This window comes from Triticum urartu, chromosome 4A, assembly GCF_056163025.1.
Source record: "Triticum urartu cultivar PI428250 chromosome 4A, HENAU_Tu73, whole genome shotgun sequence".
In the NCBI taxonomy this organism is placed as follows: Eukaryota; Viridiplantae; Streptophyta; class Magnoliopsida; order Poales; family Poaceae; genus Triticum; species Triticum urartu.
The window spans coordinates 24519016-24591104 of NC_141876.1; the positions used below are offsets into that span (position 1 = coordinate 24519016).

At 46.5% G+C, this 72089-nt stretch overlaps 2 protein-coding genes and 1 non-coding gene across 4 annotated transcripts; 1 reads left to right on the top strand and 2 right to left on the bottom strand.

Moving 5' to 3' along the window:
- Positions 1–39590: 39590 nt before the first annotated feature.
- On the bottom strand, positions 39591–49234 carry LOC125550371 (uncharacterized). Its single transcript, XM_048713352.2, has 14 exons — positions 48854–49234; positions 48181–48271; positions 47986–48070; positions 47778–47862; positions 46121–46190; positions 43733–43802; positions 43000–43045; positions 42673–42922; positions 42129–42334; positions 40735–40809; positions 40537–40606; positions 40326–40406; positions 40130–40209; positions 39591–40032 (listed from the first exon to the last, which is right to left on the bottom strand). The coding sequence occupies exons 1-14, from the start codon at positions 48985–48987 to the stop codon at positions 39954–39956; spliced, it is 1422 nt and encodes a 473-aa protein (XP_048569309.1). The 5' UTR covers positions 48988–49234; the 3' UTR covers positions 39591–39953.
- A 13616-nt stretch (positions 49235–62850) lies between these two features.
- Positions 62851–66211, top strand: LOC125550369 (uncharacterized). 2 transcript variants are annotated; one of them, XM_048713350.2, is made up of 8 exons: positions 62854–63468; positions 63846–64087; positions 64185–64307; positions 64618–64734; positions 64838–65020; positions 65114–65255; positions 65408–65573; positions 65693–66211. In XM_048713350.2, the coding sequence occupies exons 1-8, from the start codon at positions 63138–63140 to the stop codon at positions 65709–65711; spliced, it is 1323 nt and encodes a 440-aa protein (XP_048569307.2). In that variant the 5' UTR covers positions 62854–63137; the 3' UTR covers positions 65712–66211. The 2 variants fall into 2 exon arrangements, with proteins under 2 accessions (XP_048569308.2, XP_048569307.2); XM_048713351.2 differs by lacking the exon at positions 64618–64734 and having other exon boundaries at positions 62851–63468.
- A 1163-nt stretch (positions 66212–67374) lies between these two features.
- On the bottom strand, positions 67375–67446 carry TRNAT-UGU (transfer RNA threonine (anticodon UGU)). Its single transcript has one exon. It is a non-coding gene; the product is annotated as a tRNA-Thr (tRNA).
- Between the last annotated feature and the right edge of the window lie 4643 nt (positions 67447–72089).

Below are 72089 nucleotides of genomic sequence, written 5' to 3' on the forward strand. Positions count from 1 at the left end.
TCATGTGTGGTTATCGATGTTTTCTTTCGTCTCTTTATGATTTTAGTGGTTGTTTATTTGCAATTCAGATCGTCGCGGTATGAAAGAAAAACAGACGTGCCCTATAGGTTACAAGTTTGCTTTTAAAATAATATTTTAAAATATTTAATAGGTAAAAATAACATCATATTCAAATTCTACATATTTTTCTATTCAAATTTCATATATAACATGTTAAAATCGGAGTTACGGTTTAATAGATATGGATAATTAAGAAAAATATTTGTTTGAATTAAATATCTTTGAAAATAATATTTAAAAAATATTTAACAAACAAAATAATATCATATTCAGATTCTACACATTTTTCTAATCAATTTTCATATATAACATGTTAAAATCGGAGTTACGGTTTAAAAGATATGGATAATTTAGAAAAACATTTGTTTGACTTATATATGATCGGCGGGTGAATTATCTAATACGTCAGGGGGGTTTCCATAAAAATGTAAAATAACGGTTCGGTTATGACTTAAGTGTGTACTGCGGGTTAATTCATAGAAAATGCAGGGTTTTTTTTGCAAAAGTGCGTGACGGACGACCGAAACCCAATTTGCTTTATTATTAGGTAGAGATTAGGGAAAGATATAAGTGAAAAAAATGAAAGCGTAAATTCGTGGGAAGAAGCGCATTGTGACGGTGAACCCACGGAGTCAATCCGTGTTTTATTATTAGGGAGATATATATATAGGAAGAGATAGCAAAAGAGCCCGTGCGTTGCAACGGGAGAAAAAAATTACACACACCCCTAACCCAATAACGTGACTCAAGACCCCAATAGGTCCATGTTATTTATTTGAACACGACATCCCATCTCTATTGTCGCTTATTCATATCCCACCCTAGTTGACGATCGTCTCAGTGCTCACATAATCACAAGGCGTTTGAGTGTGGTCAATCCTAAGGCGTCTCTCTCCGCATAAGATGAGAAATCTGCTTTCCTTTTTCCCGTGCGAGGTTTTGCCGACGCGTCTATGCGTTGTTATAGATAATTTCTTTCGTGTCAATCTAATTTTACCGAGGTATTCATTTTCAATCTGAGTCTACACCGATACGAAAGAGAGGCAGATCATGCACTATTGATTAATGTTGCAGCATTAATAACATTTTTAAAATGGTTAACAACTAAAAACATAATATTCAGATTCTACATATTTTTAATCGTTCCATATATAATACGGTAAAATTGAAGTTACAGTTTAAAGATATGACTATTTTGAAAAATATATGATATGAATGCGGGTTACCTGAACCAAATGCCAATGTGTTTTCCGCAAAGAACAAATAGTTTTTCTGGAGTCAGTAAAACATGCACACTGGTTGATTCGAGAAAACAACAGGTTTTTTTGCAAATAGTGAAACATTTTCTCTAGAATCACTTAAACGGGGATTGTGGGTTGATTTCAAGAAAAAATAAGGGGGTTTTCTGCAAAATGACACGACGGACGGGCAGAAGCGTTCCCTACTTTATTAGTAGGTATAGATTTAGTGAGACTTGTATACATCAACACTTTGGTTGTAAGTTTCAGACATGTCATCACACTTGTCGTTCCTCATATATCCTCACGTGCCTCGTCGTTGTAGCTGGCTCACCGATACCAACAACCACTATTGTAACCTATTGTCGAAGCAGCCGACATTGTTGCATCCAGCTCGCTGCGAACCATCACTAGCATGATAATTTGCTAGGATCTGAAGTCTCGATTTTGATTATTGTAGGATGGTAATTTGTTTATGTTGGTTTTATCTTTTAAGAAGCAAGCAAATTATAGTTTGTACTAAATGTTTGACATTCTGCACGTATGCACTACAATATCGGAAGGGCAATAATACCCAATACATTGCCTTGCATGAGCTATCTTGGTATATTCTCTTGGATGATCGGCTACCAACCTCATTTTAATTCGATGCCTAGGTACTACTTCCTTTGTTTCTAAATATGTCTTTTTAGATATTTCAATATGGACTATATGTGGAGCAAACTTGGTGAATCTACACTCTAAACTACTTCTACATACATCCACATGTAGTCCATATTAAAATCTCTAAGAAGACTTATATTTAGAAAATGGAGGGAGTATTTTAATTCGGTGCCTAGGTAATACTCTCTCTGTTTCTACATTTATTTTTTAGCTATTTCAATATGGACCACATGCGGAGCAAAATGAGTGAATGTACACTCTAAATTACGTCTACATCCGTGTAGTCCATATTAAAATCTATAAAAGACTTATATTTAAAAATGGAGGAAGTATTTCATTCGGCATCGGTTGTTAAAACACTCAGTACCGGTGCAGCTTAATATGCAAAATTTGAGCTTTGTATTTTGAAGGAAAAGAAGACTCGTGTATGTTGCATGTTGGAACTAATCTTGTTATTAGTGCCAAGAGTAGATGATTAGATCATGTTTATTTTGGATTGCATGATGTTTTTTTAGTAGCTGACTAAGTTCTAGCTAGTTGCATGCACGTGATAATGGCAGAGGGGCATACCGGCAAGAGAGACAGCACTAAGCAATACAGAGAGTGCAGTCAGCGGCCAGATTGCAAGTCATTAGTGGAGTAGTGCATGCACGAGTTGTTAGGATTAGTCAAGTTGAATAGTGGCAAGCTACATGCATGGATCAAGTTTGGCCTGGTCGTGTGTCCATTGAGGAGAAGCCGTACAAGAGCTGAACGTGGGTGCATGCAGGTAGTGGAGAGTGAGAAACGGATCAAGCCGTTGTGGCTTGGCCATGCGAGCATTGCATATTTCTCTTTAAATAGGCTTGTAACCAGTTTTGCTATTTGAGATAAGGAATACAGAAAAGGCACAAGTGTTTGTGCCAGAAAAGCTCTGTGTGTTTGTGTTCTTCCTCTCCATTGTGTATTACATGAGAAGTGTAGGTGTGTCCACAGCGTACTCGCATGTGTGTATCCATCGATCTCCTGGGCCATGCCAACACTTGGTATCAGAGCCATGATGAGAGAACTTTGTGCACTTCACCACACTCGTCGGGTCACCGGAGGGGCTCAACCTCGCCCATATGGCGTGGTCGGGGTTCGACATGGCGTGGCTGCCATGAGTTGGTGGTGCACGAGAGCATGGTGTGTCGAGGTCCGAGTCTCCTTCATCTCCGAGCTGCGTCACGAGCGATGGTGAAAGGTATGCTGCCCGGTAAGTTGCGCCACCGGTGGCAAGGAGGTGATGGCCATGGAGCGGAGGCCGTTGCCACGAGGAGTTCCATGTCCGAGTCGTCGACAAGGTGCATTATCGGCGACAACATGGAGGTGAGCCACCGGCGAATTGCGGCACCGGTGGAGAACATGTGGCAGCGAGTGTGCAATGGCGGCACGCTCGTGGTGAAGGCGTAGGAGGTGCATCTCTCGTGGAGGCCAGTGGCAACGGCAGGAATCGGCGGGACAAGATGGCATTGGCGGCCATCTCCGTGTTGCACCAACAACATCGACGACCATGGGCTTTTAGAGAGAAATAAATAATAACAAGATTAGGGAGGTGATTATTGTAACTAATCTTGGTATTAGTGCCAAGAGTAGATGATTAGATCATGTTTATTTTGGATTGCATGATGTTGTTTTAGTAGCTAACTAAGTTCTAGCTAGTTGCATGCACGTGATAATGGCAGAGGGGCATACCGGCAAGAGAGACAGCACTAAGTGATACAGAGAGTGCAGTCAGCGGCCAGATTGCAAGTCATTAGTGGAGTAGTGCATGCACGAGTTGTTAGGATTAGTCAAGTTGAATGGTGGCAAGCTACATGCATGGATCAAGTTTGGCCTGGTCGTGTGGCCGTTGAGGAGAAGCCGTACAAGAGCTGAACGTGGGTGCATGCAGGTAGTGGAGAGTGAGAAACGGATCAAGCCGTTGTGGCTTGGCCATGCGAGCATTGCATATTTCCTTTTAAATAGGCTTGTAACCAGTTTTGCTATTTGAGATAAGGAATACAGAAAAGGCACAAGTGCGTGTGCCAGAAAAGCTCTGCGTGTTTGTGTTCTTCCTCTCCATTGTGTATTACGTGAGAAGTGTAGGTGTGTCCACTGCGTACTCGCGTGTGTGTATCCATCGATCTCCTGGTCCATGCCAAATGTAAACTTGTTTTGTCTACGCGTGCTATGGAGATGATGTAGATAAGAAACGAATGGACCAGAAGACATAAGGTTTGAAGGAAGATAATATAGGCGATGCGTAGGACCGAGCAGTGGACGTGTGTGTGCCCATGCAAGGCGGCTGATGCCCAGCTGTTTACAGTAATCCGGATGGATTAAGTCAATTCACAATCTCTTCAAGAAATCCCACACGCGCCCGAGCACAGCCTCCCTCTCAGGCGCCCCTCTCGTGCAGCCTATGGGAGCCTGAGCCCCGTGCTTCTCTTAGCTTCTATCCATGGTCTCATCTCTCCCCTCACCCTCTCTTTTCTATCTTGAACAGGAAGCAATAGATTCCCCCACCGCAGCAACGGCGCCTCCTCATGGAGCTCCGAACTACCGCCGTCACACGCCCGACCGACTCTGTAGCAGCAGGACCCAGCCGATGAGTCAGCTACTCTCCATGCAGTACTATGCGTCGGCCACCGAACTGCCGCCGTCACACGCCCAACTGACCCTGCATGTCGTCACAATAGTGGCCTCGGCTGCCTCTCATCGCCTCCCTCTCTTGGTTCCTCGTCCGGTGGAGATTGGCAGATTTTTAGCAGATTTTTGGGCCGCTGCGCAGCGGATGGCCGGACGGGCTGAGGCCCAAGTAGCAATGCTTCAGCCACGTGAGACGGTCTCAGGGCAAGGCCCAGGTAGTAGTGGGAACATATCGCGTACTACGAAAATTTTGCGACGTGGTTCCCCGAATCGAATTAGTACCACCTCGCGTATATGTGTAAATTCAAACTGAAAGCATAAATTCATGAGAAAAAGCGTATTGTGACGGTGAACCCGGAGACTCAATCCATGCTTTATTATTAGGGATATATATATATTCACTTGGATGTAGGTTTTAATAAATTATTATTGTTGGCATTACCCTTGAGGTAAAAGGTTGGGAGGCGAAACTATAAGCCCCTATCTTTCTCTATGTCTGATTAAAACTTTGAACCCATAAATATCAGATGAGTGTTAGCAATTATGAAATATTAAATGATAGTTGAGTATGTGGAGTTTGCTGAATCAAAGCTCTTACATAGACCCTTCCCGAAAATAAGATGAATTGCAATTGTTTGATGACTAAGAGCACGGTTTGTTAGTTTTCAAGAAAGTTTATGATCTATATTTTAACATGTGAATAGCTTGTTACTTGATCATGAGAAGTTTTATGAGTTGATATATTGTTATGATATATAATGATGCTATAAAAAGTGATTGAAACTATCATTGATCAAACTTAAGCACTTGCTAGCATTCACACTTCATAAATTATTTCTTTTATCATTTACCTACTCGAGGACGAGCAGGAATTAAGCTTGGGGATGCTGATACGTCTCCAACGTATCTATAATTGATGAAGTATTCATGCCATGTTTACAATAGTTTTATATGATTTTGGTATGATTTGATTAGAACTAACCCGGACTGAGGTTGTTTTCAGCAGAACTACTGTGGTGTTGTTTTTGTGCAGAAATAAAAGTTCTCGCAAGGCGATGAAAATCAATGGAGAATTTTTCTGGAAAATATAAAAAATACTGGAACAAAAATCTACCGGAGGGGAGTCCCGTGGGCCCCACGCGGGTGGGGGCGTGCCCATGTGCCTCATGGACTACCCGTGGGGCCCCCTGACTTGTTCTCGACGCCAACCTCTCCTATAAATACCCAAACCTCCATAATCTAACCTAGATCGGAAGTTCCGCCGCCGCAAGCCTCTGTAGCCACGAGAAATCAATCTAGGCCCTCTCTCGCACCCTGCCGGAGGGGGCCATCATCACCGGAGTCTATGAAGGAGGATCCCAGAGGGGCCATCATCACCATGAAGGCCAAGGACCAGAGGGAGAACCTCTCCCCATCCAGTGGGGAGGCCATGGAGGAGGAAGCACAAGGGGGAGAACCTCTCCTCCTCTCTCTCGGTGGCACTGGAGTGCCATCGGGAGGGAAATCATCGCCGCGGTGATCGTCTTCATCAACATCACCATCATCATCACCACCCTCATCTCTTTTACGTTGTCCACTCTCCCGCACCCCGTTGTAATCCCTACTTGAACATGGTGCTTTATGCCACATATTGTGGTCCAATGATGTGTTGTCATCCTATGATGTTTTGAGTAGATATCCTTTGTCTTTGGGTTGATTGATGATCTAGATTGGTACGAGTTGTATATTTTATTTTGGTGTTGTCCTATTGTGCCCTCCGTGTCGCGCAAGCATGAGGGATTCCCGTTGTAGGGTGTTGCAATACGTTAACGATTCACTTATAGTGGGTTGCTTGAGTGACAGAAGCATAAATCCGAGTAAGGGGGTTGTTGCGTATGGGATAAAGGGGACTTGATGCTTTAATGCTATGGTTGGTGTCGGTGTCAAAACCGGCGGATCTCGGGTAGGGGGTCCCGAACTGTGCGTCTAGGATCGATGGTAACAGGAGGCAGGGGACACGATGTTTACCCAGGTTCGGGCCCTCTTGAGGCAGGGTATTACCTCCATCAAGAGGGCCCGAACCTGGGTAAACATCGTGTCCCCTGCCTCCTGTTACCATCGATCCTAGACGCACAGTTCGGGACCCCCTACCCGAGATCCGCCGGTTTTGACACCAACAGTTGGGTTTTACCTTAATGATCTTTAGTAGTTGCGGATTCTTGCTAGAGTTTGAATCATAAGTGCATATGATCCAAGAAGCGAAAGTATGTTAGCCTATCCCTCTCGCTCATATGAAATTGCAATGACGACTATCGGTCTTGTTAACAATTTCCTAAGACAATTCCGCACACCGATCCATCATTATTCCACACTCGCTATTTATAATACTTAAGTAATATATTCTAACTTTATGATAACAACACCTACTTTTATATTTTAGCTCTTCGATACCATGCAAAGTTATCTTCTTCATACCCAGAACGTAGTTTTATTTCTCGTTTCTAGTTGGAAGCAAATGTTCGGTGTACGTAGATAGGACTTGAGAAAATATTGATCTTACCTTTAGCTCCTTGTGGGTTCGACACTCCATACTTATCACTTCCACCTTTGGGAATTGCTACGATGATTCCCTGCACTTGGGGGATTATCAGCCTTGTCCGGCAGCAAGGATCGTATGAGGCTCCATGTGTATGGGCTTCCGCCTGAGGCGCGACGAATGGTGCCCGAGGTCCTGACGGGAAACCATTCGCCAGCCGACATGTCGCAGGAGGGTTGTCTCTTGTACTGCTACTCGAACAGGGTGGAGTTCATGGGGCAGATGCCCCCTTTCAATGAGTGGGGGCTACGTCCAGTCGGCCTTAAAGGGCCTTACGAGAACCCTATCTGCGTGTTTCCCCTCCTTGCCGCCAGCGCCGAGCTTGCCCCGAGAGTGGGCGCGGGGGGGGGGGGGGGGGCGAGCGCTGCTGAGGGCTGGAGATGCGACTGTTGCGGTGCCGACCCTGCTCGGGGCTCCCGAGGCGCCATCTCCCAGGGCTCATGACCTTCGCCCTGAGGTGACGGTTGAGGGGGCGACACGATCCACTACTCCTAAGGCTGAAGCCCCCGAAGCCCCGACGGGTCACCCTGAGGCAGAGCCCGAGGGCTCCCCTCAGCCCAGCACTCCCGAGACCACCCCTCAGGAACCTCACCAGCCGCGCCCAGCGCGGGTGGCCACGTCCAGGGCTTCAGCCGGCTCCGGCTGGACTTTGATGCCATTCGCAAGAGGAAGGGGTCTCCCAGCTGCAGCGGCGATACCTTTCGGCCATTGAAGCAAAGGAAGTATATTGCCATGGACGAGTGAGTACCTTATCTTCGTAATTTCTTAAGTGCCATCTTCTGTTCTGACTGTGGTTTCTCATGCCCCCTTTCACCAGGGTGGCGAAATCTCCAGAAGTGCAACCTCCTCCTTCCTCGGACCCTCCGCTAACTCTGAGTGTCTCACGCCAGCCCACCGCGCCCGGCGCAAGGTCGGCGGGAGAGATGGGTGTGCCGGCCTGGCGCCTTGATCCCGCGCTCATGCCGCCCTTCCTTCATGACCCGGTCCCGGGTGCGGGGGGTGTGCCAAGAGCTCCACCCCTGGTCGTGGACGGCGGCTGGATAACCTCGATCCTGGCTTCTTCTTTGAGCAACGGGCCCTCACCCATCCGGGGCCCCGCCGAGGTCCAGACGGCGACTGGGGAAGCACCGGCCTCCAGCCCCCTGCTGGGAGGGAGCGAGCCGCTTTGGATCCCTTCGGCAACCCCTGCAGTGGGGGATGGACCTGGTCGCGCGCTCAAGTTTGCGCATGAGCGGGGTGTCGTCCGCCACGAGCTCTTTCAAGAGGCAATGGGCGCGCTGAGCCGACTCGGCAGAGAACTCGCGGATGTTGACGCTCGCCTTGAAGCCGAGGGTATCCGGCTGGTGGAGGAGTGGCATCAACTGAAGGTGGCTATCAACCTTGGGCGCCTCCAGCGTGAGCACGCCAATGCGAAGGCCGAGGCATCCCTGGCAACCTCGCGGGAGGCCAGCGCGCGGGCCTAGGAGGAGGCCAGGGAGGCGGACAATCTCCGCGCGGCTGTCGAGGAGCGCAGGTAGGAGCTCCAGGCCTTGAACGCCTTCCTGGAGCAGCAGGTGGAGGCGCGCAGAGTTGCCTTGGCGTCGATGAAGGGTGCACCGTCCGACGATGAGGAGATCTCGAGGCGCGAGGAAGCGCTATTGCTGGAGGCCACGGAGCGCAGCCTCGAGCTTGAGCGGTTGGAGACGAGGGAGCACCAAGTCGCCCAACAGAGGATGCTATTGGCGCGTGTGAGGCCAGGGCCCAGGAGGAGGTCGACCGCAAGGTGGTCGAGGGTCACGCGGATCTTGCTGGCAGGTATGACCTGAAGCTGAAGCTCGTGGAAGCCAAAGTTGTGGGTAGGACCGCTACCCTCAGGTCAGGGCTGGCTGAGGCGGAACAGCACGAGAAAGCCGCCGCAGCCGCCCTGATCTCAGTGCAGTCTGAGCTGGCCTCCGCCCGTGCCAAGTTGCTCTCTCTTCAGCAGCGGGTTGCCAGCGCCGAGTCCTTTGTGCAATAGAGCAGGGAGGAGGTGCTTCGCCAGTAGACGCTACTGCGCGAGCATATTCCCATGCTTCGGGACCTCAGGACGAAGGCCAATCAAGCGCTTGGTACCATCTGCGATGAGCACGCTTGACGGTGTCCTAGACTAGGGGGTACTCACCACGTCGTCTCTCGATCTGTTAGATTGGGCCGAGGACCCCCATGGCCGTATACTCATGGGCCAGTTCGAACAGTTGTCGCATACAAGGAAGATTCCACAAGACTTGGTGATCAAGACAAGGACTCCTCCCCACCGGCGTATTCGGCTAGGACTCTTGTTATCCTAGGCCTCTGGTGCATTATATAAACCGAGGCCAGGCTAGTCGATAGATCATATACATACAATCATACCATAGGCTAGCTTATAGGGTTTAGCCTCTCTGATCTCGTGGTAGATCTACTCTTGTACTACCCATATCATCAATATTAATCAAGCAGGACGTAGGGTTTTACCTCCATCAAGAGGGCCCGAACCTGGGTAAAACATTGTGTCCCCTGCCTCCTGTTACCATCCAGCCTAGACGCACAGTTCGAGACCCCCTACCCGAGATCCGCCGGTTTTGACACCGACAACGCTCCCCACCCACACACCGAGGACTACGCCGGCCATCTTCGCTTCTTCACCGACATCATGACGCGCCTGGAGAACCGAGCTGAGAGGGCTCGCGAGCTTGTGGATGAAAAGAGCCGGGGCCTCCTCGGGCGCGCATTCTCCCGCGTCTTCAGCCATCTCCTAAAAACCAATCTTGACTTTAATTTTGAAGTCGCCATTGCCCCGGTGCCTGAGGTCATCCGGGACAACCTAGCGCGCTGGGTGGACGACAATGTGGATGCCCTAGTTAGGGCCTTTGCTTTTGATGACAACGCGGTGGTGGTCGCAGCGGACGAGGGCGACGTGGTTGATGGCGGTGAAGACCGCGATGGCGACGGCGCCAGCAGCCTGTCCGGAAGCGATTCGAGGGATGAGGCGAGCGATACGTCCGACTGAGCACGCGCTCCTTATTTTGAACCTGCATGCAAAAGTTTGGTTCAGTCAAGCTTCAAACTAGTTTGGCAGCTACGGATGTGTGTTCCTTCTGATGAGAGCCCCTTACGAGCTTGCGAGGTTTTGGTTTCCTGAGGGGTCCGTCGGTCCACCCGAGAGGGCCTTGCGAGAAGCGAGCGCCAGTAATGATGAGGCGCGCACGTAGTGTGTGTATGCCGCTGCTAGCCCCGCTCTCGAGGTGCTCGGAAGGGGGGAGATAGCGGACGTGAATCTGAAACAAAACACGAATCCAGAAACTCACGAAATCAACACGAACGAGAAAGGATGCCCCCCACGATTGCCAACGGAAATGCAACTTCAAATTCAAGATCAAAAGCTGCAAGTCTAAGCTACAGAAAAGAGGTCAAAAGAAAATGGCCTAGTCCAGCACCTAGCTAGTCTTCTTGTCTTCCCACCAGCGCGGAGCTAAGTGCTTTCACTGGCCGTGAGCATAGTCATTGGGGGGCAGTGTCGACAGCCAGCGCGGAGCATGGTGCTTCCACTAGGATGTGGGCGGGAGGCCCCGAGGCCCGAGGGCGGCACTCCGAAGACTCCGGGGCATATATAGCCCCACTCATTATCACGTGAGTGTCACGAGCAGAGACCTTCACAGGCGTGAGCCTTGCTTCATATCGCCAGGCGAGGGCCCCGCCTTACCCCACCCTCGACCACCGTTGGGGCGTTTGGAAACCAGGACGATGCCAAGGGGCAAAGGGGACGCTAACGGTGCCCTCGGCGACCACGGGCCCTCTGCCGGGGGGAAGGCTCGCCAGTGCCTCCCCGGCAAAGGACCTACCTCCTGACGATGCCTTGCTCCATGCGATGCAGGGAGGGGCCTTGCTCCCGGCTCCTCCCATGCAGCCCTAGTGCGCTTCCCCTGGTGGAAGGGGGGCTGCCGTGCTGGGGCCGTCGTCCACCACTGTGACCTGATTCACTTGCGACCATGGTTAGCGTAAGCCTGCTCCTGAGAGATTAGTGGTACCCTGTAGCTGTTGTCGCCGGTGTGGTCGGCGAGGCTCTCGGGTGGCTCCTGGAAGGCCTCAACTTCTAGCGTCTCCTCTTCCCAACCCGGCTCGAGGAACGAGCCGGGGTCATCTTTCGGCGTGTACTCCTCGTCCATCATGCGGGGCACATAGGCCTCCGGAGCCGTTGCCCCGGGAACCTCGCTGAAGTGCCCCGCGCTCCACGTCACCTGGCCTAGCGCGCCGCTCTGAGGATGGTAGGGTGGCATCCCACCGGGACCATGGGTGGCGATGCTTCGAATATACCAAGGCGGAAAGTAGCACAGACGCGTGGGGAATCTCTAGATGTTCTTCTTGGCGATCATTCTACCTGTTTTCAGGACCCATACGCAGCTCCCCCTTGGTCTTGGCATGTTAAATGGCCCTGTTGCTTATCGCACTATTTGTACAAACACGCTTTGACGTATTAATCAAAATCATAATGAACATAGTTTGCGGCCCAACTCATATGGCACTGGCTTTTTACTTCATTTTATTTGACTATTCTTATCGATTGCATCCGTACACTTTGGTACGCCGTAATTCGCCAGGGGCTTTATTGCGCCCCATACTATGGCAACAAGTCTAAACACTTCTACAGTATAGTTCGTCCCCCGAATTTAGCATTATATGCATCGGCTCCGAATCATGTCTTTGATCAACAGTTAGGTTGCCCAGCTCCTGTGCTTACTACCTTACGTTCCGCTCTATCGGCTAGAGAAAGCCGAAAAGTGACTGTCATGATGCGGCGTGAGCTGGTTAGCTCTTCGAAGAACTACTGCGATTGTGTCCTGGTTTATCCGGATGAGCACCTCGGTAGAGAAAGCCGAAAACTGACTGTCATGATGCGGCGTGAGCTGGTTAGCTCTTCAGAGGTTAAAATCTCTTGCAATTTTTTCCGCATTATGCGACGGATCGGCCTTCACCCGATCAGGTGTCTATAGCACCCTAGTCCGGACTAACGAATACTAGGGGTTGCACCTACATTTCTATTGTCAAACTCCTATGGCTAAGTGAGGGTGATAAAGCCACATAGTTCGATTGCCTGGTTCGCTGCGCTAAACACCTCCTTTAAGGACCAAAATTATGGATCAAGAGTGTTTAGGTTTCAACCCGAACACCCCCGTACTACCTACGTGGGGGCTGAAGCCGACGACTGTCCAACTCTCAGATTTAATAAAACGGCCGCACAGGAGGTAAAATTCCAAAATAAACAGCAAGCATTATATTACATATCAGTCTTGTTTTCATCATACAGGGCGGGATAACATGAAGGTACTCATTCAAAGATAATGTATTTTTAACACTAGCCCTCTACAATGCGGGATCCCTTGAGGACATCATCAAAATACCGCTCCGGCGTGCGGTGCTCCTTGCTAGCGGGCGGTCCCTCGGTCGCGAGCTTGACGGCGTCCATCTTCTCCCATTGTATCTTGACACGGGCGAAGGCCATACGCGCACCTTCGATGCAGATCGGCCGCTTGATGACGTCAAGCCGGGGGCAGGCATTGACCAACCGCTTCACGAGCCCGAAGTAGCTATTGGGTATGACTTCGGCAGGCCACAGCCGGATTATTAAATCCTTCATGGCTAGTTCAGCCCCCTATGCAGTTCGACCAGCTGTTTTAGCTGATCGCTAAAGGGCGTCGGATGTTCTGGCGCAAGGTATTGCGACCAGAACAGCTTCTCCGTCGAGCTCCCCTCTTCGGCTCGGAAGAACTCCATAGCATCAGAAGCACTGCGCGGCAAATCCGCAAACGCCCTTGCAGAACTCCAAATCTGGGTCAGTAAGAGGAACCTTTTCTTCACATACTTGCTCTGCATAATAAAGGCCTTACCTGCCGCGATTTTTCTGGCCTCCTGGATTTCCTGGAGGGCGCCCTGGGCTTTAATCCGGGCATCGTGTGTGCTTTGGCGAGCCTTGGCGAGTTCGGCCTCTTGATCCGCAATATTGCGCTCCAAGGATTCGCACTTCTTCACGGCGTCCTGGAGCTCCTGCCAGACCTCATCAACTCTGGCCTCGTGTTTTTCACGGGCGGCTTGCTCCTCTGCCGCTTTCTTTTTGGCCTCGGCCAGCACCTTCTTGAGGGCCTCCACCTCGGTCACCGCTCCTAAAAATATGATGGCACTATGGTCAGCACAAATCATTCACCCTTTCTGGATCTACCAAAGGTCATTGCATATTGCTTGTCTTCTAGTTGCTTTTTTGCACGGTCGAGCTCTTCCTCGGCCCGCTCCAGACTCTGCTTTAGTCCGGAGACCTCAGCAACATGAGAGGTCGCAGCCAGCAACGACACCTGCTTATTGTTGGGGAACGTAGTAATTTCAAAAAAATTCCTACGCACACGCAAGATCATGGTGATGCATAGCAACGAGAGGGGAGAGTGTTGTCCACGTACCCTTGTAGACTGAAAGCGGAAGCATTATAACAATGCGGTTGATGTAGTCGTACGTCTTCACGGCCCGACCGATCAAGCACCGAAACTATGGCACCTCCGAGTTCTAGCACACGTTCAGCTCGATGACAATCCCCGGACTCCGATCCAGCAAAGTGTCAGGGAAGAGTTCCGTCGGCACGACGGCATGGTGACGATCTTGATGTTCTACCATCGCAGGGCTTCGCCTAAGCACCGCTACAATATTATCGAGGATTATGGTGGAGGGAGGCACCGCACACGGCTAAGAGATCTCAAGGATCAATTGTTGTGTCTAGAGGTGCCCCCCTGCCCCCGTATATAAAGGAGCAAGGGGGAGGGGCGGCCGGCTAGGAGGAGGCGCGCCAGGGAGGAGTCCTACTCCTACCGGGAGTAGGACTCCCTCCTTTTCCTTGTCCAAGTAGGAGAGGGGGAAGGAAGGGAGAGAGGAGAGGAAGGAAAGGGGGGCTGAGGGAGTCCTGGATTAGGGGGTGTTCGGATAGCCGAACTATACCTTCAAGCCGGACTCCTGGATTATGAAGATACAAGATTGAAGACTTTGTCCCGTGTCCGAAAGGGACTTTCCTTGGCGTGGAAGGCAAGCTTGGCGATACGGATGTTCAGATCTCCTACCATTGTAACCGACTCTATGTAACCCTAACCCTATCCGGTGTCTATATAAACCAGAGGGTTTTAGTTCGTAGGACGACATACACATCAACAATCATACCATAGGCTAGCTTCTAGGGTTTAGCCTCTCTGATCTCGTGGTAGATCAACTCTTGTAATACCCATACCATCAATATTAATCAAGAAGGACGTAGGGTTTTACCTCCATCGAGAGGGCCCGAACCTGGGTAAAACTTCGTGTCCCCTGCCTCCTGTTACCATCCGGCCTAGACGCATAGTTCGGGACCCCCTACCCGAGATCCGCCGGTTTTGACACCGACATTGGTGCTTTCATTGAGAGTTCCTCTGTGCCGTCGCCGTCAGGCCCGATGGCTCCTACGATCATCAATGGCGATGCGGTCCAGGGTGAGACCTTCCTCCCCGGACAGATCTTCATCTTTGGCGGCTTTGCACTGCGGGCCGATTCAGTTGGCCATCTAGAGCAGATCGAAAGCTACGCCCCTAGCCGTCAGGTCAGATTCGGAAGTTTAAACTACACGGCCGACATCCGCGGGGACTTGATTTTCGACGGATTAGAACCACTGCCGAGCGCGCCGCACTGTCAGGACGAGCATGATCTAGCTCTGCCGCCGAACAGTGCCCTGGAGGCCGCACCTGCATCGGCTCTGGCCCCTGGTTTGGAGCCAACCGCGCCAATCGAGGATGGGCGGTTGGACGCCGCCTCGGGGGCTGCGATCCCAACGGCGGTTGAGCCGAACACCAGCCCCGTACTCTGCAAGACTCGTGACTCCATGGAGCCGGATTCTTCTCCGGACTCCGAACCCTCCACACCCACCACGGACAATGAAGAAATTCAAAACCCACCCACCACCCACTTTGTAGCCACTGTCGACAACTTAACCGACATGCTCGACTTCGACTCCGAAGACATCGACGGTATGGACGCCGACGAAGGAGATGATGAAGAACCAGCGCCTACTAGGCCCTGGAAAGCCACCTCGTCATATGACATATACATGGTGGACACCCCAAAAGAGGGAGAGGGCGATGGAACAGCAGAGGATGACCCCTCCAAGAAACAGCAAAAGCGTCGGCGTCAGCGGCGCCGCTCAAAATCCCGCCAACACAAAAATGGCGATTCCAGCACGGGAGATAATAATACCCCGGAAAGCGCCGAAGAACATCCCCCCGAGCAAGATTTAGCACGGGAGGATGGAGAAACCAGCCCTCATGAGAGAGCGGCCGACAGAGAGGTCGAGAACGATAATTGTATGCCTCCCTCCGAAGACGAGGCAAGCCTCGACGACGACGAATTCGCTGTGCCGGAGGATCCCGTCGAACAAGAGCGTTTTCAACGCAGGCTTATGGCCATGGCAAGAAGTCTCAAGAAAAAACAGCAGCAGCTTAAAGCTGATCAAGATCGGCTAGTCGATAGATGGACTGAAGTCCTCGCGGCCGAAGAGCATAAACCCGAACGCCCCTCCAAGTGCTACCCGAAGCGCAGGTTGCTACCCCGATTAGAGGAGGAAGCACTCGACGCGGCCGACAAGCCACCTCGTGGCCGTGACAGAGAGGCCTCATGGCCCTCCACCCAAGCCGCACCCCGTACCAAGGCACGGGAATATGCGCGGGACTTACGAGACATGTTGGAGGACAAGGCAAGGCAAACAAGATCGATCTACGGATCGCGTAGGCGCCCCACGGCTCGAGACGATAATCGTCACGCCGGCCACAAATTCGGCAGGGCCGAACACAGTAGACAAAGCTCATTGGAGCTATGTCATGATATCGCCCAGTACAGAGGCGCCGCACACCCATTGTGCTTCACAGACGAAATAATGGATCATCAAATCCCCGAGGGTTTCAAACCCGTAAACATCAAATCATATGACGGCTCAACAGATCCCGCGGTATGGATCGAGGATTATCTCCTTCATATCCATATGGCCCGCGGCGATGATTTCCACGCCATCAAATACCTCCCACTCAAGCTTAAAGGACCAGACCGGCAGTGGCTTAACAGCTTGCCAACAGGGTCAATCAGCTGTTGGGAGGACTTGGAAGCCGCATTCCTCGACAATTTCCAGGGCACCTATGTGCGACCCCCAGACGCTGACGACCTAAGCCACGTAATTCAGCAGCCAGACGAATCGGCCAGGCAATTCTGGACACGGTTCCTAACAAAGAAAAATCAAATACTCGACTGTCCGGACGCAGAGGCCTTAGCAGCCTTCAAGCATAATATCCGTGACGAGTGGCTTGCCCGGCACCTAGGACAGGAGAAGCCGAAATCTATGGCAGCACTAACGGCACTCATGACCCGCTTTTGCGCGGGAGAGGACAGCTAGCTTTCTCGTAGCAACAATATGACCAAGAACCCTGGTAGTTCGGACATCAGGGACGTTAGTGGCAGGTCACGTCGCAACCAACAGAAGCACTGCATCAACGGCGACAATGCTAAGGATACGGCAGTTAATGCCGGATTCAGAGGCTCTAAATCCGGTCAGCGGAAAAAATCATTCAAAAGGAATCCTAGGGGGCCGTCCAGCTTGGACCGAATACTCGACCACTTGTGCCAAATACACGGCACCCCCGAAAAGCCAGCCAATCACACCAATAGGGATTGCTAGGTGTTCAAGCAGGCAGGCAGATTAAGCGTTGACAATGAAGACAAGGGGTTGCATAGCGAAGACGATGAGGAGCCCCGGCCGCCGAACAACAATGGACAGAAGGGTTTTCCCCCACAAGTGCGGACGGTGAACATGATATACGCCACCCACATCCCCAAAAGGGAGCGGAAGCGCGCGTTAAGGGACGTATATGCGGTAGAGCCAGTCGCCCCAAAGTTCAACCCATGGTCCTCCTGCCCGATCACCTTTGATCGAAGCGGTCATCCCACTAGCATCCGTCATGGCGGATTCGCCGCATTGGTTCTCGACCCAATTATTGACGGATTTCATCTCACTAGAGTCCTTATGGATGGCGGCAGTAGCCTGAACCTGCTTTACCAGGATACAGTGCGGAAAATGGGCATAGATCCCTCGAGGATTAAGCCCACCAAAACGACCTTTAAAGGCGTAATACCAGGTGTAGAGGCCAGCTGCACAGGCTCAGTCACACTTGAAGTGGTCTTCGGATCTCCGGATAATTTCCGAAGCGAGGAGTTAATCTTCGACATAGTCCCGTTCCGCAGTGGCTACCATGCACTGCTCGGGCGAACCGCATTTGCCAAGTTCAATGCGGTCCCGCACTACGCATACCTTAAGCTCAAGATGCTAGGCCCTCGAGGAGTAATTACGGTCAATGGAAACACCGAACGCTCCCTCCGAACGGAGGAGCACACGGCGGCCCTTGCAGCGGAAGTACAAAGCAGCCTCTCCAGGTAGTTCTCTAGTCCGGCCATTAAACGTCCGGACACAGTCAAGCGCGCCCGGAGTAACCTACAACAAGACCGCCTGGCACGTTCCGAGCAGGCGTAGAAATGCGGCCCCAACCCCAACCCACGCAAAAAGGCGACGCCAGTACTTCGCGTGCATAACTACGCCCTAGAAATACCATGGGCATAGGGGGAGGGGCACCATCACGGCACGCCCAAAACATGGCTTAAACCGCACCAGGGGCTGCCGACCTTTTTTATACTTTTCTCTTACTTCCAGGGCTCTACTCTTCGGAAGGCTCGTTCGACAGTTCAATTGCCGCACAAACGACGCAAGGACCAGGGAAGCAGACAAGCCATGCCGCATTACGGAAATCCCAGGTGGTCTCTATCACGAGCAGTATACCTGTTTCGCATACTATCCCGCAGCTTGCCCCTGAAGCAGACATGTTAAATAGTCCAACTTTTCGTTTATCGCATCACTTGTATCGTTCTGCTTTGATCGCAGCTATTTTAGTGAACAATGCGTAGCTTTTGTCCATTTTTTGCATTAACCTTTTTTTAATATATATATATGTTCCTTAATGACATGTGGCACCCGTACACTTTGGTACGGCCAAAACACGCCAGGGGCTTCAGTACCCCTCAACATGGTGTGAGAAGTCCGAACACTTTAACAAGTGCGGCACCCCGAACTTATAGCATGATATGCATCGGCTCCGAATCATGTCTTGGGTCAATAGTTGGGTTTGCCCGGCTCCTATGTTTTGGTGCCTTACGTTTCGCTATATCGGCTAAGGTAGCAATAGGAGAACCATTGCGATTGTGCCCCAGTTGAGCTGGGCCGAGCACCTCAGTGGAGAAAGCTAAAACTGACTGTCATGATGAAGCGAGAGCTGGTCGCTGTTCGAGAGGTTTTTTCGAGTCCCTAAAGACTTATGCCGCTTCGGGCGAGGAGCCGGCTCTGTCCGGCCAAGGCATGGATAGCGCCCCGAAATCGGTCTTCCGAATACTAGGGACTTCGCCGAAATTTAAAATTATAGAATTCTATGGCTAAGTGAGAGTGTTCACGCATTATAGTCCGATTGCCTCGTTCGTTGGGCTGAGCGCCTCCCTTGAAGGACCCAAATATGGGAAAAAGAGCGCCTAGGTCTATCCCCGAACACCCCAGCACTAGCGGCATGGGGGCAGAAGCCGACGACTCGCCATCTCTCAGTATTGATAAACGGCCGCACAGAAGGTAATATTTTAAATTCAAGCAGCATTGCTTAGCGCATATGAACAAGTTTTCAGCGCACAGGATAACACGAGCGGGTTTTACTCAAAAAATACATCCTTGGTACATTCATCCGCAACAAGACGGGCACCCTTCAGAACATCCTTATAATAATTCTCGGGCTTGCGATGCTCTTTCCCGGAGGTGGCCCGTCCTTCACAAGCTTCTCCGCATCCAGCTTGCCCCAGTGCACCTTAGCACGGGCAAGGGCCCTACGGGCACCTTCAATGCAGACGGAGCGCTTGATGTCTTCAAGCCTCGGACAGGCCTCCACCAGCCGCCACACCAGCCCGAAATAGCTCCCAGGCGGAGCCTCTCCAGGCCACAGCCGAACTAGGAGGCCTTTCATGGCCTGTTCGGCCGCCTTGTGGAGCTCGACCAGTTGCTTCAGCTGGTCGCTCAGGGGCACGGGGTGTCCAGCCTCAGCGTACTGAGACCAGAACACCTTCTCCGTCGAGCTGCCCTCCTCGGCTTGATAGAATGCGGCGGCATCAGATACACTCCGAGGAAGATCTGCGAACGCTCCTGGAGAGCTCCGGATTCGGGTAAGTAACAGGTAACTCACGTTTATGTGTTTGCTTTGCATAAAGAATGCCTTACCCGCCGCAATCTTCTTCACCTCATCCAACTCCTGGAGGGTCTTCTGGGACTCGGCCTTGGCAGACTTGGCATTTTCTATAGCTGCCGCGAGCTCGGACGCTCGCGTCTTCGAGTCAAGCTCCAAACTCTCATGTTTCTTCATGAGAACTTGGAGCTCTTCCCGCACCTTGCCAACCTCAGCCTCATACCTCTCCTGCTTGGTGCGCTCCACGGCCGCACTCTTCTCAGCCTCGAGCAGTGCTTGCTTAAGGGTCGCCACCTCAGACCTGGCCCCTGCAATAGCCATGTCAATCCTGTCATTTTTTGCAATTGCACCTTTTTTATATAAATATTCAAACAGGGTATTTCTTACCTTCCTTCTCCTCGAGCTGCTTCTTGGCACGCCCGAGCTCTTGCTCGGCCTTCTCAAGACTCTGCTTCAGCACGTCCACTTCTGCAGTCAGTGCGGCGGTCGCTAGCAGAGAAGCCTGCATACGCATATTGACTCCTTTTGTTAGACTACTACGAATTCTTTGATCCTCTATTCGGCTTTTCTTCCCGAATGCCCAACAGAGCATCAGGGGCTACTGTCTATGCGGTAACATTATTTGAACATTCTTTACTTACCTCAAAGCCTGTTAAAAGGCTTGTACAAGCTTTAGTCAGTCCGCTTTTGGCGGACTGAACCTTCTGGATCACCGCACTCATAATAGTGCGGTGCCCCTCGTCAATGGAGGCACCTTGGAGCGCCTCCAACATATTGTCCGGCACCTCCGGTTGGGTGGAGGTCACTGGCACGGTAGGCTTGTTCCTCTTGGAAGGAGGTCGCCCGCCGGACTCTGGAACCCTTGAAGATTCCGGAGCTGTGTCCGGCCTTAAGCCGGACTCGGAGCCCTGGGGGGTTTCATCCCCTTTACTCCTGGAGTCCGGGAGGTCGCCTTGCGGCGCCCCCAGGACCACCTCCTCCCGGCTTGGAACCTGTTGGGACAACACTTCGGTGTCGTCCGCAGGGCGGGGGGACGAAGCCGTCGGAAGCGAGTTCACCTCCGACGGGTCCAGCGAGCCGCTCGACGATGCATCAAGCCGGTCTTTGGGTGGGCTGCACAAACATATTCGACATAAGGAAAAGCTGTGCGAAAAATGAATACTATGAATTACCCCGGTATCCAGACACTTACGATTTCTCCAGGGGCTTGGCCCTGGGCTGCCACTCCTCTTCGTCATCGGCGGCGTCGGTGGAGCAGTCCAGGAAGGGTTTTCCCCTTCTTGGACCCTCCGGCCTCCTCGGGGAGGGCGGCCTTCCTTTTCTTCTCTCCTCCCGCTGGAAGGGGAGAGGTCTCTTCTTCTTCCTCCTCGTCTTCACGAGAGGAAGGCGCTTCGGGACTGTCGGATGACGAATCCGACACCTCCTGACGCCGGGCACTCTTTTGAGTCCCCGTGGCCCTTTTCATGGCCTTCTTCTCCCGCACCACATAGGGCGCCGGAACCAGCAGCTTCGCCAAGCAAGCGTCCGCTGGGCCTTCGGGCAGAGGAGCCGGACAGTTGATCTGTCCGGACGTCGCCACCCAATCCTATCAAAGATAAGGGAACTCAGATCCCGCATAGAGTCAAACCATGAAAAACTGATACCCTGTAAAAGGACAAAAACGGCTTACCGCATGAGCGTGATGCTGAGTGCTGAATCCGCGATCCTCGGCGGCGGATGCGGGAGCCTCGGCGCCCTTGAAAAGCACCCTCCAGGCATCTTCGTACATCGTGTCGAAGAGCCTACTCAGAGTTTGGTGCCGCACCGGGTCGAACTCCCACAGGTTGAAGGCCCGTCGTTGACACGGGAGGATTAGGCGGACGAGCATAACCTGGACTACGTTGACAAGCTTGAGCTTCTTGTCCACCAGGGTTTGGATGCATGTTTGGAGTCTGGTCAGCTCTCCTTTTTTACCCCACGACAGGCCAGTCTCCTTCCAGGAGGTGAGCCGCGTAGGGGGTCCGGACCGAAACTCGGGGGCTGCGACCCATTCGGGGTCACACGGCTCGGTGATGTAAAACCATCCCGATTGCCACCCCTTCAGGGTCTCCACAAAGGAGCCCTCGAGCCACAGGACATTGGCCATCTTGCCAACCATGGCACCGCCGCACTCCGCCTGGCTGCCACGCACCACCTTCGGCTTGACATTGAAGGTCTTTAGCCATAAGCCGAAATGAGGGCGGATGTGGAGGAAAGCCTCGCACACGACGATAAACGCCGAGATGTTGAGGACGAAGTTCGGGGCCAGAACGTGGAAATCCAGGCCGTAGTAGAACATGAGCCCCCGGACAAATGGATGCAGAGGGAAGCCCAGTCCGCGGAGGAAATGGGGGAGAAATACCACCCTCTCATGGGGCCTAGGAGTGGGGATGAGCTTCCCCTTCTCGGGGAGTCAGTGCGCGATGTCGCTGGCCAGATATCCGGCCTTTCTCAACTTTTTGATGTGTCCCTCCGTGACGGAGGAGACCATCCACTTGCCTCCCGCTCCGGACATGACTGGAGAGGGTTGAGATGGTAGTGCGGACTTGGGCGCTAGAGCTTGAGTGCGCAAGAATGGATAGGCAGAGGAGGAAGAAGGCGTGGGTAAAAAGGTGGATCCTTATCCCCTTATATGGGTGGACGCGATTATGTGTCCCCACCAGCCTGGTAAAACTTGCTTATCTCCAAGCATCGTAATCAAAGGCGCGGTTGGGTTACCCACACCCGTATTGATGAGAATCCCGAAATGAGGGGACACGATCTCTGCTTTGACAAGACGTGCCAAGGAAACCGCCTCGCATAACGCGCTAAGGTGGGATAATGAAACGATTGGGATAAAGGCTTAGTCGTGGCGTGTCACACCACGAAATACGTCAGCAGATTAGATTTGTGTTAATATTATTATTCTCTCTATGGCAATATGTGGAAACTTATTTTGCAGAGCCGGACACTATCTTTGTGTTCAAGATCTTCTATGAAGTATTTGGAGGAGGAACCCGCCTTGCAATGCCGAAGACAATTTGCGCGCCGGACTCGTCATCATTGAAGCCTGGTTCAGGGGCCACTGAGGGAGTCCTGGATTAGGGGGTGTTCGGATAGCCGAACTATACCTTCAAGCCGGACTCCTGGATTATGAAGATACAAGATTGAAGACTTTGTCCCGTGTCCGGAAGGGACTTTCCTTGGCGTGGAAGGCAAGCTTGGCGATACGGATGTTCAGATCTCCTACCATTGTAAACGACTCTATGTAACCCTAACCCTATCCGGTGTCTATATAAACCGGAGGGTTTTAGTCCGTAGGACGACATACACATCAACAACCATACCATAGGCTAGCTTCTAGGGTTTAGCCTCTCTGATCTCGTGGTAGATCAACTCTTGTAATACCCATACCATCAATATTAATCAAGCAGGACGTAGGGTTTTACCTCCATCGAGAGGGCCCGAACCTGGGTAAAACTTCGTGTCCCCTGCCTCCTGTTACCATCCGGCCTAGACGCATAGTTCGGGACCCCCTACCCGAGATCCGCCGGTTTTGACACCGACAGGGGCGCCGCCCCTCCCTCCTTATCCAATTCGGACTAGAGGGGGAGGGGGCGCGGCCTGCCCTGGCTGCCCCTCCTCTTCTCCACTTTAGGCACATGAGGCCCATTAACCCCCGGGGGGGTTCCGGTAACCCCCCGGTACTCCGGTTTTATCCGAAACTTCCCTGGAACACTTCCGGTGTCCGAATATAGTCGTCCAATATATCAATCTTTATGTCTCGACCATTTAGAGACTCCTCATCATGTCCGTGATCATATCCGGGACTCCGAACTAACTTCGGTACATCAAAACTAATAAACTCATAATATAACTGTCATCGAAACCGTAAGCGTGCGGACCCTACGGGTTCGAGAAGAATGTAGACATGATCGAGACACGCCTCCGGTCAATAACCAATAGCGGAACCTAGATGCTCATATTGGCTCCCACATATTCTACGAAGATCTTTTATCGGTCAGACCGCATAACAACATACGTTGTTCCCTTTGTCATCGGTATGTTACTTGCCCGAGATTCGATCGTCGGTATCTTAATACCTAGTTCAATCTCGTTGTCGGCAAGTCTCTTTACTCATTCCATAATACATCATCTCGCAACTAACTCATTAGTTGCATTGCTTGCAAGGCTTAGGTGATGTGCATTACCGAGAGGGCCTAGAGATACCTCTCCGACAATCGGAGTGACAAATCCTAATCTTGAAATACGCCAACCCAACATGTACCTTTGGAGACACCTGTAGAGCACCTTTATAATCACCCAGTTACGTTGTGACGTTTGGTAGCACACAAAGTGTTCCTCTGGCAAACGGGAGTTGCATAATCTCATAGTCATAGGAACATGTATAAGTCATGAAGAAAGCATTAGCAACATACTAAACGATCGGGTGCTAAGCTAATGGAATGGGTCATGTCAATCACATTATTCTCCTAATAATGTGATCTTGTTAATCAAATGACAACACATGTCTATGGTTAGGAAACATAACCATCTTTGATTAATGAGCTAGTCAAGTAGAGGCATACTAGTGACGTTTAGTTTGTCTATGTATTCACACAAGTATTATGTTTCCGGATAATACAATTCTAGCATGAATAATAAACATTTATCATGATATAAGGAAATAAAATAATAACATTATTATTGCCTCTAGGGCATATTTCCTTCACTTATTCCCATAAAACATATTTGGTTAGTCTCATGCGAAAATTACTTGATCCTCTGTCCGGCTTTTCTTTCCGAGCACCGGACAGAGTCTCAGGAGCTACTATCTATACTATGACATTCTTTCTATACAATTGCGTCGCTTACCTCAAAGCCTGTTAGAATCCTCTCAATCACCATACCCATAAGGATATGGTGTTCCTCAACAATGGAAGCACTTTGCAGCACTTCAAGTAGAGTATCCGGTGCCTCTGGATGGACAGAGGTCACCGGTGGAATTGGTGCACCTCTTCTTTCGAAGGAGGTTGCTTGTCGGATTTCGGAGCCGTATAGGTCTCCGGGATCGTATTCGGCTGGGGGCCAAATTGGATATGGCCTCCATCACCAGTCCCCATGGGGATCTGCTCCCCTGTGTGTCCGGCGGCCAAGGTATTGTCCTCTGGCGCCACCATGACGGCCTCCTATGCCTCCCCCTGAGCCGGGAGGGTCCTTCGGGATAGCACTCCAGCGTCCTCCGTAGTCTTGGGAAAGGAGGCCGTCGGAAGGGACCCGTTGTCCATCACCTTCGGATCCAGCGAATTTCCCGAAGATGAGGATCGCTGGAGGTCGGAACGAGCCAGACTGCAACGCATAATTCAACATGTTAAAATCATGAAGTAAAGGAGCTGCATATTTGTGTGCGTCTTCGAGTACTTACGATTCGGCCAGGGGCTTATCCCTGGGGCACCACTCGGAGCTGCTATCAATGTCCCACGCGGAGTTGTCCACGACGGAGGCCTTCCCCTTCTTGGACGCCTCTCCTCCAGATGCGTGGAGGCCGCCCTTTTCTTCCTTCCCCCTCAGGGGGAGAATTGCTTTCCTCCTCTTCCTCGTCGTCGGTGGCGGGAGGGGAGTGGGTTTCGGCGTCTTCGGACGTCATGTTCGAAGTGCCCTTATGGCGGAGGCCACCTCTGGTCCCCTTGGCCTTCTTCTTGGCCTTCTTCTCCGGTGCTTGATAGGGAGCCGGAACCAGCATCTTCATTAGAAGCGGGATAGCTGGTTCTTCGGGCAGCGGAGCCGGACACTGAATCCACTCTGCCTTCTTTGTCCAGCCTTGAAAAAACAAATAGGGAAGCTTAGACATCTTCCTTGAGAAAGCAAGTAAAGGATATACCTTGAAATGCGGAAAACTTACCACACTAGCGGGGTGGGCCAGGTCGTGCCCGCGGTCCTCGGTCGTCGCCGGCCATGTCTCATTGGCCTTGAAGAGCACCTTCCAGATGTCTTCGTACGTAGTGCCGAAGAACTATCGCAAGGTCTGGTGCTTGGTCGGATCGAACTCCCACAATGTCAAGTCTGGCTTTGGCACGGAAGGATCCGGTGAGTGAGCATCACCTAGATCACATTGACAAGCTTGACGTTCTTGTCCACCATGCTCCTGATGCACGTCTGAAGCGTTGTCAGCTCGTCCGACGAAGACCAGTCCAGGCCCTTCTCTAGCCAGGAGGTGAGCCGCATCGGGACGCCGGACTGGAATTCAGGAGCCGCAACCCAGGTGGCATCGCGAGGCTCTGTAACGTAGAACCACTGATGTTGCCACCCTTTGACGGTTTCCATGAAGGTACCCTTGGGCCATATGATGTTAGGCATCTTGCTCACCATGGCGCCTCCGCACTCTGCGTGTTGGCCATCCACCACCTTCGGCTTCACGTTGAAGATCTTTAACCACAGTCCAAAGTGGGGTGGGATACGGAGGAAGGCCTCGCACATGACAATAAATGTCGAGATATTGAGGAAGGAGTTCGGGCCAGATCATGAAAATCCAGCCCATAGTAGAACATGAGTCCGCGGACGAATGGGTGGAGAGGAAATCCCAATCCGTGGATGAAGTGGGGGATGAATACCACCCTCTCATGGGGCTCTGGGGTGGGGATGATCTGTCCCTTTGCTGGAAGCCGGTGGGCGATTTCCTTGGCTAAGTACCCCGGCCTCCCGGAGCTTGGTTATGTCCTTCTCCTTGATGGAGGAAACCATCCACTTGCCTTGCGCTCCAGATCCGGACATGGCTGGAGTGCTTTTTTGAGGTGGAATGGATGGAAGCTTGGGCGCCGGAGCTCGAGAATGGATGCGCAGAGAGAAGGAAGGCGTGGGTGAAAGAGGTGAATCCTTATCCCTTTATAAAGGTAGTGAATATCAAGCGCCTCCCCAAGGGTCGTGCAGGCGGCGCGGTTGGATTACCCACACCCATATTGATGAGAATCCCGTAATAAGGGGACACGATCTCTGCTTTGACAAGACATGCCAGTAAAACCGCATCTTAAAACATGGAGCAGGAGGCTAAAACGGTTCGAAATAATGACCGGGCTATGACGTGATGTCACGCTACAAAAGTTGTCAGTGGATTGGACTCATAAAATATTATACTCTCTGCGTGTGGTACTCGTTTTGCAGCGCCAGACACGTTTTATGTGTTCAAAGGCTGTTTTGGAGTATTCGGGGAAGGAATCCGCCTTGCAATGCCGAAGACAATCTGCGCGCCGGACACCTCATCATTGAAGCCTGGTTCAGGGGCTACTGAGGGAGTCTTGGATTAAGGGGTCCTCGGGCGTCTGACCTGTTGGACATGGGCCGGACTAATGGGCCGTGAAGATACAAGACAAAAGACTCTCTCTAGTGTCCGGATGGGACTCTCCTTGGCGTGGATGGCAAGCCTGGCGTTCGGATATGAAGATTCCTTTCTCTGTAACCAACTTTGTACAACCCTAGTCCCCTCCCGTGTCTATATAAACTAGAGGGTTTAGTCTGTAGAGGCAATCATAATCATACAGGCTAGACTTCTAGGGTTTAGCTACAACGATCTCGTGGTAGATCAACTCTTGTAATCTTCATACTCATCAATATCAATCAAGCAGGACGTAGGGTATTACCTCCATCAAGAGGGACCGAACCTGGGTAAACATCGTGTCCCCTATCTCCTGTTACCATCGATCCTACACGCACAGTTCGGGAACCCCTACCGAGATCCGCTGGTTTTGACATCAACAGGGGGCGGCGGCCAGGAGGGGGAGACTTGCCCCCCCCAAGCAAGGTGGGAGGCGCCCCCATAAACCCTAGGATCCTTGGGCCCTTGGGGACGCACCAGCCCACTAGGGGGCTGGCTCCCTCCCACATTCAGCCCATTAAGTCCTCCGGGGCAAGTGACCCCACCCGGTGGACCCCCGGACACCTTTTGGTGGTCCCGATACAATACCGATAACCCCCCCCCCCCCCCCCGAAACCATTTCAGCGACTCGAACTGGACTTCCCATATATAAATCTTCACCTCTGAACCGTTCCGGAACTCCTCGTGACGTCCGGGATCTCATCCGTGACTCCGAACAACCTTCGGTAACCACATACAATTTCCCATAACAACTCTAGCGTCACCGAACCTTAACTGTGTAGACCCTACGGGTTCGGGAACTATGCAGACATGACCGAGACATCTCTCCGGCCAATAACCAATAGCGGGATTTGCATACCCATGTTGGCTCCCACATGTTCCACGATGATCTCATCGGATGAACCATGATGTCAGGGATTCAATCAATCCCGTATACAATTCCCTTTGTCCATCGGTATGTTACTTGCCCGAGATTCGATCGTCGGTATCCCCATACCTCGTTTAATCTCGTTACCGGCAAGTCTCTTTACTCATTCTGTAATGCATGATCATATGGCTAACTCCTTAGTCACATTGAGCTCATTATGATGATGCATTACCGAGTGGGCCCAGAGATACCTCTCCGTCATACGGAGTGACAAATCCAAGTCTCGATTCGTGCCAACCCAATAGACACTTTCAGAATACTTGTAGTGCACCTTTATAGCCACCCAATTACGCTGTGACGTTTGATACACCCAAAGCATTCCTACGGTATCCGGGAGTTGCACAATCTCATGGTCTAAGGAAATGATACTTGACATTAGAAAAGCTCTAGCAAACAAACTACACAATCTTGTGCTATGCTTAGGATTGGGTCTTGTCCATCACATCATTCTCCTAATGATGTGATCCCATCATTATCAACGACATCCAATGTCCATGGTCAGGAAACCACAACCATCTATTGGTCAATGAGCTAGTCAACTAGAGGCTCATTAGGGACATGTTGTGATCTATGTATTCACACATGTATTACGGTTTCCGGTTAATACAATTATAGCATGAACAATAGACAATTATCATGAACAAGTAAATATAATAATAACTATTTTATTATTGCCTCTAGGGCATATTTCCAACAACTTTTGGTTTGACCGGACAGATATAGCTCAGTGTTTCACGTAAGTTAGGCGTCTTGACTGAACAAGCTCAAAGATTACAGATGGGTGACACTCGGAGGAATCGAAACAGAACAGAACATATCTCTAGCATCCAAAATACCTGAACATCTCGTTCGGAGTGCCCGAATAGTCGTAGCTAACTTAGGCACACACTCTCGAAGACTCAAAGGGTCCAAAGGCATACCACTCGAAGACTCTGAACAAAAAAACAAAGAGAAGTTTAGGTGGAAGAGTGAGGGTTTCTGGGGGAGTAATGGAGGCTTGAGTTTGAGCACTTAGCAAGAAATATATTCTCCTCACTAGGTCTAAGATCATCATTTGCTAGTACTCACATACATATATCTTAAAAGGTGATATTAAATGAAAAGAATCTCCAAACCTTTGAGGAGTTGTGTGATACGTCTCCAACGTATCTATAATTTTTGATTGCTCCATGCTATATTATCTACTGTTTTAGACATTATTGGGCTTTATTATCCACTTTTATATTATTTTTGGGACTAACCTATTAACCGGAGGCCCAGCCCAGAATTGCTGTTTTTTGCCTGTTTTAGGGTTTCGAAGAAAAGGAATATCAAACGGAGTCCAAACGGAATAAAACCTTTGGAAACGTGATTTTCTCATCAGATAAGATCCAGGAGACTTGGACCCTCCGTCAAGAAAGCCATGAGGTGGTCACGAGGGTAGGGGCCCCCCCCTAGGGCATGCCCCTGCCTCGTGGGCCCCTCGAAGCTCCACCGACGTACTTCTTCCTCCTATATATATCCGCGTACCCCAAAATGATCGGGGACGGAGCCAAAAACCTAATTCCACCGCCGCAACTTTCTGTATCCACGAGATCCCATCTTGGGGCCTGTTCCGGAGCTCCGCTGGAGGGGAATCGATCACGGAGGGCTTCTACATCATCATCCAAGCCCCTCTGATGAAGTGTGAGTAGTTTACTTCAGACCTACGGGTCCATAGCTAGTAGCTAGATGGCTTCTTCTCTCTTTTTGGATCTCAATACAATGTTCGCCCCCTCTCTCGTGGAGATCTATTCGATGTAATCTTCTTTTTGCAGTGTGTTTGTTGAGACCGATGAATTGTGGGTTTATGATCAAGTCTATCTATGAATAATATTTGAATCTTCTCTGAATTCTTTTATGTATGATTGGTTATCTTTGCAAGTCTCTTCGAATTATCAGTTTGGTTGGCCTACTAGATTGGTTGTTCTTGCCATGGGAGAAGTGCTTAGCTTTGGGTTCGATCTTGCGGTGTCCTTTCCCAGTGACAAAAGGGGAAGCAAGGCACGTATTGTATCGTTGCCATCGAGGATACCAAGGTGGGGTTTTTATCATATTGCATGAAACTATCCCTCTACTTCATGTCATCTTGCTTAAGGCGTTACTCTGTTTTTAACTTAATACTCTAGATGCATGCTGGATAGCGGTCGATGAGTGGAGTAATAGTAGTAGATGCAGAATCGTTTCGGTCTACTTGTCTCGGACGTGATGCCTATATACATGATCATACCTTGATATTCTCATAAATATGCTCAATTCTGTCAATTGCTCAACAGTAATTTGTTCACCCACCGTAGAATAATTATGCTCTTGAGAGAAGCCACTAGTGAAACCTATGGCCCCCGGGTCTCTTTCTCACCATATCAATCTCCATCACTTTATTATTGCTTTGTTTTTACTTTGCTTTTACTTTATTTACTTTGCATATCTATACCAAAAATACCCAAAAAAATATTATTTATCATCTCTATCAGATCTCACTTTCGTAAGTGACCGTGAAGGGATTGACAACCCCTAAGCGCGTTGATTGCGTTGAGCTATTGTTTGTGTAGGTACGAGGGACTCGAGCGTAGCCTCCTACTGGATTGATACCTTGGTTCTCAAAAACTGAGGGAAATACTTACGCTACTTTGCTGCATCATCCCTTCCTCTTCGGGGAAATCCAACGTAGTGCTCAAGAGGTAGCAAGAAGAATTTCTGGCGCCGTTACCGGGGAGTCTGCGCAAAAGTCAACATACCAAGTACCCATCACAATCCCTATCTCCCGCATTACATTATTTGCCATTTGCCTCTCATTTTCCTCTCCCCCACTTCACCCTTGCCGTTTTATTGCCATCGCTCTTCCTACCTCTCTCTCTCTCTATTTGACTAAAAACTTTTGCTGTTTGCTTTTTGTTTGCTCGTGTGTTGGATTGCTTGTTTGTCGCGATGGCTCAAGATAATACTAAATTGTGTGACTTCACCAATACCAATAATATTGATTTCCTTAGCACTCTGATTGCTCCTCTTACCGATGATGAATCTTGTGAAATTAATACTACTTTGTTGAATCTTGTCATGAAAGATCCGTTCTCCGGCCTTCCTAGTGAAGATGCCGCTACACATCTTAATAGCTTCCTTGATTTGTGTGACATGAAAAAGAAAAAATATGTCGATAATGATATTGTTAAATTGAAGCTATTTCCTTTTTCGCTTAGAGATTGTGCTAAAGCTTGGTTTTCGTCTTTGCCTAAAAATAGTATTGATTCATGGAACAAGTGCAAAGATGCTTTTATCTCTAAGTATTTTCCTCCCGCTAAGATCATCTCTCTTAGAAACGATATTATGAATTTTAAACAAATTGATCATGAACATGTTGCACAAGCTTGGGAGAGAATGAAATTAATGATACGTAATTGCCCTACTCATGGTTTGAATTTGTGGATGATTATACAAAAAATTTATGCCAGATTGAATTTTGCTTCTAGAAATCTTTTAGATTCGGCCGCGGGAGGCACTTTTATGGAAATCACTTTAGGAGAAGCTACTAAACTCCTAGATAATATTATGGTTAATTATTCTCAATGGCATACTGAAAGATCTACTAAAAAGGTGCATGCGATAGAAGAAATTAATGTTTTGAGTTGAAAGATGGATGAACTTATGAAATTATTTGCTAATAAGAGTGTTTCTTCTGATCCTAATGATGTGCCTTTGTCTACTTTGATTGATTATAATAATGAATCTATGTATGTGAATTTTGTTGGTAGGAACAATTTTGGTAACAACGCGTATAGAGGAAATTTCAATCCTAGGCCTTATCCTAGTAATCCCTCTAATAATTATGGTAATTCCTACAACAATTATTATGGAAAGTATAATAAGATGTCCTCTGATTTTGAATCTAATATTAAATAATTTATTTCTTCACAAAAGAATTTTAATGCTATGATTGAAGAAAAATTGCTTAAGATTGATGATTTGGCTAGGAACGTTGATAGAATTGCTCTTGATGTTGATTCTTTGAAACTTAGATCTATTCCACCTAAGCATGATATCAATGAGTCTCTCAAAGCCATGAGAATTTCCATTGACGAGTGCAAAGAAAGAACTGTTAGGATGCGTGCTAAGAAAGATGCCTTTATAAAAGCGTGTTCTTCTAGTTCCTATGAAAATAATGATGAAGATCTAAAAGTTATTGATGTGTCCCCTATTAAATCTTTGTTTTGCAATATGAATCTTGATAATGATGGGACTGAATATGATCCACCTTTACCTAGAAGGCGTTCTAAGAATTCGGAATTTATTGATCTTGATGCTAAATTTGGTAAAAGTGGGATTGAAGAAATTAAAACCCTAGATGTTGCTAAACCCACTATTATGGATTTCAAGGAATTTAACTATGAAAATTGCTCTTTGATTTATTGTATTTCCTTGTTGCAATCCGTGCTAAAATCTCCTCACGCTTATAGTCAAAATAAAGCGTTTACTAAACATATTGTTGATGCCTTGATACAATCTTATGAAGAAAAACTTGAATTGGAAGTTTCTATCCCTAGAAAACTTTATGATGAGTGGGAACCAACTATTAAAATTAAAATTAAAAATTATGAGTTTTATGCTTTGTGTGATTTGGGTGCTAGTGTCTCTACTATTCCCAAAACTTTGTGTGATTTACTAGATTTCCGTGATTTTGATGATTGCTCTCTAAACTTGCATCTTGCGGATTCCACTATTAAGAAACATATGGGAAGAATTAATGATGTTCTTATTGTTTCTAATAGGAATTATGTGCCCGTAGATTTTATCGTTCTTGATATAGATTGCAATCCTTCTTGCCCTATTATTCTCGGTAGACCTTTCCTTAGAACGGTTGGTGCAATTATTGATATGAAGGAAGGGAATATTAGATTTCAATTTCCATTAAAAAAGGGCATGGAACACTTCCCTAGAAATAAAATAAAGTTACCATATGAATCTATCATGAGAGCCACTTATGGATTGCCTACCAAAGATGGCAATACCTAGATCTATTCTTGTTTGTTATGCCTAGCTACGGGCGTTAAACGGTAGCGCTTGTTTGGAGGCAACCCAATTTTATTTTTATTCCTTGCTTTTTGCTCCTGTTTAGTAATAAATAAATTATCTAGCCTCTATTTTGGTTGTGTTTTTTGTGTTTAATTAGTGTTTGTGCCAAGTAGAACCATTGGGAAGACTTGGGGAAAGTCTTGTTGAACTTGCTGTAAAAAACAGAAACTTTAGCGCTCACGAGAACTGCTGTCATTTTTATTTGGAAAGTGCTATTTAGTTAATTATTTTTTCATATGATTAATTGATAAATTACTCACGTCCAGCAATTTATTTTAGAATTTTTGGGGTTCCATATCTTGCGCTAGCTACAGATTACTACAGACTGTTCTGTTTTTGACAGATTCTGTTTTTCGTGTGTTGTTTGCTTATTTTGATGAATCTATGGCTAGTAAAATAGTTTATAATCCATAGAGAAGTTGGAATACAGTAGGTTTAACACCCATATAAATAAATAATGAGTTCATTACAGTACCTTAAAGTGGTCTTTTGTTTTCTTTCGCTAACGGAGCTCACGAGTTTTCTACTTTAAGTTTTGTGTTGTGAAGTTTTCAAGTTTTGGGTAAAGATTTGATGGATTATGGAACAAGGAGTGGCAAGAGATTAAGCTTGGGGATGCCCATGGCACCCCCAAGATAATCTAAGGACACCTAAAAGCCAAAGCTTGGGGATGCCCCGGAAGGCATCCCCTCTTTCGTCTACTTCTATCGGTAACTTTACTTGGAGCTATATTTTTATTCACCACATGATATGTGTTTTGCTTGGAGCGCCTTTTATGATTGGAGTATTTGCTTATTAGTTTACCACAATCATCCTTGCTGTACATACCTTTCAAGAGAGCCATACATGATTTGGAATTTGATAGAATACTCTATGTATTTCACTTATATCTTTTGAGCTTTATAGTTTGCTCTAGTGCTTCACTTATATCTTTTAGAGCACGGTGGTGGATTTGTTTTATAGAAACTATTGATCTCTCATGCTTCACTTAGATTATTTTGAGAGTCTTAATAGCATGGTAATTTGCTTAATAATAATATGCTTGGTATGCAAGATTAATAATAAAACTTTCGTATGAGTGTGTTGAATACTAAGAAGAAATTGATGCTTGATAATTGTTTTGAGATATGAGGATGGTGATATTAGAGTCATGCTAGTTGGTTGTGAATTTGAGAAATGCTTGTGTTAAAGTTTGTGATTCCCATAGCATGCACGTATGGTGAACCGTTATGTGATGAAGTCGGAGCATGATTTATTTATTTATTGTCTTCCTTATGAGTGGCGGTCGGGGACGAGCGATGGTCTTTTCCTACCAATCTATCCCCCTAGGAGCATGCGCGTAATACTTTGCTTTGATAACTTCTAGATTTTTGCAATAAGTATATGAGTTCTTTACGACTAATGTGGAGTGCTACTTGGCATAACTTCTAGATGCAGGAATTAAGCTTGGGGATGCTTGATACGTCTCCAACGTATCTATAATTTTTTATTGCTCCATGCTATATTATCTACTGTTTTAGACATTATTGGGCTTTATTATCCACTTTTATATTATTTTTGGGACTAACCTATTAACCGGAGGCCCAGCCCAGAATTGCTGTTTTTTGCCTGTTTTAGGGTTTCGAAGAAAAGGAATATCAAACGGAGTCCAAATGGAATGAAACCTTAGAAAACGTGATTTTCTCATCAGATAAGACCCTCCGTCAAGAAAGCCACGAGGTGGTCACGAGGGTAGGGCCCCCCTAGGGCACGCCCCCCTGCCTCGTGGGCCCCTCGAAGCTCCACCGACGTACTTCTTCCTCCTATATATATCCGCGTACCCCCAAACGATCGGGGACGGAGCCAAAAACCTAATTCCACCGCCGCAACTTTCTGTATCCACGAGATCCCATCTTGGGGCCTGTTCCGGAGCTCCGCCGGAGGGGGCATCGATCACGGAGGGCTTCTACATCATCATCCAAGCCCCTCCAATGAAGTGTGAGTAGTTTACTTCAGACCTACGGGTCCATAGCCAGTAGCTAGATGGCTTCTTCTCTCTTTTTGGATCTCAATACAATGTTCTCCCCCTCTCTCGTGGAGATCTATTTGATGTAATCTTCTTTTTGCGGTGTGTTTGTTGAGATCGATGAATTGTGGGTTTATGATCAAGTCTATCTATGGATAATATTTGAATCTTCTCTAAATTCTTTTATGTATGATTGGTTATCTTTGCAAGTCTCTTCGAATTATCAGTTTGGTTTGGCCTACTAGCTTGGTTGTTCTTGCCATGGGAGAAGTGCTTAGCTTTGGGTTCGATCTTGCGGTGTCCTTTCCCAGTGACAAAAGGGGCAGCAAGGCACGTATTGTATCGTTGCCATCGAGGATAACAATATGGGGGTTTTATCATATTGCATGAAACTATCCCTCTACTTCATGTCATCTTGCTTAAGGCGTTACTCTGTTTTTAACTTAATACTCTAGATGCATGCTGGATAGCGGTCGATGAGTGGAGTAATAGTAGTAGATGCAGAATCGCTTCGGTCTACTTGTCTCGGACGTGATGCCTATATACATGATCATACCTAGATATTCTCATAACTATGCTCAATTCTGTCAATTGCTCAACAGTAATTTGTTCACCCACCGTAGAATACTTATGTTGTTGAGAGAAGCCACTAGTGAAACCTATGGCCCCCGGGTCTCTTTCTCATCATATCAATCTCCATCACTTTATTATTGCTTTTCTTTTACTTTGCTTTTACTTTATTTACTTTGCATCTCAATACCAAAAATACCAAAAAAATATTATTTATCACCTCTGTCAGATCTCACTTTCGTAAGTGACCGTGAAGGGATTGACAACCCCTAAGCGCGTTGGTTGCGTTGAGCTATTGTTTTTGTGTAGGTACGAGGGACTCGAGTGTAGCCTCCTACTGGATTGATACCTTGGTTCTCAAAAACTGAGGGAAATACTTACGCTACTTTGCTGCATCATCCCTTCCTCTTCGGGGAAATCCAACGCAGTGCTCAAGAGGTAGCATTGTGTTCCAAGTAGCCACCATATTTTGGACTTAAACTGATCAACGCTTCAAGAGTAAAACATTAGTCCCTTAATCTTATTGTCATGAATAATCAAAACCCACTACGGGGCCTAGATACATTTTCACTCTCCAACCAGCATCGCTCCCCACCTCCCTTTTTGGCGTGCCATGATCCACAACGTTGTTCGGGTTAATAACGGTGGCATCACCTCATATTTGATTGTCCTTGGATCCATTCAGTTTATTTTTGGGGAAATGGGAATTGTAGGATCAGAAGTAGGTCTAGAGGGGGGTGATTAGACTACTTGACCAAATAAAAACCTAGCCTTTTCCCAAATTTAAGTCTTGGTAGGTTTTAACAACTTAGCACTAGTCAAGCACTCAACCTACACATGCAATTCTAAGAGTATAGCAGTGGAATGTAAATCATTGCATACGAAGGTAAAGGGAGGGGTTTGGAAAGGCAAACGCAATGTAGACACGAAGATTTTTGGCATGATTCCGATAGGTGGTGCTATCGTACATCCATGTTGATGGAGACTTCAACCCACGGAGGGTAACGGCTACGCGAGTCCACGGAGGGCTCCACCCACGAAGGGTCCACGAAGAAGCAACCTTGTCTATCCCACCATGGCCATCGCCCACGAAGGACTTGCCTCACTTGGGTAGATCTTCATGAAGTAGGCGATCTCCTTGCCCTTACAAACTCCTTGGTTCAACTCCACAATCTTGACGGAGGCTCCCAAGTGACACCTAACCAATCTAGGAGACACCACTCTCCAGAAGGTAATAGATGGTGTGTTGATGATGAACTGCTTGCTCTTGTGCTTCAAATGATAGTCTCCCCAACACTCAATTCTCTCTCATAGATTTGGCTATGGTGGAAAGATGATTTGAGTGGAAAGCAACTTGGGGAAGGCTAGAGATCAAGATTCTTGTGGTTGGATTGGAATGTCTTGGTCTCAACACATGAGTAGGTGGTTCTCTCTCAGAAAATGAATGCTGGAAGTGTAGGCACGTTTTGTGCCTCTCTCACAAATGGAGAGGAGGATGGAGGGGTATATATAGCCTCCACACAAAATCTAACCGTTACACACAAAAGAGTCAACTCGGTCAGACCGAATGTATAAACTCGATGAGATTGATTTAGTTCAAAATGTGAATGTTAGGTGTTTCGGTGGGACCGACATGGTCAACTCGGTGGGACCGATGAGCTAGGGTTAAGGCAAAACTTGATCTTGGTTTGACCGATTACTTCAACTCGGTGAGACCGATTTCAGTAACAAGCAACCGGAGAGTTGGTCAGGCAAACTTGGTGGGACCGATCGCTCCTTTCGATTATACCGAAACGTTACGAAAGAGAAACAGAGAGTTACTGCAAACTCGGTGGGACCGATCGCTCATTTTGGTGAGACCGAAATGTTACGAAGGGAAACACAGAGTTTCCAGTCCCATCTCGGTGAGACCGAAATCCCTATCGGTGTGACCGAACTGATTAGGGTTTCTGACTATGGCTATGTCAAATAAACTCGGTGGCGCCGGATGAATCAAATCGGTGGGGCCGAGTTTGACTTTAGGTTTAGGACATATTTGGATTTGAAAAAATGGTTTGGGGCTTTGGAGCATACCACTAAGCATTTTGAGCAAGTAGACCATTAAGCAACACCTCATCCCTTTTTAATAGTTTTGGCTTTCCTATGAACTCAATATGATCTTAGATCACTAAAATAGAAATGAAGAGTCTTGAGCTTTTGTCAATATTTGTCCTTAGCATTTTGAGGGGTCCACATCTCTAGTCCATGCCATGCCAATCATTGAACTTAATCATCTTAAAGGGATATTAATTCAATGAGCTATATATTGTTATAAATTACCAAAACCACCTAGGGATTAGTTGCACTTTCAAGACAAAGTAAAAAAAGAAATGATGAGAAGAACGAAAGCAAACCAAAAGTTGGAAACCTGTTAATATGCAAGCCTATTTGGAGACAGGAGAGGGCTGCAAACCTTCCTTCGCTCTAGCAATGGGTGAGAGGGCTCGGGGAATGCGCCAAAATGATATTTTTGCATGTTGTGTAGTACATTTCAATCCTCAAAAAATGCGAGTTTGGAACTCTAGTTCACGAAGACATAGCCCGTGGACAACCAATGTGTAGACAAAGCTCTTCAGTCTTCATAGACCTTCATTGTGGCAATTTTTATAGTTAAGGTGGAGGATGCAAGGGGGTCACAAATGGTGCTACAACCCTGTCAGCGAAAGAGGATTTAAGACGAGAGAAGAGGGTGACAACATTGTGCTTAGGACCATAGACATTGATAGTTCCAACGCCCATGGCACCAAAGACGGAAGAGAGTGACGAAAACTACGGTTGCTCTGAATCAGCGGTCAGAATCAACAGTGTGCGTTGCTCCCTATGTCACCTCCTATTTAGGAGACAATTGCATTCTTTTATATTTGTCTCTCTCCCACTCCATCCATACCGAAGTCATATATATTTATGAACAGTTCACGTCATCATTTTGTTTTATTTTATTTTTCCTTTTTTTTAGTTACATGCTTCACCTCACTATCCAACTATTTTTTCTATCTATGCAACTCATCCACATCAATAAATCATGCATGTTTGGCACATCGTCAACATGCCATCTCATCATAGCCAATCATCACACGTTATCTAATCATTAGCCTCGCTTTTAACAAGTGTTCCGGCTGCAACGCGTTGGTTACGTTACAGCTGTAACTGGAACTCATTCGAGTGAATCTAGCTAGTCCTCCCAAAATCGAGCGAACCTGGGTTAGGCATGGATCTACACTCAATAAAAGATAGGTTAAGCTGGAGTAAGCTCAGTAATGTTGTAACAGGTGCTAGCGCTACAAAACAAAGTAATCTGAGGTTGGCATGCTGACAAATTTTCAGTGATGCAAGCATGTTACTTTGTGGTGGTCAAAAATAAGATGCCTGCTACATTCTTTATATATCCGGTACTATAAAGGTGAAAACATTGCACGATCAGCACTAGGATTTGTGAATTGATGTTGTTAGGTAACCCAACCAAACTCCATCATATACCCTAATTTGTTGTGTGATAGTTTTGACCCTCGTATTCGCTACATCACATCCGTGCATGTTCTACCGATACAAGTTGGTAAGCTTTTCTAAAAAAAAATTTAGCACTACAAGTTGGTAAGCTTTTCTAATTCACTTTGGAGCGGCAAAGGTACCTTGTTTCTTTTAGTTTTGAGTGAATTGATCGACCTGCGGAAAATTAGTTCACAACAATGTCTGTCAATCCTACATTTCACGTTCAACCTTGCAAGCAAGATGAAATTCTAAAATGATCTGACTCTCCCTATTTAACCCACTCATAAAACATGCAAGCATAGCTTAGCCTTCAACTAACATTAGAGATGACATGACAAAATAAGCCCGAGCCACCAAAACCATCAGAATTGTGTGCAGGTAATGAGGTGATTTGTGCGCACACAAACCAACAACCTTTTGGAGATTTGTTCCTACTGTACGTCCCAACATCAAAAGATACGATTAGCACAAAGCTTCTGAGCATTGCAGCGGAATAGATATCTGGAGTCCAATCGCAAACAATTCCTTTCTCAACCAGACAAATGCGTAAGCCCTTTACGACATGAGGGGCCACACTTCAGCGGGTCAAACAATAGACCAAATAGATACTTTGTTCCATGAGATGCCATTCCACAGGCCTTAACATTTACTCTCTTTTTTCTCAAGGTCAAGGAGCACAAAAAACAAACGGGACATTTTTATTTACAGTGAACACAACCTAAGTCAAACGGGAACATCTATGAGGCACAAAAAGGAGCCAAGGTGACATACTTACAGACTGATAATACATAACTGGAACCCGAAAATGCTCAGCAGCTATCTTTTCCTTCCTTTTGGTTAGACAAGATATATTTTCTCCATATTGCTGAACATTTCTGGAGTTGTGCAGACCTCAATCAGCTTAAAGTTGTGATCGAGCACATATGCACATCACACAGGCCACATGTACAGATTTGGAATGTTCAGCTTAGTTAGCGAGGTTTAAACATCATATACAGCCATGCGCTCCTCGATGGGGTTACGGCAGATTGGACATCTTTTGCACTTCTCAGCACATGACCTATACAGCAAAGAAAAATGGTAGCTTCTATTTAACAACAAACTGAAATGTGCAGTCGAAAAGATTGAGTAGGCAAGAGCAAGAGGCCGAAGCATACTTGCATAACGTTCTGTGCCGGCAGGGAAGTATGACCATGCATATTTCTCCCTCGTAGCAAATCCTACAAAGTACCTTCTCCTGAAACGAACAGAATTTGCTTGGCTTTGTCAACAGAGAATGAACGACATACCAGACAGACAACTTTGATTCCAATGAAAAGATGAGCCTGGACAAGTGAGACAAAGAGAAAGTACATTTTGAAGCCTTTCATATTCCTGCTGGGTAGACTTGGTGATTTCAGATTGCTCTCCCAACGCTGCCTGGAGTCTCCAAACCTAAAAGTGAACAAGTAGGAAAGTTGTTGCTTTTGTTGATAATCACAGGTAGTGAATAAAACTCTAATGTGGTGAATAAAACTCTAATGTGGTAAATGATTATAGAATCACAAAACAGTAAAAGGGATACCTCTTCTGCTAAATCCTTCTTGGGCATTTTCTTTACTACCTCAGGCGGGTAACCAGAGAATGTATTGTACCTGAAAACAAAGATACAGCAAAGTAGTTCAACTAGTTCAGAGACTTTATAAACATTGACAGACAAATAGCAGCATACTAAGCAAATTAACGTAATTTATGAGTTCGTATGAATGAGCTGAAGTAATACCCGTTAGATTCAGTATAAAACAGCCGAGCTTGCTCTTCCTTGCTCCCTTCATCAATAGACCACCAACCAAGAAGCCTGAACAATATATATACGAAGCTACCATGTCAGAAGTCAGCATGAAGGCAGAATACTGTTACATTGCTCCATAGTGGATCGCCAAATATAAGCGACTTAATTGGGGCTAGGGTAACGAATTGGTACAACTTTATGTTTTTTTGCGTGTCAGTACCAAGTCTGGGCAGACCGTAACAAATCCAGCTAAACCTCATATAAGCCCATTTTGACAGGGACCTGACGAGCAGGGCCCACTTGTCAGGTGCCAACATTTTGCAGAAACCCCCCTGCTTTATATTTAATCACGCAAAAGCCCCAATTTGCTTTTAAAAGGCCATTCTCCCTGACCTCACACGCCTTCCATCACGACAAGCTCGAGCCAGAGCTCACCTCCGCCGGCAGCAGCAGCTGCGCCCCAGCGCCGCCCAGCTCCCCCTTCCTCCTGTTCCTTCTCCTCCTCCTCACTCCCGGTCTCTCATCTCCCTGTCTCTCCCGGTGCAGGCCATCGACGAACGCCCGAGCTCCCCCACCGCCGATCTGGACACTATCCGCCGGAATCCTTGCACCGTCGGCCAGATACGGTGCCCCGCAGCCAGATCCGCCCATTCCCGCTGCCCGCAGCTCTTTTCCTCCTCAGCTCCCGCGAGTCCCATCACCCTCGTTGCCTGGTCATGATTCGGTCGTGTGCTGCTGCCTTGACCGTCCCGAGCGCGCGTACGAGCACCCTGGCTGCCTCGCCCGTCCCCAGCGCGCGTACGAGCGCCCCGTGCGCCACCAGCACCTTCGCTGCCCAAGCTCGCCATCACCATGACCTCCCGATGCACCTCCACCATTGCTTTTGATCGTCGGCGACCAAACCCCGACGCGCCGACATGGCACACTTAATTAGGGACTAATTACTCTGTTAAACACACCCCTGAGTCTGACATGCAGCCCCACAAGTAAATTAGCTAAAGTTATTCTTCTGGTTAGATTAGTGTTATTCCCAGGGCCCCACATGTCAAGTTTTGACTCGGCAGAGTCAACTTTGACCCAGCCCCCCAGGCCCATTGGCGTGATTAAATATACAGCAAGGGGATTTTCTGCAAAACAACATGCCATGTCAGCCCCTGATAAGCGGGCCCTGCTCGTTAGTTTCCCTGTCAAAATGGGTTTACGAGGTTTAGCTCGATTTGTTACAATCTGCCCCAGGCTTGGTACTGACATGCAAAAAAAAACGTAAAGGGGTACCAATTTGTTATCCTAGCCCCAATTGTGGTACGAACGTGCAATTAACTCAATATAAGCCAATAAGAAAATAAATTGATATAATAATAGCTCATGGTAACTATCAGTTTTACCTTGACCCGTGATGAAGAAAAGCGAAACAATCACGGACTTTTGATGATACTGTAAGGTAATTCGGACTAACTGGTCCATTACGCAATAGCAAAACAACTTTCTCCACCAATCTTCCTATCGAGAAAAGGACACCAGCTCCTTGTAGAATAAATAGTGGGGAGAAAAGAGCAAATATTGGAATGTAGCGAGCGCTAGGTGGTGTACCCTGAAAAGCAGATAAAATAAAACTACTAATCATAAGAGGGAATTGCTAACAGCAATAAGGTCATGAAGATCATTACGGATCAAATCAGTTTTCTAGCTAATGAAGCTAATGAAGGGGTATTACTTTTTACTAAACGCCCTAGTTAAATTCCAAAGATCTGTTCAGATTCAGTAGAATAAGTTGCCAATGTTTTCCAGAATTCAAATAATATGTTCTTTCGAAAGAAAGGAAGCGTTTTTCCCCTGGCAGTTTTTCATCTGCCCAGCATCTAATAGTAGATATGACCCGTTAATATCAACTATATTTCCTACGTAATATATGATTTGAATGGCATGTACCTCCAACCGCATACAAAGCAAAACTTGGAAAACCACCAGCGGTATTTTCATGAGATGACCTCCTATGTCTGGAAGACCACAAATCCTCTCTTGTTCATGGTCTTCTAGTGATGGGAGGACAAGACCACTCTCCCAATCACGATATCTAATAGCTGATGATGATGAGCTAGCCTCCCCATGAGTAGGAGGCCTATGAATCATGGGATTAAACCATCTTGTACAAACAAGAAAAGCAAAACACTCTGCGATCCTGTATAAACAAGTTGATGGGTTAGACTATTAGACATACTAGATGTTAAATAAGAATTTTATTGAGGTCAGTCTCACCCATAATTTATAAATAAATCCCACCATCCCAAGGCACCAACATCACCTGCCATATGTAATAAGCCAATATTATAAATCATATCGTGCATTAGAAGGAGGCCCAACAAAAAATTATTAACTTAGGTAATGCTTTGGGAGATCTGATAGAATGTAACTCCTACAGGTTCAGGAAGTATATAGGTAGTAGAAACTACCTATAGAGCACAAAACCTGCTCGGCAGTCTCAAAACAAGACTGTCTCAGTTATAACTCCTAAGTCACCCTTCTACTGCTCTAGTAAATAAATAAAAGAACCTTAGAAAGCCTAGGTCTTCCATACTATGGAGCCCTAGCATTGTACTCCCTCCGTTCCTAAATATTTGTCTTTCTAGAGATTTCAACAAGTGACTACATACGGAGCAAAATGAGTGAATCTACACTCTAAAATATGTCTATATACATCCGTATGTGGTAGTCCATTTGAAATCTCTAAAAAGACAAATATTTAGGAATGGAGGGAGTAGTAGCCATGTGCATAGAAACAAGATTCAACTGTAATCCAGAAGCACAAAACAATTGACCAACGGCATATGTTCTTTGTTAATTCTATGGTAAAGGCCTTGAGGAACTAAGGAGCTGCCTCAAAACACCCGCTAGTTTATAACCATTGAAAAAAAATAAGATGCTTGGCAAGACAATAAGATACTCGTTCTTATATGATGTAACAATTGGAAGGCGAGTCAGCAGACTTTACCAGATAACTTGAGAAGTGTGAAGGTTGTCGCAGCTATAAGAAACACCATAGAGATTGCGACCCAGAAATGCTGGTTACAAAATCAAAGGCATCTAATATAAGATAAATATTAATGGCTGTACTGTAGTTAAGATAAAAAAGTGTATTTTTTTTACAATTTGTGTAGTCAAACTGTAAGAATGTTGACAGTGATATACAACAGAGTAACATATGTTATGTTGAATGTGAAAATGCTATTCAGACTTATCTTTTAAAATACTTCCACATGGCTGTGTTTTATCAATTTGCACTCAAACATTCACCCAGTTTAAAAAACATGTCACTCTGGGATCACGCAAAAAAATGTCACTTCGGGACACATTCAGTCGAACTTCTGCAACTTTTCTACCAATATCCTTCAAATAGTACTCCCTCCGTCCAGAATTACTTGACGCTCAAATGGATGTATCTAGGATGTATCTAGCACTAAAATACATCTAGATACATCCATTTGAGCGTCAAGCAATTCCGGACGGAAGTAATTAGATTCAAGACTGGATACTTGAATATCGTTGTGTTTTAATCAAGTCTTTTGTGGAAAATGCCCATTTTCTGACCTTCAATTATTACTCAAGTTCAACTTTCACCCATAAACTCCAGGCTGTCTAGAATACACACTCGAGCTATGAAAACGCCTAAAGCACGGCACTCCACTAACCTAGGAGGGTTTTTCCCTGATGTGAGCAACCTATTTGGCAACTGATGCTGACGTGGCACATTGCAGCATCCTAAATAAAAATAGTTGGTATTACTAGTAAGTTTTCAAATTATCTCTTGCCTCGAGTGTCATCCAATTTGACATGCATTGCTTACATAGCACATTGGCAACAAGCCAGCAACAAACCAATTAAGTAAGCAAATAAAAATAGCTGGCCTCACACGTAGGTCTCTCTGCAACTCATTCTGTGGCCAACATTGTTGTCCTGAAATATCTTTGGTGAGCCACTTGTCATCGGCCGATCGGCATGCGCGCAGATCCATGCACGGCAAAGCGGTATCATCAATAGCCCAACCGAACGCACCACTAGCCAACACAAGTGAGGTCCCCTTCCCCAAATCTGGGTGTAATCGCTAGCCCAGAGCAAGCCACCTCTGTCAAGGCACGGCAAGCTGGGCGAACTACATCGAGATGACAGCAACGACCCTCCCCCCTGCTCGAGCGGAAGCAAAATCCAAAATAAGGGTGTGCAGGCTCTGGTCTAGATCCAAGTTAGGGCTGGGCCTGCTCCTCCCTACTACCTCTGCTGAGGCTCACTCTCTTCTACCATGTCCAGGTAATAGAAGGAAGAGAGGGCTGCAGATGATAACTGACATGTGGCCCCTCCATCATCAATTTAGCTAACTGTTTTGTAGACTGTTCAGCAGTTTAATGATTAAAGTGATAGTTGAACCTTCGGAGCTTGATATCTCTCAGTTGGGTTTTTGAAATATTTTAGAATGGAAGTTAGTGGTTAATGTTTAGGACACTGCCAGTGTCCAAAATAATATGATCCTGCCAACTAAAGAAATTATGATTACCAGATAAATAAAGTGGGCAAATTTGTATTCTGGAAGCTATCAATGTGTGAACCGACAACTGAAGAAGAGGGTGTTAGTATAAAAAAAGGGCAGCCAGATGCACGTAGCTCCCGCTTGCGCAGGGTGACTCGAACCCGTGACCTCATGGTCAAAGGCAACAGCTTTACCGCTGCGCCAAGGCTCCAAGAGGGTGTTAGTATGTTCATATAATTTGACAAATTGGGCACTACAACTAGAGCATCAATATCAAAGAGAATGAAATGATCCAACCATACATTTGGTGAATTAGTCCTGAGGTTTAACAATTAACTGACATATTTCTGCAATGCATTATTTCATGGTGAGTTGATGCAAGACATATCAACAGCTGGGCCAAGTTTGTGTTTTGTGCTACATAGAATAATTCAAATCTCTGTACAATCTGAAAGAGGCTGTATAATGTATTCAATCTAGTAATTACTTTGCATCACATCATTATATTTTTATTTACAATCTGTTACGAACAGAAATAGAAAGTTACCAACGAAACAAAAAGTTAGGTATCTATTGCATGACTTTCAGTTCTGTAAGTGAGTGGCATCCGTATCAAAATACTCCCTCCGTCCCAAAATAAGTGTCGCTGATTCAGTACAAAGTTAGTACAAAGTTGAAAGTTGTACTAAATCAACGACACTTATTTTGAGACAGAGGGAGTATTTCTTTAGCATTATTTTTCCTTGTGAACAAAAGGAGATGTTGTAAATATATGTTCACTTCAGGGAAGAAAATTTTGAACTGTGATTAATTTCAAGAAGGTTCCACTTTCGGATCCACTAGTACGAGAAAACTTACAGGAAGCGTCTCCCAAATAGCTTCGTCGCTCATGCTTTCTTCATCCCCTGGCATTAAAGCTTTACACATTCTGAACAACAGAAAACACATAAAAGGAAACATATACAAGTTAAGATCCATAGTTACTACAATCATAATTATTGTCACATAATAACAAACTATGTTACGGTTGATAGTATACAATTCCATCCAGGGTGGTCTTTTAAAAAATAAGGTCCAAAGTTACATAACTGAAGCAGCTAAGAAGGGATTGAAATAACAATAGTTTGAAGAATTGGATGCCAATTTGCATAATGATGATTACAACTACAATTCATAACTTCAGGGTGAATACCATCATCTTATTAGTGTGTATAAATGGAATAAAAAATATAATTAAATAGAGCTGTAGATATTATAATACATTTATATTGGAATAGAGCTGTACTTTATACAACTCTAAATGCTTATTTTTACACACCAGTATCAACCAGATGTATACGATTAATCTGCACCATTGCAATCTATACCCACCAAAAGTAAACGATATAGGTCTCCGTTTTCTTTAAATAGTGTGGGAATTTTAAGTCTCCTGGAGCAAACATGGAAGCTATCTAATCTAACAGAACTCTAAACTCAGAATCAGTGTCGTTGCCATTTTCAATGCTTAAACTAAAATTCAATGTATTGATACTTTTTCTAACACATCAATTTGGGAACGGAGACAACCATTTTACTCAGAAACTTTGTTCTGGATGAAAAATAGCGCACAAAAGGCATACATTGAGAATGGAGAGGCAAGAAAAGTGAACAGACAATTGGAATTCCTTCATGTTGTTCTAAATTAGTGGTACCATCAAGGTTTGACCAATTACTAGACAGTTGTTAGCTAAAGCAGCAATCAGCACTGAAGTTTTTTAACCGGGTAAAACACTGAAGTTGAATGCGGATTCCACACCTGGGTGCATCTGCATCATTTCAAAACTGCAATTTTTACATTTCAAAAATCTGTGGAGAAAAACATAGATGTACAACATGCTATGACATGTACACTTGCAAAAACATTATGAAAAAGTATGATCATTTGTAAATTGTACCACAAATGTGTACACCTATAGCTGCTAGGTTTGAAATCATCTGGTCTTATTAGGACAGTAGACATGTAGTTATATTTTTGCACGAATTTTTGCAAATGCACATGTGGTACAAGTTTGATTTTTTGTCCAGTATAGAACGCAACTGCACCCATGTGTATGAAGCCAATTCCCTACTTAAGCTGCCCTAGTTGAATGGCTCTTGTGTGAGTGGGGGTTGTGCGAAAATGGATCTAACTGCTTCTGATGGGTGCACACCACATTAGAAATGTGGACAGATTATTCGTCTAGAATTCCAGATATAATCTGAGCAAGGTAGAAAGTTACAAGAATGATGAGCAGGAAGCACTAACATATATCATTATCATGACAGCTTTCACCTGTGCTCGTTACCTAGTCAGAAGAAGAACCTACAATCTAACAGGATAAACTATAATAATTTCAGCCGAACTTATTACAGATAATGTAAGCAAGGAAACAGGCAAATCCACTTAAATTCATGCATAACATTGCATCTGCGTATACGTAAAAATGGAAAGTAGAGTACTACTATGTAGGCATCAAAAAAGGAGAAGATATCTTACCTAAAATTGTCAACAAGAATAATCACTTCAAAAGTCAGCAGAGGAAGGAACACGATCTTCATGTCAACAGCTGGATGATTCTTAACTGTGGAAAAACAAAGGAAAGACAAGGTGGGGGGGTCAGAGAATAGAGTAGGGATAACAATAACACCAAACCATAAGATATGATTTGACAAAGCTTCATTCATCTAGCAACTTCAGCGTGTACCTCTTAAACTTTCAAGATATATGCAAAGAAGCAGCTCGAAGGCGATTAGCAATGGTGCTGCAACAACAGAATGACAAGGAGCCCACTACACATAGGGAACGGACTTGTCAGATACAATGCACGGCAAACAAACAACACTTGCATACGCATATGCAACAACAACAAAAAACTGCCCAAATCAGTACTAAATCTTACATGACGCCCATGAGGTAATGAAGGGGCCGGCATTGAAAACCTTCCACGGGCAGCCACTCCATGAAATAGCCATAGCGGGATGAATATAATCCTACGTAATCGAAATAAGAAGGTGATTAACAATTGATGTTAGCTTTGTCACCGCACACACACAAACCAGCCATGTACAGTAGAGCTGGGTTGCCTTGATTAGCGATGTACAGTACAGTTGGGTTGCCTTAATTATATTATATTGATATCAGAGCTCAAACTTCCTAGAAACACACAGCCATTGCGAATTAACAAGATCTCAAAGTCACGAAATTCAGCAGGGAAGCTACAGCCAGAAGCGCACTGGGTAGCATGAGCTAAATTCCAACCTGAAACACGGGCAGGCACGATTTAACACTAGATCACTCTCCCTAACTCATTCCTAACCAGAGTAACTCGCCCCAGGACAGATCAGTGCACCGCCCGAATCGAGCGGGCACAGGGAGTCTGCCCGCGGAGCGAACGCGGGCATCCGCATCGCTGGACCCTCTAGACTGAATCTGCATCCCGCGGAAAGGGAAACAGAGCAGCAGCTCGCGCCCCGCAACTAACCAACCAGGGTCGACACCAACCGGCCGAATCAGATCGACGCGGCGGCGAGCCGGGGGCGCGCGGGGAGCTAGCTAGGGTTTACGGGGCGTACCACCAGGAGGAGTCGGTGCGGCCGTCGACCCTGAGCGCGAGGAGGAGCGTGAAGCAGAAGAGCGCGGCGTGCGCCGCCGCCGCCTGCGCCGTCTTCCCCACCCCCGCCCACGTCTGCGCCCGCCGCCGCTGCATCTCTCCCCCGCGAAGCCTCCACTCTTCTCCTCCCTCTCTCAGCTCCGCCCGCGGTGGGTTGTCAGGGTGGGGGGAGGGAGTAATGGGGGATAAAGGGAACGAGGAGGAGGGGAGGGTTTCTCTCCTTCTTTACTCTCTGGCGCTGGACTATGATTGCTGGTTAACAAACAGGGCGGTACGGTCCGGTCCGATCCTCTCCCCCTTGTCTCCACCTCCGGTGTTATCTCAGCAAGTTTTCCGGTGGTATATCGGGGAGGACGGATTGGGTTGGGCCGGGTCGGATAGGGCGGAGAGGAGGGAGGGAGTGCGTGCGTGCCCGCCCGTCACTTGCGCTCGCTCGGGGAAGCCGACGAGCCGGATATTTTCTGGGACGGCTCCCGCGTCCCCTCGTTGTTTTCCGCCGTAGATTCCTGCGCTTTGTTTGTTTATTCTTGTTATAATTTTTTATTGTTCGCTCGTTGGTGGCTCCGCCCGCGGCCCGACCGAACGCCCCGTCCCGTCCGCGTCGCGTGCACGGCACGCCCGCTCCGTCCGCCGTCACGCACGGCGCAGCACGCGTGACGCGCAGCGCCGGCGACCGGCGCAACGTAGGGGTAGACTGGTAGTGCAGGGAAGCGCGGCGCGGCGCGGGCCGGCGACGGCGGGGTGGTTGAATGGGTAGTGGTAGGCGGTGGCGTGTGCTCGGCGCATTCTGGCTTCTGGGCGAGGGCGACGGATGGGGATGTTCCGGGGTTTCTCCTGGCCAGCGGCCAATCATGCGTCCGGCTAACCATGATGCCGTCTTCAGATGGATTGATGATAACCAACCAACCGGAAAAGGCGCGTCGCGGATTAGGAAATTTAGTCCTTGAAATGAAATGCTTCGATCGTGACGTCCATCCTTGCGTGCCTGCGCGCCCAAATGGCCAAACCATTCCACCCCGGGGTTCCTCCGTTCCTGTACTTGTCTAGTCAGAAGTTCAAGCACGGATACACTTGAATTACACAAACACAGGTCCATTCGCAGCACTTGGGGCGCATTCGGTTGCCCGCATGCAGCCCAACCAGACCCGCGTGGGATGTGCGTGGCCTATTTGGTTGGCTGGTTGCATGCGATTCGTGGTCCGCACCAACCTTAGAGCAACTCTAACGGGCCGACCCAAACGAACGTCGATTTCGTTCGTTTTTTGTCCGTTTGGATTGGCCAAACGGACACGGATGCCCGCTTCCGCATTTGGGTTGGCACCTGTACCCAATGCTGGTCTGCGACCCATTTTAGACGGCGCCAAAAAAAATAAACGCTTTCATATTTAAAAAAAGAGAAACTACATTAATTAAACATTAAAGCCGGCCATGAAGGCCGGCGAAAGTCCACGCGTCCACACTTGCATTTAAAAAAAATAAAAACAGCCTAAACTACGAGGTGGCGCGCTGCCCTAGACGGCGTCGTCCTCGGGGTCCGTGAGGTCGATGAGCGTCGGCGCCAGCCCGGCCTAGCCGAACGCCCGAGGCAAACCCAAATCACAACTTAAATCGCGGTTTTCAGTTCGCGGAAAACGCATTTTAAAAGGCGGTTTGAATTGCGGTCAAACAAACCCCGTAAACTCGAACCGTAAAAACGAATATTCGCGTATATTCTTCCCCACGTCTTCTTCTTCCTCTCGCCCGTGTTCATAGTCAATTTCCGTCGTCCGTTGTAGTCGCCGATCGATCCAGGAGCAACTCCTCCGTTGCCGGATGGATCCAGGAGCTAGCTAGCTTGCCCGTGACGGGATGGATCCGGGAGCTAGCTAGCTAGCAAGCTCCTGAATCGTTCGTGGTGGGGTCGATCCAGGCTTGCTAGCAGCTCGTCCTTGGCCAGATCGATCAAGAGCTCCTTCGTCGCCGTAGTTGCTCGAGTCTCTAGCCATTGCTCCTGCGATCTACTCCGCAGGCCGACGCCGCAACAGCTGTAAACAACGAGTTTTCGGCGAGTTCCATGGCGGAAGGTCATCGGAGCCCGTGTGCGTATGGCGGAATTTTCTTGTCGCGTAGCGTTGACCGATTTTCAGTCTCCCTTATATTTTGCTTCCAAATATGTAAATAAAAGGGTCATGGGGATGGATTCTCAGGGGCCTACAAAAAAATTACGGGTTTGACCACTTTTACAGGCTCTATTCGGGACGTTTTTTGACACCTCGAAATTGAAAACGCGGATTTTTACGGGTTTGACCACTTTTAAAGGGTCTGCTAGAGATGCTCTTAAAGCAGGCCTCAGCCTGGCCCAGCGAAAACTGTCGAATCGGTAGTTTCTCGCGAGTCTGGCTCGGCGCGGCCACGTGTGTGAGGAGGTTGCACACCTCCGGCGGCGCGGGAGACAGAGGGGACGTCTCATAACCCCCCTCCCACTCTCCTGTCATCGCCCCGCACTGTTCCCACCGCGCACGCCTCGCTGCCTCGCCGCCCCTCCCTCTCCTCTCCTTCGATGGCTCTGCCTCGCCCACCGTCACGCCGTCCTCTGACCCCTGTCGATCAGCGCATCGCCAGCATCCAAGAGCGCTGGGTGGCCGGGCTCCAGAACTCGGGCAGGGACCTGGCGTCTCCCCCATCTGCTGCCGGCCACCACGAGGGCCGCCCAATGCGGTGCCGGTCGTTCCTGCTCTGATGCTATTTCCGGACCTCATAGTCGTGGGCTCGGCGCTGGCGCCGTCGACGGAACCGCCGCTTCTTGGGACCCCATTGGGCAGGGGGTTTTCTTGACCCCCGTCCAAGGGTTTTCTCCTGTCGGCGCGCCGTCCTCCTCGACCTCCGGCGTGGCTGTCGGTGTCAAAACCGGCAGATCGCGGGGTAGGGGTCCTGAGCTGTGGATCTCGGATCGATGGTAACAAGAACGAAGGAGACGATGTTTTACCCAGGTTCGGGCCCTTTTGATGGAGGTAAAACCCTACGTCCTGCTCTTGTTTATATTGATGAAGTATCAAGTACAGAGTTGATCTACCACGAGATCATCGATCTGTTGTGGTCTAAAACCTGAGGGTATGATGAATAATGTCATAATAATCTATCGACTAGCCTGGCCTCGGCTTATATAATGTACCGGAGGCCTAGGATAACAAGAGTCCTAGTCGAATACGTTGGTGGAGAGGAGTCCTTGTCTTGATCATCAAGTCTTGTGGAATATTCCTTGAATGCGACATGGGCTGCCCGAAGTGGCCCATGAGTAAACCGCCATGGGGGTCCTCGGCCCGATCCACCTGGTCGGGAGACGACTTGGTGAGTACCCCCTAGTCCAGGACACCGTCAATGGCCATGAGCATGGGGCCGATGCCGCCGGCCGTCGCCAGGGCCGGCTCCTCCTCTACTCCACCACCTCTCTTCTTCCCGACGGGGTTTTCACCCGGCCTCGGTTCTCTGCGACTGCGCAAGCTCCGGTGAGTCAAAAAATCCCCAATGCTTGCTCGTAGATGTAAATTAGGGGTTTCTTTCTTAGGCATGTGTGCTAGTACTTAGTGGATTCAATAGGATTAGATAGGATTCGAGTAGATTCGATTCGATGTGATCCCAATCGAATCGAATCAGACCGATTTGTTATTGTTTGCTACAGTGTGTGTTCTAGGATAATATTCTTCTGCTAGTGCTTTCCTAGTATATGTGTTCATGCTAGAATGTGTGTTCATGCTAGAATCCCATATGCAAGTGTGCTTTGCTAGGATCTGTGTGTCATGCTAGGGTCTTGCTTGGATCTGTGTTCATGCAAATGGCATGTTCATGTTTAAGCTAGGATCATGTTCATGTTGTTGTTCATGTTGCTACATATATGTTCAAGCTAGGGTTTGTGTTGCATGCTCTAGATTGATATACATGCATGTAGTAGGACCATTTTAGGATGCTGCCAAATGTGCATGGATGCACATGGGTGCTTTTTTAGATGTTTCCATGCTTAGGATAGTGCACTGATGAGTGGCAATTGCAGAAGACCAGATGCCACTGATCAATGGCACTTGCTCAGTGGCACTTACCCAAGAGCAAATGGCACTGATCAGTAGTATTTTCCCAAGAGCAAGTGTCATTGATAAGTGGCATTTGGCAAAGAGTTTGTGCACTGATCAGTGGCATTTGCTCTTGGGCAAATGTATCTAATCAGTGCCATTTGTTATGCTAGTGCAACTGATCACTGGCATTTGCAGAAGAGCTAATGCCATTGATCAGTGGTTGTTCATTTTGCAAGCACCTCTAATACTTGTCATCTTACCTGACAAGATATTGAAGAGTAACTGGGACGTGGCAGGTGGAGGAGCTCAGGTGGTGGCCGGAGTTGAGGCGCCGAGGATCTCATCCCCACGAACAGGTGGCTCAAGAGGGTGGGCCTGCCTGGCAGGGTCGTCTTCATGAGCCTGCCTCATTCAAGGGGACGATCTTCAAGGACCGGCCACGAGGAGGGGGCCCGGGAGCCGCTGCGCTTCTACCAGCAGATCAAGGACGAAGAAGACCTCGTCATGCTCGGCATCCCTCGCAAGTCTGTGGAGGTGATGAACGAGTGGTTGGTCATCAAGCGGCTCCCACGCGTGGTCGGGCTGTCGGCGAACAAGCACTGCGAGTTCTGGGTGCGGGTCCAGAACTTCAAGGGGCACATGGTGCTTGGCTGGGGCTGGAACTACTTCTGCCACCGCCACCAGATCGTCCCCTTCAACCTCCTCGTTGTGCGCATCGGAGGACTCGGCTTGAAGATCCAAATCTACAACCACGACTCCTCTATCATGTGCAGGTTCGCTGCAGCAGGCACAACTGCGTTGGTGACATTGAGCATGCAATGTAGTTAATTTAGGTGTTAGTGTTGAACTTATTATGGTTTGTTGCTAGAACTTATGGTACTTGTGATGTGAACTTGTTAATATTTTGGCCAGGAGTGGCACCCTGGCGTGAAGCAGGGAAGGAGGATGCCCCTGCTGTTAATCTAAATAGCTTGTTGTCATTTTCGTTGCTTGCTTTGTTTGATCTCATTTGGTTGTTTGTTTTGTTTGTTGTCAGTGCTTGCCTCTTTGATCTGCTGTCAGTTGTGCTTGCTATTGTGTTGATCATGTGATGGTAAGGCCACCACATTTGAATGGGGGGAGCAGAACACAAACATTGTTTGCAACCAAACAGCTGAAGTTTGCATCTGCTCACACCCTAAGCATAAAAACGGCAATCAAACAGCAGGAGGGTAAGTGCCCCTTCATGCGATGCAGGCAACCAAACAGGTTACATGTCTGCTGCATATGAGGCTGCATATGAAGAACCAAACTGGCTGGAGATGAACATGTAATGCGGATACTGTAGTGAACCGTAACCAAACACGCCCTTGGTGGCTGGGTGCATGCTGGACATCCTAGGACGTTGAGTGCTCGAGGTTTGTAAGATGCCCGTGGAGCCCTTTCGCATATTAGGAAATTTATAGCATCTCCAACAGCCGCGTAATGAGGGGCGCATAAAACAGTTTTTTGTACGTGAAAATAGCGGTTTTTTGCGCGCGGCATGGCGTTGGCTCCAGCAGCGGCTACAAAATATTGCGCGCATGACCCGCTCCAACAGACGCTGCAAAAAAACGGCGCGCATGAGCAACCAGAACACAAACTAATTCGATACAAATAGATAAATTCAATGGCACAAATAGCAAAGTTCAACCAAACAACACAAACTAGTTCAATACAAATATAAAACTAGAAACTACGGTGACTACTCCGAGTCCTCCTCCTCGCTTGTGTCGTCCGACGTATCAAGAAACGCATCCTCCCACCGATTATCGTTGTCGGAGAAGAATGATGCCCGTCCCAGCTCGCCCTGTGATATCGCTAGTGCCTTCCGACGACGCATGTCCACCCGTTCCGCGTGCCGCCTTGCCCTCCTCTCTGTCCAGAAGGCGTTCTCGTTGGCGACATCATGCGGGTGGCGCTGGCGCCACTCCGCCATGGCTCACTCATCCTCCTTGGCGATGAGGAGGCGGCGCTGCTGCCGACGGTGTTCCTGACGGTCGACGTTAGTTACTAGCCGTGACGGAGGGACGACGTCTCGCATGTCCAGACGTCATGAAAGTTCATCTATGCGCGAGGCCTCAAGAGGCGCCACGCCGCTGCCTCGTACGCGCGGGCGGCCTTGTGCACGGTCTCGAACACCCCGAGAACGAGACGCACGCCACTGGAGCGGATCTCCGCATAAAACGCGCCAGAAGGGCGGACGCGGACGTCGCGGTAGCCGGAGGTGCTTCGGCGGCGGGGGAGAAAGCGTCAGGAGAAGGCGGCGCGGCAGGGCGCCAGGTGCGAGGAAGAAGAAGGCGGCGGGAAGGAGAAGGGGGCGGCGGCGCTCGAGTGTGCGGTTGACGGCTCGGGCGCGCGCGTTTTATAGAGCGCGTCGGGTCGTTTTTCCCCGCGCGCCGGAATTTCCCACGCCCACTGGAGCGCACGAAAACGCTCCGCGCATGCTAAAAATATTGTTTCCCGTGTGCGTCATATTAAGCGCGGCTGTTGAAGATACTCTTAGCCCTTGAGAAATGACGTCCATGGTTGCGTGGCTCCGCGCCCAAATGGCCAAACCATTCCACCACGGGGTTCCTCCGTTCCTGCACCTTGTCTCATCAGAAATTCAAGCACAGATACACTTGTGGAGCCGCTAGTAGTATTTTCAACATCTGATACACTTGAATTACACAAACACAGGTCCATTCGCAACACTGGTGGCTGGGTGCGTGCTGGACATCCTAGGACGTTGAGTGCTCGAGGGTTGATGCCCGTGGAGCCCTTCTGGCGTGTCCATCAAGTGCATGCATCTTTTTATTTATATAATAGTTTCGCAAGAACGATATTCAATGGAAGATGTTTTATAGGAGTAGCGTCGGAATCTAATAAACCTCGAAATTATGGGATAGTGATAGCAAGCCTACATCATTAGCTTATCTGCAAGATCTTTCATAGGTTACTTAAGGATTTGTCGCACTGTCTTTTAGTAATAACTAGTATAGACAATTACATGTGTATTGCAATGCATGCATAAAAATTTGGAAAATCCTTCTATTCAACTGACGGATCCCACTCCAAGCAACGGCCGTGTCACGCACCTGCCACATGTCCCGTGGGCCCCATGTATGTCGCCCTCTCCTATTCTCACAAATCACGATCTCTTTTCTGTCTACCCATCGTTATCAACATCGAAACAAATCAGACCAACGCGTCGAATCCTCTCTTGTCCCTCGTCCTCTTACACACTGCTCCTCTGCCGAGCTTTGGAGGCGGCCAACCATAGTTGCAAGGTCGGGGGTAGTGCTGCAACCAGCCATGTGCACTACTAAAGGGGAGAGAGGGCCAGCGATGACTACCCGGGTGCTTCAGCGACTTGGTTGTGGTTCCGCAACAAAAGATGTCGGTGTCACGAGCTTGTTGGTGTTTCTGAAACAACACCAGTGCTGCGAAGGTGTGGGTCCTGTGAGCTCACAGGATTGCAACGTCGCCAACGTTTTTAAATCATCGTCGATGTTGTGGGGACGAGGGTATGCTAGCTCGCCAATTTGCAACTCCACTAGTATTTCTAAAACATGGTCAATGTTGCAATGTTATTTTTGCGAAGGGAGGATGTGCGAGGTGAATTGCAACTTCATTGTATTTCTGAAACATGGCCAATGTTATGATGCTATTTTTGCAAAGGGAAGATGCGCGAGACAAGTCGGAGAAGGTGAAGGATGGCATGTAGCACGCATCTATATTTTTTGGCTCTATGTATAGCTCGGTGACTGATATTTAATTAAGTCTCAATCGGCTGATGGCAGCCAGCCGTCTTAGTCTCATATGATTTTTCTATGTCTCGTTTTTATGTTTGTTTCTACCTGAACTGGGCTGGGATGGGCTGGGTAACTGGGCTGAGCTAGGACGGACTTTGATGAGGCTCGACTTGTAGTGACTACAACAAAGAAAAGAACGTCGATCCCTATACCTTTTGCAATATACGGTGAACATTTTATTAATATGAATAAATATTTTTAAAATGTAAAATGAACTTTTTTTAGTATACAGTGATCATTTTACATATACGCACTGAACTTTTTTATGATATATGATGGAAAAAATATTGTATATATCAAACATTTCTTTAATACACATGAAAAAGTTTTTTAATACACGACGAACTTTTTTAATATACACTATTTTTTTATTTTATATGACAAACATTTTCTTTGTACACATCATCATTTTAAATATGTGATGAAAAACTTAGCTGTATATAGCAAACATTGTTTTAATACACATTGAAAAGCTTCTAAATACACAAAGAACTTTTATAAATCTACACTGAACTTTTTTATAAACACAGTGGTTTTTTTCTAAAATATATCTTTCTATTTTTAATAAGTTCCAAATTTCTAGCTCTTAAAAGACAATACACAGTTTTTTTGAAGAAAAAAAAGACTAAAAGCTGAACAGAAAAAAACAGCTTGTGGCAAAAGCGGCCCATTCGTGCCTGCCTTTAGCGAAGGATCAATCCTGGTTCAATGGAAGCGTTAGCATGTCGGGAGGCTCTTTCACTTGCTTTGGACCTGTCTTTAGCACCATGTGATAATAGCCTCAGATTGCCATGAAGTGGTTACGAACAACAACAATGGCACGGGAGGTGTTTACGCCGGAATTGTCAAGGAGATTAGATCAACTTCTGCATAGTTTGCGGCATGTTCTTTCGTCTTTGAGGGGCGTGATACGAATATTGAGGCACATAGCCTTGCTAAGCATGCTTTAGGCCTTTCTTTCGGACGCCATGTGTGGCTCCTAGATACTCTGGATCTAAATTGTATCCCAATGTTGTTGGCATTTGATCATTGATAAAGTGTGCTTAGACTAAAAAAAAGACAAAGGTCTCTCTATATAGCGTTTATATTATCTAAAAAAATCTAGCGTTGGTTTACAATGGTATACATGGAATTTTCAAAAAAAATATGTTAATGGTACATGGCATTTATAATGGATTGGCCCATGTACATCTCCAGTTTAAGGAAGCTTCTAGGTCCCTTTTTTTCTTTAACGTTTATTTCTGGTTCTTAATCGATTTTCTTTCATTCATGTTTTCATGTCTTTAAAAAAAATCATATTCAGGACATTTGTCAACTTCGTGAATATTTTTAAAATTTGTGGACTTTTCAAATTCATGAATATGTCAAAATCCTAGAATTGTTCTTAAATTCACACCAAAAAATCAAATTCATATTTTTTTCCCAATTCGTGATCTTTCTCCAAACTTATTAACTTTATAATAAATTGTGAATATCTTTTAAATCCATGAACGTTTTCCAAATTTGCCAACCTTTTCCTAAATTCATGATATTTTTATAATCCGAGAACTATTTTTTCAAATACTTGAAATTTTTCTAGATTCATAAAAAATAATGATTTCTATAATTCTTGAGCTGTTTTAAAATTCAAGAAATTTTTGAAAATTTTAGATTTTTAAAAGTCAACAGTCAAAGCGAGTGTATTACCTGGTTGGAAAAGAATGAACCGTCAAGTGGGTTGCGAGTGAGGGGGGAACCGAGCACGGAAATACAATGGACCCTGGACCATGTGAATCGGTACTTAGCACCAGTAGGAAAACTGGCGCTATCACGTGTCGATTAACACCTCTCAAAAGGCCACTCCTATTTGGCGCGTAGGTCGCCACATACCGAGCTAGCGCGTACCCCCTACAACATGAGATCCTTTTCGTTCCGGCCCATTTCGGGATTCCTACCCCACAATTTTTTATCGTTTTTCCTTTGTTTTTTCTTACTTTTCCTTTTTTTTAATTTTTTCTTTATGTCTTTCCTTTTTTCTTTTTTGGTTTTCAATACTGTTCCGATTTTTTGTCTTTTTTCGTTATTTTTTACTTTCCTTTTTCTTTTTGAGGCTATCTTTCAACTTTGTGAACATGTTTTCCCAAAAGGTGAACAAATTTTGATAACCATGAGTATTTTTCGAACTCATGATCATTTTTTGAAATAATAAATGTTTTTTAAATTCACGAGTATGTTCTACAAATTCATGTTTTTTAAATCATGAACAGTTTTTGAATCAATGAACAACTTTTACAAATACACAAACGTTTTGTAAAGAATCTAAGATCTTTTTTTAAACCCGTGAATATTTGTTTTGATTAGGAAAATATTTTTTTGAATTGACAAACATTTTTCAGAAATCGGGGGAACCAATTTTGTAATTCACAAACATTTTTTTGTTTTGACGAACATTTTTGAAATGGATGAAATTTTTTTGAATACATTACTTTTTATCAGCAAACATTTTTTGAATAGGTGAATTTTTTGTAATTCATGAACTTTTTAAAAAAAAATTCTGATCATTTTTTACAAATTCATAAACAGTTTTTGAATGTGCAAACACAAACGCTCATAAATAGATACATACACTCACCCAGAACACATCCAAATACACCCTACCCCTCTGAACACCTCCGAGAGATTGAGTCAGTGGTTGACAAAGTTATCCCATGCACTTTGTTATGGAAGGAAACATCACCTTCTACTAAAAGAATATTGTGCCTTTATGAGACACCTAAGTGTCGGATCTGGGGTTTGATCCCTGGTGTATAGGGGTACCACCGGCCTCCTAAGTATTTGACCACATATTGGTTATCCAATTCACAAGAGTTATAACTCGCATAGCTGCTCCTCGGGGATAGACATGCAACTAGGCTGGAAGTTTACAAAAAATACCGAAAGAAACCTATTTTAAATTGAAACTTTATATTTATGTGCGGACAGGTGAAACAAAAATAAAATGAAAACTAATTTAAAAAATCACCCCTCCACCTTGCTGCCCCTTTGGACTCCCGTGCATAGGGGTGGAAATGGATCGGATATTGCTCTTACCACTTCCGTTTTCATATTTTCAAAACAAATGCAAATAAAGATGCGGCTCGGATGTTATTCGATTACGGATACGTATTGGATGTTTACTTGACTCGAACGGATACGAATATAATAGCAACATATTGCTTAAGTAAATTAGTCAATACCTATGTGACATGAAATAATGAACTTGTGACATACAAATTAAGTCAATACCTATGTGACATGAAATAATGAACTTGTGACATACAAATTAAGTCAATGACAAATAGGTTTATGAATAAATATACAATTGTAATGCATAATAATTTCTAAGCTTAATCATGCAAAGAGTAATTTTGACCACTTATTTGGCTTTTATATTGGATAAATGGAATATTGGGGCTAGAATTTTGAAAATTACCTCCCATAATCTTATTCGGATACGGATATATCCACTTCCATATCCATATTTTTGTCAAAATCCCATACCATATTTTTTATTTGTTAATAAATGGGTCGGATACGGTTAATTTCCATTTTGGTTCGGATGCGAATGTTTCGGATACGAATATGCATTTTCTAGAATACGAATATCGGATATTTCGGATCATCCACTAGCACTTTCCACACCTACCCGTGCAAACCACAGCTTCAAGTGTGTTGTGCCCATTACAGTTGCAGATGGGTTGCAACACATGCAACTAGGGTGTATGTTTGAGAAAAAAACATTTTCAATCAGAAAACCGCACATTGTGCATGGGTGAAAAAACATGGTTTTAATAATAAGTGGAAACTATGTTTCCACATCGTTTTGTTGAAAGAAGATTGAGATCATCCTTTCAAAGAATTGGTAACAGTATATATCCAAAGTGGGTCATCTCAAGGGAACTCCAGTCGGGCGATGTTGTGTATCGCTCACGCGCATTGCCCACATGAGATGGGCCTCGCCTCGCAAGAGACTGAGAGTTTTTTCTCATTTCATTTTTTTGGCCACTGCAATTGCAATTTTCAAAAAAAAATCACAAATACAAGACAAAAAAATGAATTCAAAAAATGCTCATGCGGATTCAAAAATGTTCATGATTTTTTAAAAAGTTCATGAAATTTAAAATATTTACAAATTCACTAAAATTTATTGAAAAATGTGGTGATTTTTAAAATCCCAACATTTTAAAATAAGATATGAGTATTTTAAGTTTTTATGGAAAATATGAAAAAAAAAAATCAAAAGCTGTACAATTTTTAAAATTTGCAATTATTTGAAAAAGGTAGAAAGAAAACAAAACAAAACAAGAAGAAAAATGAAGAGAAAAACAAAAATAAAACCCAAAAAACTAGTAAAGGAAAAAAATGGTTCAGGAACCTTCTAGGAGGTTTCCAAAACCGGACATGTACCTCGAGAAACTTCCTAAAGCCGGTAGTGGCGGTTCGCTTGCTCGTTAAGTTTTGGTTCGTAATGGGCCGGCTCATCTACCTACGTTTGTGGGTGATTGAACCCTTCACGCTCTCAACGAGGGATACATATCAGTTGTGACTCTTTTGCTATAAAAAGTTAACTGTCACTCTAGTCTGCTTCCAAATGAGATTTGTTACAAGTGACTTATGGGCTCATGGACTTGTACTAATGTCCAAGAATGGCCCCTCTTGGAAGGAGGTGGAAAGTAAAGACAGTGGGTATATCCAAGATGAATTCAAAGAAAAAAGAGGTTTCTAGATTTATTAGGTTTAATGCACTTTGTTAATGGAGGGATTGTTGTCTTGATTCATGAGTGATAGTGATTAGTGGCCTTCGGTGGGCTTCATCTTTCCATGAGCCTCTTTATATGGGGTAGCCATTTGACTTGGCACTCAACTTTTCATTTTACCCCACAAAAAAACTTTTCATTTTATGCTTCCAATTTCATCTTTTGACATTTTGATTCCTTTAATGCAAAGACATAATAGCCCTTTAGTTGAGAGTTGATTTCCACCTTTATAACATACTCTCTCCATCCCATAATAAAAGACGTCATTACATCCAATATGTGAGTATATTAGATGTAATGACATCTTATATTATGGCATGGAGGGAGTATGAGATATAAAACTTAACAAACATCAATAAAAAAATATGTGTTAATTAATTGATGAATAATCTAGGAAGGATATAATCTTTTTCTGAAGAAACAAAAAAAAAGCATGTAGGGTGCGCAAATGGCATGGAGCGACATGTACGAGAAGATGGCATGTTGAATAGCCACTTATGGAGGTGCTTGTGACCGGTGATGCCCAATTCCCGAGGTCTCGTAAACATGGACGGTGGGGAGATGATGGGGTAGGAGTCGGAGCAGATCGATGTATATGGTAGGCGTTCTTCACCTCCGCTACGATGATGTCATTGCACCATGTGAGAACAATTTTTCATGGGAAAGGAATCTTTCATTGTGAAGAGCGACCATGCCATAAAAGAATACTCAAATTAGACACGGAGTTTCTGCTTCTGAGATCAAATACAACATTGTAAATAGTAAAATAAACAAAATAAAATAAGAATGAACTTTTCTACAACAAATATTGTTCAATTTTATGCACACCTGCAAAATTTTATGAAGAAAAAACATTCTTAATCTTCTCGGAAAAATCGATTCTTCAAAAAGACTACTAGTACTTTTAAAGCATTTGGAGAGCTGATCTTGTTATTTTTCCCAAACCTCCACAAATATGATCTCATCATAAAAATTTGCACGCTAACAGAAAAGTAAGCAATGCTAGTTACAAAGAAAATCGATTTTTTAAAATTTTACTGCTCATTTTTCTAGACAATTTTTATTTAAATTTTACTGCTCATGGCAGGAGCATTTGATCTTAGAATTAGTAGGAAACCTTCAGTTCAGATTTCTATTCATCCGTTTGACGAGAGCTGCACCCGTAAACGTCAGACGAGAATCACATGCTCGATCGGGGGACACCTGTCCAAGGTTCCCTGCCCCACGCGAGCGACCTCGTCGGAAACGAGTAGACCTTTCACCTCAACCCCTGCCATGTCACCCGCACGACGACGGCGTTTTGCCTGGAAAACACGGCCGGAAACTCGCAAAACACCAGGATTTTACCCCCGGCGAGCCGCCACCACCACCCAACCCCGCCGCGCGCGTCCGCTCCACAGAAAATAATGCATCTCCGTCGTTTTTCCGCCCGATTCCCCGCCCCCTCATCGCCACATTCACAACCCCACGAGTTCCACACCTTCCTCCGTCCCCTCCCCGGCGAAGTGCAGAATCTTGCTCTCGCCGACTTCCCCAGACACTTACAGACAGTGAAGTAGAACTACTGCCTGCTCGCTCGCAGTAGCTGCAGCTGCAGTGGTGGTCGTGGCATGGCTTCTTCCGTCGCGCCCGCGTCGTGCGCGCTGCCCCTGCATCCGAGGGTGGCCACGGCGGCTGCCGCGGCGGCAGGCCCCTCCTGCCGCGTGCTGCTCGCCTTCACGGCGCCCCGCTCGGCCGCGTCGGTGCGCCGGGCGGGGATTCTCGCGCCGCTCCGGTGCTCGCCGCTCGAGGATCCCGGCGCCACCGGCAGGGACGAAGGGGGGAAGGAGAAGGGGGGCGTGAGCAAGCGGGTGCGCGGGAGGCCCATGTGGAGGCGGATCCTCTTCGCCTCCAAGAAGACCCGCAGCATCATGATTCTCAACGCCCTCACCGTCATCTACGGTAATACCTACCTTAGTACCTTCCTTGATCTCTCTGCAGTTCGTACGATACGCTCAAGGTGTTAAAAATGGCGGCCTCATGGATTGGCACAAGCAACAATTCTCCATTGTTCAGTAGCGCAACTTTGCTAGGAAAATTCTGTGATCTGCTCCCTCCGTTTCTAAATATAAGACTTTTTAGAGATTTCAATAGGGACTACATGTTTGTAGAGTTGTAGACACATTTTAAAGGGTAGATTCACTCGTTTTGCTCCGTATGTAGTTCATATTGAAATATCTAAAAAGTCTTATATTTAGAAACAGAGGGAGTAGAATTCAGTATCAATCATGAAACTCAGTGTTTGACAACTTCCTTTTCTTTGTTCCTATTTTCTGCAGCAAGTGATATTCCAGTTCTGAAAGAGGTTGAAGCCCTCACAGAACCTGCTGTTTTCAACATGGTGCGCTTCGTTATCGCGGCCATCCCCTTCCTACCATTTGTGATACGCGCATTTGGCGATCGCCGTACACGAAATGGGGGATTAGAGCTAGGAGTTTGGGTTAGTCTAGCGTACCTTGCTCAAGCAATTGGGTTGATCACATCTGAAGCTGGGCGAGCATCCTTCATTGCAGCCTTCACAGTACGCCCTCCTGCACAACTATTTTGCTCTGTTGTAATGATGGAATTGGCACATGTTGTGGAGATATCTAAAAGAATCCTGTGTGAGCACTGAACAGGTGATAGTTGTGCCTCTAATTGATGGCATTTTTGGCGCCTCAATCCCCATGCTGACTTGGTTCGGGGCCATAGTATCGATTATAGGTGTTGGCCTGCTAGAATGCGGTGGCTCTCCTCCTTGTGTAAGTACTACGCATTTAGTCGTGTTCCTTACACAGTAGCTCTTGTTAGCTTATTCAGTTGTCCTCATAATGGAATTCAGAATTTACTAGTACAACACTTCAATATCCTATTTTGTGTAGCTATCAACAGTGATACTCTGAATAAATATTTTTCCAATAGCAATGTCCAACCAATTCAAAGCACTCCATCGTTTTGTTGAAAGAGAATTGAGATCGTCTTTTCAGAGATTTGGTTATAGTATATAATTTTCATCTGTCTTGACAAAGAACATAATTTTGATTTTGCAATCCTCTGTTGTTGTTTCCAAAGATTGGTGACGTGCTGAATTTCTTGAGTGCGGTATTTTTCGGGATCCATATGCTTAGAACGGAGCAAATATCGAGAAGTACAGACAAGAAGAAGTTCATGGCTCTACTTAGCTTTGAGGTTCATAACTGAATTGTGTACTTGCAGTCTCCGATATTCACTATGCTGCTGTAATCATCTTGGTCAGAAATGGGAACCACCTAACTGACCATCTATCATTCAGGTCCTTGTTGTGGCTTTCACCTCGATAGTCTGGTTTTTGCTCAAAGATGTCTTTGCTGAGGTCCACGATTCCAGCTTTGAATCATTGACTTTTGGTACGCTTTGGGATTCAGCGGCTTCTTTTCCTTGGATACCGGCACTGTACACCGGAGTCTTTTCAACGGGGTTATGCATGTGGGCAGAGGTTAGCCTACTTTTGAGAACCTTGTAGTAGTTTTATGAACAGTCTGGAGAAGTTTAATTTATGAGATCATCTTACATGTGTGTCTGTGCGCAGATGGTAGCGATGGCCCATGTTTCAGCAACTGAAACTGCAATCGTTTATGGGCTAGAACCGGTATGGGGAGCCGCATTCGCTTGGTTCCTCTTAGGTGAAAGATGGGACAATGCTGCATGGATTGGAGCTGCCCTTGTACTATGTAAGCTTGATGCTGCTGTCCGCTTTGTTCTGTGCTCTTGTAGTTGCATTTTGATATTCAGACAGACAATACCTTAATGAAAGTGTTCATATTAACCTGTCACAACAAAATCTTCAAGCTAACCGAATATAACTTGACATCCTTTTCATCAGGTGGAAGCCTTACTGTACAGCTATTCGGGTCAGCTCCCGAAAAATCCCAGAAAGTTGAATCGCGCAGCGGGAATACATTTGAATCCCCACTGGAACGGCAGAACCGATTGTCGCTATCTGCTATCCCCGTCGATTCTAGGAAGAACATAGGGAGCCAATTAGAGAGGTAAATCTTGCCTCTTGGCTGTCAACTGCTTCACCAGTTATCCATTTCCTGTGCTCTTTTGTGCTGTCACTAGCATATTTTACTTTCCTTAAGTTTTATTTATATTTTCTGTAAAACAGGAAGGATAAAACATTGTAGCCCAAAGTCAAGGGAGTAACCCATCATCCGAAGAAAGGGTCAAGATTGCAACTGTATGTATACCAAAACAAGAGGCCTTATATCTGGCACATGCTTTGGTTCATCAAGTAGATGCGAGTGCAACCGGCGTTTGCTCTACGAGAAAGTTTGCTATTCCATGATCTCGGAGGTTAGTTGCCATTTAGGGCATAAACTGGACTAACTAGTGACTAGAGATAATCTAGTGCCCAGTATATATTAGAAAATGTGGCATTACTGGCTGGAAACTCCGAGCCGGTGGTTTACCTTGTATATGCTACAGCATGCCGGTGTGAAGTGGCAATATAAATGGTAACATTGTGTAGATTCCATGTAAATAAATATATTTAACATAGCAAAGATGATAGTGAAGGATTACATGTAATTGTATTGAACATGCTACCGTTGTTGTCAATGTTGCAAGTCTGTTGGTAGGTGTACTGGTTTAAATATTTAAATTGGATCTTAGCTTTGGACAGTCACTTACGATCTGCTTTTATGTTCCATTTTGTATTTATTTTTTTGCGGAAGTTCCATTTTGTAGTTATGTTCCTTTTTTGGTGGAAGTTCCATTTTATGTTCCATTTTGTAGTTAAGTATGTTCCTTTTTTTTTGCGGAAGTTCCATTCATATTCCATTTTGTAGTTATGTAGTTCTGAAATTATCATAGTACCTTACATGAGTATTTCTTCAGACGCATACATTACATGTAACTGTATTGAACATGCTACCATTGTTGTTAATGTTGTAAGTCTGTTGATAGGTGTACTGCTTTAAACCATTTAAATCGGATCTAGCTTTGGACTGTCAATGATGATCTCCTTCTATGTTCCATTTTGTTTTTTTGTTTTGCAGAAGTTCCATTTTGTAGTTATGTGTTCCTTTTTTTTGCGGAAGTTCCATTCATGTTCCATTTTGTAGTTATGTGTTCCTTTTTTTTGCGGAAGTTCCATTCATATTCCATTTTGTAGTTATATGTTCCTCTTTTTTTGTGGAAGTTCCATTCATGTTCCATTTTGTAGTTATGTACTTCTGAAATTATCATAGTACCTTACATTATTATTTTTTCAGACGCATACGTTACATGACTTTGGAATGCAAGACACATAATTTTCATGCTTTTTTACATAACAAAAATAACGATTTCATCATATGTAAGTCATAAAATGCATACTTTGCATTGAGCCATCTACTTCCATAAAATGCAATTGTTCCAATCTTGGCAGAAATTTAGGGATTCCAACTTCTTTTTTTATGAACATTTAGGGATTCCAACTGTTTCATTTTTATCTATTTTTTGAGCAAATCCAACTGTTTCCTTCACATATGAGATTTTCTCCATCTTCATTAAGGGCCTTGCGAGACATGGTGTACTTTTTTAGAATAGCCCAACATAGGTCTTCTTGGATTAGTGGCTTTTTTAGAACATCTTGGATTAGTGGAGGATTGCGATAGATTGGGCCACGCCGTGTCGTCCAGGGCTTAGCAAGAACATAGCAGTGTAGTCTTTGCGTATGGCCCGATCTGATCTGACCTGGGCTCGAATCCTATGAGGCAGGCCGAATGAGCTGCTTCGTAGTGAAACGGCCCAATAATACTCGCACTCTAAAAAAAAATAGTCGCAGTGCAAAAATAAATGATGGCATGCCCCCATGCAGGATCGAACTACAGACCTTCAGTTTACAAGACTGACGCTCTACCACTGAGCTATAGGGGCCATTTTGCTACTTTTCCCATAGCTACCTCAATGGTTTTCACCCATTTCATTTCCTCAGACAGGTCGGCAGCTCGAGACAGACCACACTGCCCAACACAACCCAATCGTCGGACTACTATAGGTCACGTCGTTCTGCAAACAAAACCACAGCGCATTTGAAACGGAAAAACCACCAGCAGCAGAGTGCGGCAGTAGTACATCACAGTGGTCCTGCCCCTGCATGCCGTCCCTGATCTCTCGGAAAGGCGCGGTCGCCCTGGAGCAGCTTGTCGTTTGGAGAGGGCCAGAGCTCCATGCATGCATGCACGCATATGTAGTGTATCATCCTGCATGTGGCTGACAGGCAGCCTCCCCTCTCATCCCGTGCCATGATTAACAAAACACGGTGGGGGCTCCCCCGCTCTGCGCCGCTGCGGCGCAACGCGGCTCGGTCGGTCGGTCGACGCATCCTTCCCGGCCCCGTCGCCCCTCCGCCCCTCGCCCAGATCCAGATCCGCCGCAGCGTAGTCGCCCACCCCTTGACACAAGCAAATCTCATCTCATATGAACGGAAGAGGAGAGCTGAGAAATCACCAGCCAAGTTGCACCTAGTAAGCTACTCCCTCCGTCCCGGATTACTTGTCTTCGATTTGTCTAGATACAGAGATATCTAGCACTAAAATGAGTCTAGATACATCCGTATCTAGACAAATTCAAGACAAGTAATTCGGAACGGAGGGAGTAGGACGAAGGTGGTGGCTGGCTGACGGGAAAACAGGCGATGATTCCCTCCCTCCCCTGTCAGCCCAGCTCGGCTAAGCGGCTATTAGAATTTATATTAAAATTAAAATTAATATATAAACCCGTAGCCATCCATGCAATCCACATCAGGCCCTGCGGTTAGACTAAACTAAACGGGGCCGGGGCAGCGCGGGCGTATGGTGCGGGAGAGCGACGTGCGGCTTCTCCGATTGGTCAGTCGTTAGGCCAGGCCCCCACGGCCCATGTGTCCTCCCCGCCCCGCGCGCGCCCGTCCGCGTCGCCGGGTGGCTGTCCACGATTCCGTTCCCCGCTCTCTCTCTCTCCCTCTCCCTCCCTCTTTTTCTCTCCGGAGGAATTCCGTTTCTAGAATTTTCCGCTTCGCTCGCCTTTAAATCTGCTTTGCGGCCGAACCGGAAATGCAACGCGCGCGGGAGAAAGAGAGGAGAGGAAAATCCGTGCGCGCGCGCGGCGGCCGCACGAAAGGAAAGCCGCGTACGCACGGTTACACTTACAACTGACTGACTGACGTGCGTACGCGTGGACGAGCTCGCTCCGCCAATCGCCGAGCAGCGACCAACGAACGCCTTTCTTTTCTTCCTCTTCCTTCCTTCTCGCCGTTTCTCAACTTTTTTGTTTCGTTTTTGCCACTAATCAGGAGCTCTACTGATGATGTGTAAATCTGTTGGTGGAGCACAACGGTGCATGGTCCCGGGACAGAGCACGAAAGGAGGCGCGTCCCAAATACCCCAAATGAAGTCTCATTCCTTCCACGTTGGCAGGCAGGCGGGCGGGCACACATCCCATTCCTACACATGCATGATCTCGATCCGTCGATCGGCCACCGTAACCATAATTGAAGCTCTTGCATCATCGATCGCGTGATGCGCCTGGCTTAGCTGGAACGAGATCAATTATGGATGGGGGGGACCCGTTCCGCGTAAGCGGGAGGCCCCCCTCTATGCTGTTCGATGAACATTTCACAGCATAGCTGTGGAAAACTTGGTCAGTTTTCCATCAACCACCGGAGCTCTAGCACAAGAAAGACCGGCGCATGAATGCTCTGCAGCTTTGTACAGAATGATGAGGTTTACACACAAATTATGTGTCGACGGTTGTGTTGATTGGGCTTGTTATCGTCGACATGTCACATGTGTAGTTAGGCATGCCATTTTATTAAACGAACAGTAATCTTCTTAGCACAAACGAACAGTACTTAATTAGTCTTAGGCATACAATCCCCGGCTGATCCTGTGTGACCTTACTCATATCTTTGCTAGTTGGTCTTCTTTGTAAATAACGGCGTAGATATCATTTTCCTCGGTGCCTCCTGCCCCCAAGAAAGTTAGGGTTCCTCTGCCTCCAGCCGGCGCCGCCACCGGTCCGTCTCGTCTTTGATGGCCTTACGGCCATGGGCGTGATGGATCATGCCTTTTTGCCGGTGAGGGGACTCTTTTTTTTTTTACGTTTCTTTGAGTTCTGTTAGGGTTTGTGTCCTGCTGAGGAAGGCGAGACAACGGCAACTCCCTGAAGATGGAATAAGGTTCTCCTCGCCTAACCCCGTCTCGGTGGCACGTCTAGCATCGTCGGTCGGTGCGTGGACGTTTGTCTCCGGTTTGGTCGTTGTTCGTCACATTTGTGTGTCTTTCAGTTGGATCGTTCTTTCGACCTAAACTACTCCTCATCGGCGGCGGTTGTTGTTTCGGTGCGTTGGTCCTATAAGGCCTTAGCACGATCGCTTCCCAATTGTCTACTATAACAAGGTTTGTCTGGCTCCGGCGAGGGAGGGACAATGACGGTGGCGCGCCTTCGGCTCACTTCAATACTGGTAGCCGTTGATGGGTGGTCTATAAATCTAAATGTAATTTTTATTATTTCTAGTTTTCGTTGTACTGCCATGATTAAAGATAAATAGATTAGATTCTTTTTAGAAAAAAAGTCTTCTCTATAAATAAGCAAGATTCACATAAAAATACGAAACTTTTACGAGACAAAAACTACACTTCAACTCTTCTCTATAAATAATAAGGAAGACTCTCGTGAAATGCCCTTTTTCTCTACCAGACGAAAAAATACTTCAAACAGTGATCCCGATCCGCTCCTATAGTATAGTCAACTTGCAGTCCTATATGTGCACTGTACGTACTTTGGTCCTGAAAGATCGTGCCTCCTCTGCATAAGCCCAGTTGCCACCCAGCAGTTCGATCGCCGCGGCAGCAATTCGGAATCAAATAAAGCTTACGTACTAGCAAGCTAGTTTCCACGTCCAGTTGCAATTATTTAAGAATCAAAGACGAAGCATCACGAAGCAGGCCGGCCGGCCGGCCGGCTTTGGAAATTTGGTTTGGTGAGATCGGAGGGAGGCGGTCAACCTGATGCGATCCTCGCTTCATCTGATGGCTACGTACGCCCTCCGCCTAGCCCCGGATAAACAAACCAACCTCCCCCATCTCGCTTGTTTAATCCGGGCGGGCAGACCTCACATCTCGCGCTGGCATCAGCCGCTAAAACCTACGCTCTCCGCTTCAAAACGTACGTAATCCCCATTTGCATCATCGCCGCATGTGATAATAACAGTACATTTTTATCCTTTGTGGCCGTCGATCTGTCATGTGGGTTTAATTTTCCTTGCTGTTCTTGGAAGACACTTCCCGGGTTTTGTTCTCGCCGCCGCAAGTGGCCTCCGGCTTACCGCGGCCGCCTGCTCCGATCGATCACGTGATTATCCTGATGCTATCGTCTGGTCTCCGATTAAGCTCCCCTTAGAAACACTCAACTAATCGTACTGTATATATTTCGCCGTAGAGTGCAATTTAAGGACCAATAATTCGTGTTAACGCTGATGGCCGGCGACCAGCTAGCTTGCTTCTTCAGGTCGGCCGATAACAGTTCAGCTCAGGAATTATTAGCGAAGGAACGCATCGTTACTGTCGTAAACAGCACATCACAGCACAGGAAAACCCACAACTACATTACGGTGGTTGCCCATTGTTAATTAAGAAGAAGAAAAATGTCTGGTGTGAATCATTGGGATGATTGACTATTCATGAACTGAGTAGACATCTACAAATTGTTTTGATCAACGGGCTGGAGGCTGCGTGCGTCAGTCTACCAATTTTTTTATACATTTCAGCTCACCAAGCGTGTATAATTTGTTAAGTGGTGGCTCATAGATTATCTGTCTTGCCTTGATTGGAGGAGCTAGTATGGCACTCCATTTAAAACAACTACACAATTTCAAATCAGTGTCATTGGTTTAGAATTGCACATGGAGCTATAATCATAGAGTATCGGCCTTGTAGATCGATCTATTTTATAGATATGCATCTAGTTGATGTTGTAGAGGAGACTAGGACCCATTAGAAAACACATTTGAGAGTAAATGAATTTGCTCCTCTCTACTCCCTTTGTTAGGCTTTAAATGTGCTTGGCATTGGACCTAGTTGTTTGTAGTATCATTCTTTTCGAAAGGAGGTTGCACCCCATCTCTGGCGTTAGTCGGAGCACACAAGCATTGTTGTAATGTACTTCTCCGTCCAAAAAGTTCATGCAAGCACAATTTTCAAGTTTTAACTTAAGCAGTGATATACTATTCTCTAGGTTTGCTTATCACATCAGGTCAAAAGACATAGTTGATGAACAGGTCAATATTCTTGTATGGAGGGATGGATGTTACCACGTACTTGCACATACCCCACCCCCTTTTTAACACATATTGTGTATTAGGTTTCATTAGGATATTTAAAACAATAGTTGTTAAAGGCTTGCCCTAACATAGCGCAACATGCATTGTATTTTGAAACGGACAGAATACCAACAAGCAACCCATCAGATTCTCGCCAATTTGAGCTTCTAGTTTGTGAGTTTCCGTCCCTGGAAAGCCAACAGTTGAACATGGTGGCATA

Excerpts from the sequence above, each read along its gene's own strand:
- LOC125550371 (XM_048713352.2), bottom strand. The coding sequence starts at position 48,987 with ATGCAGCGGCGGCGGGCGCAGACGTGGGCGGGGGTGGGGAAGACGGCG. Across the intron at positions 42,923-42,999 it reads GATTTATTTATAAATTATGG|GATCGCAGAGTGTTTTGCTT; the intron begins GTGAGACTGACC and ends TTGTTTATACAG. Across the intron at positions 40,033-40,129 it reads CGGCACAGAACGTTATGCAA|GTCATGTGCTGAGAAGTGCA; the intron begins GTATGCTTCGGC and ends TTTGCTGTATAG.
- LOC125550369 (XM_048713350.2), top strand. The coding sequence starts at position 63,138 with ATGGCTTCTTCCGTCGCGCCCGCGTCGTGCGCGCTGCCCCTGCATCCG. Across the intron at positions 63,469-63,845 it reads CGCCCTCACCGTCATCTACG|CAAGTGATATTCCAGTTCTG; the intron begins GTAATACCTACC and ends TATTTTCTGCAG. Across the intron at positions 65,256-65,407 it reads TGGAGCTGCCCTTGTACTAT|GTGGAAGCCTTACTGTACAG; the intron begins GTAAGCTTGATG and ends CCTTTTCATCAG.